Source organism: Carassius auratus, chromosome 32 (assembly GCF_003368295.1).
Source record: "Carassius auratus strain Wakin chromosome 32, ASM336829v1, whole genome shotgun sequence".
Lineage (NCBI taxonomy): Eukaryota > Metazoa > Chordata > Actinopteri > Cypriniformes > Cyprinidae > Carassius > Carassius auratus.
Genome location: NC_039274.1, coordinates 13491401 through 13546582, shown reverse-complemented (window position 1 = coordinate 13546582; position 55182 = coordinate 13491401). Strand labels below are relative to the sequence as shown.

General features: G+C 41.0%; 2 protein-coding genes and 2 long non-coding RNA genes across 4 annotated transcripts; 2 read left to right on the top strand and 2 right to left on the bottom strand.

Annotated features, from left to right (window-relative positions):
- The first annotated feature begins 344 nt into the window (after positions 1–344).
- On the top strand, positions 345–2209 carry LOC113052383 (uncharacterized). Its single transcript, XM_026216833.1, has 3 exons — positions 345–388; positions 463–995; positions 1074–2209. The coding sequence occupies exons 1-3, from the start codon at positions 345–347 to the stop codon at positions 2207–2209; spliced, it is 1713 nt and encodes a 570-aa protein (XP_026072618.1).
- Positions 2210–11576: 9367 nt separating this feature from the next.
- Positions 11577–21172, top strand: LOC113051639 (protein SON-like). The gene is made up of 13 exons (XM_026215547.1): positions 11577–11666; positions 15473–15668; positions 15802–15915; positions 16011–16061; positions 16293–16382; positions 16500–16580; positions 16739–16822; positions 17183–17266; positions 17383–17466; positions 17550–17559; positions 17653–17722; positions 18642–18742; positions 20813–21172. The coding sequence occupies exons 2-12, from the start codon at positions 15476–15478 to the stop codon at positions 18696–18698; spliced, it is 918 nt and encodes a 305-aa protein (XP_026071332.1). The 5' UTR covers positions 11577–11666; positions 15473–15475; the 3' UTR covers positions 18699–18742; positions 20813–21172.
- Positions 21173–32710: 11538 nt separating this feature from the next.
- LOC113051653 (uncharacterized) lies at positions 32711–36503 on the bottom strand. The gene is made up of 3 exons (XR_003276933.1): positions 35521–36503; positions 33704–34896; positions 32711–32976 (listed from the first exon to the last, which is right to left on the bottom strand). It is a non-coding gene; the product is annotated as an uncharacterized LOC113051653 (long non-coding RNA).
- A 15141-nt stretch (positions 36504–51644) lies between these two features.
- Positions 51645–54959, bottom strand: LOC113051654 (uncharacterized). Its single transcript, XR_003276934.1, has 2 exons — positions 54332–54959; positions 51645–51917 (listed from the first exon to the last, which is right to left on the bottom strand). It is a non-coding gene; the product is annotated as an uncharacterized LOC113051654 (long non-coding RNA).
- Positions 54960–55182: the final 223 nt, after the last annotated feature.

The following is a 55182-nucleotide window of genomic DNA, read 5'->3' as shown; positions in this document are numbered from 1 at the left end:
TTTTGCATGCTGTTGTGATTCTGTTTCTTGCAGTTCACCGAGAGACCCAAGGAGAGCTAAGTAGTAGAGCGACAACCGAGCAGCCGGTGTCACCAGGTGACCCACGAGGCTATCCCCTGTCAAGTCTCTATTTTGGGCCGACCCTAATTGGACCCGCCTCCCTGTCTAACTGTCTGCATCAGTTAGCCAAAATTCTTAGAGACGGCATAGCCGTACGATAGCTCGTTAACCAGAGAACGAACTTGCATTGGCCTCTTTGTGTGTGTGTTGTGCTTCTCTTGTCCGCAGTGAGCCAAGATGTCGCGTGCATCCAGTCCCGCAGTCCCTTGGGATCAGCTAGCGACATGGCTGGAGACGATGACGACCTCCTTCCTGCCAAAGGACACCAGTGACCTGCAGCATTTGAGCCAGGGACAACTGGATACTGAGATGGACCAGCTGATGGCGAACGATCCGACGCAGAGTTACACCCCACAAAGAACTTGCCAGGATCACAGGGACCCTAGCTCACCTCCTCATCGCCCAGGCAAGGATCAGCGAAAGGAGCAACCACGACTTGGAGCAGGAAGCCGCGGCTCTGAGACTTCGAGTGGAGGAAGCCCTACAGCATCAGGCCCACACCCAGAGTCGTCTAGATAAGCTACTTCTCGAGACCCAAGACCAGCACGAGAAAGAGAACGCTACAGATCCAGAACTACAGAAAGAAGTGGAAAGACTTCAAAATGCCCTGGAGAATCTTCGTCTGGACACAGACCAAAGAGAACATTTGGAGAGAGAAACCCGAGAGAGACTCGAGGCAAAGCTCCGACAAGGTGACGCTCTCCTTGAAAGGGCTGAAATCGAACTGAAAGAAAGAGATGCTAAAGTGAAGGCCTATGAAAATCACCTGGAAATGGCCCGAGCTGAAATCCACGACCTTACACAGCGTAAAGACTCTCTAATAGATGAACTTGACATGGTTCACAGAGAACTGAAACATTCTTATAGCCTGCAACGTGAACAGAAAGAGGAAACACACTCCACAGAGTTTCCCCTGGCCAGTGAACCCCAGCGTGTCAGCCAAGAACTTCGAGCTGGAAAAGGGGGTGAAAGCCTGCTTTTCAAAATGTCACCAGCCAGCCTCCACGAACCCCTGTCAGCAGTGGGGGAAGGAAAACCCTTCCAGAAAGTCCGGGTCACCAGCCACGGACACATAACTCCAAAAGAACTGGACAAGCTGGCTAGAAACATCCCTACGTTCAACCCAGATCCTGCAGGAGGCCACGACATTCACGCTTATTTACAAGATATAGACTTTCACTTGCAAACTGTCACCAACGTAACCACTTGGGACAAATTGTACCTGCTCAGAATTACGTCCAGTCGTGAGGTACGCAGTTTCTTAGACCGTCAACCAGAGACTGTCAAAATGGACTACCAGCAACTGCGAAAAGCTTTGGTGCGTGAATTCTCTGATCCAGAATCAGACCAAGGGCTAGTAACCGCAATGGACCTCAAGCAAGGTCGACTTGAAACCCCACCAAATTTCTACAACCGACTGCGACGTGCCTACTTCGGAGCGAGGAATGAACCAGGCATGGAGGAAGACGTCAACTTCCGAACTTTGTTTCTGCGAAACCTCCATCCTACTGTCAGCCACCATTTGGGAGTGTTAGCGTGCCCGCGTAGCATGTCAACGCAACAGTTACGTGATTTAGCACATAAGGCCTACACCAAACAAAAGACTGTGTCAGAAAAGACTGTAAAGCACCCAACTATTTGCTCTGTCTCTGAGTCCCATTCAGAGTTGACCCTAGAGGGCGCCCAACAGCACCCCAGTTATACACCCATCAACCGAGAGTCAAGACCGTTCCAAGCCAGCAGAGGGCAGCGCGGTCGCGGTGGTGGTGCCCGTCCGAAGCACCAGAACGACCGCTCGGGAATATCCTGGGACCGGCCTCGCCCCTCCCATAACCAAAAGGGGGGGGCCACCTGGGAAGCCGGCCGGCGACCCAGAACTAGCCAACCGCCAGCCTCCAGAACACCAAGCCCAGGGAGGCGGGAGGGGGAACACTCTCGACGTGATACTTGGAAACTCAAGGCTGAGCCCACATCTAAAAAGGAAAGTGCAGCCACATCCGAAGCTGCAGAACTTCTGAGAATACTGAGAGAGTTCCTTCAACAGAAACCTCACAAGGAGGACAAGAAGGATAAACCAGACACCGCATGACTAAACCTTATGCCTGAAACCAGCACCACTCCCAACGTCTCCACAACTGAACCAAGCACACAGAACACTGTTTGTCAACCACAAACTATTGAACTAGCTGTTGCCTCATCAAACAATAGCAACACCCACTCAGTCCAGCTGACGTCTGCACCTCCTGACCAAGAAAGCATCATCCCACACACTGAGGTGCCAGAAAGTGCTGTTTTGGTTATCTGTACCCACAACGAAACACACAAAACATACCCTAACTGCGTATCGATCAACACACAAGCCCCAACACCAAAACTCCTGGGGAACCTGATCGAGAAGGGAGTGGCTCGGAAACTCTACCTAACCATCACTTTAGAAAAGGAAATTTGACTCGAAGCCCTTGTGGACACAGGCTCAGACCTCACGTTGATTTCGGCTCAACTATTTGATAAGCTCAAATTTGAAGCTCAGAGACAGAATCGAACTCTAAATTTTCACACTTGCAAGCTGAATGTGCAGTCATACAGCCAAAATGACATCCAGCTCAGAAATGTAGCTCCCATCCACCTGACGATCGGACCTATGAGCCTAGTACATCCTATTTATGTCTCACCAATGAACAATTATTCATTTCTCATCGGGAAAGACCTGCTTGATCGCTTTGAGCCTTTACTAGATTTCAAACAGCTGAAAGTCTGGGCTCAAGTGCGAGAACCTCTTCCCCTCCAACCACACAGGTCGCCGGTGCCAGACGGTCAGGTCACAGAGGTCACGAGAATTCCCACAGAGCCAGACTGTCGGGTCACAGAGGTCACGGGAACCCCAGCAGCCAGCCATAGGTATCCAGCCTCAACAACAAACCAAGGCTCAAGTTCGATCCTCTGTACCTTCAAGGCCACTAAATACTCTGATACCTACTGCCCCAAGGTCAAAACCGAACTGCAGCTGCATGATATAACAACAACGGACAGTATTCTGGCCATATGGGCAGACAACTCAGCCATTAGTCTGTCACTGTACAATGCAATTACTGAGAAGACACCTGACCTCCCTTATGCCAGCAAGCGCACTCGTTTCCCTTTGAACTCACACCCATCCTCAATGGTTTCTGCTAGAGGAATCTGCGCTTTGCATGTGAAATGGAATTATCGGTGCCTGACTCATTATTTCCTGGTCCTTCCGGACCTGCCACACGATGTTTACATTGGAGCAGACCTCTTGATTCGCCTCAAGGCTCATGTGGACACTTTTAATGAAGTTGTATGGGCCCCATTGACTTTGCAGCCACACGTTTCCATCAACCATGACAACCTCATATCAGGGCAGACCATCCCAGAAGTCTGCACTTTAGTCAACGAACAGGAAACGGTGGTACCAGCTTACACCAAAGGGGTCGCTATTCGGCTCAACATGCGATGGGGTCAAACCTTAAACCACACCCTGGGTTTCTTCCAACCCTCACCTGAATGTGTGGAACTCGGACTCACACTGGAAGCCACACCCCTCACTGAAGTATCATCTCGTGTAGTCTACATCCTGTTCAACAACTGCACGGCAACTGACATCAACATTCCCAAGGCCTACCGGCTGGGATGGCTAGTAAGCCATGACTTTCATGATTTTGAACTTGTACTACCTGTCATTGGTCCCATTCCACCCGCACTGATACCCGAAGGGAGTACAGACAGTACATTGTTCACTGCACCCTTCAAACTCATTGCCATCACATCTGTTATGTCGGTGCCTAAAGACCAAGTGTGCAGAACGGAGCTGACCGAGGATGAACACCTCACAATATACACAGTCTCCCACAAGAACGTCGGTGAGGCTCATGAACCTACTACACCTCTCAATGCCAACCCGACTGATGACACACCGATGGAGGAGCCTTACCCAGGTTTTGAATCTCAAGTGCAGCAAATTCTACAAGACGCTAATGCACTTCAAAGCGATACAGATCGTCAAGGACTCAGACAAGTTCTGTATAAGTTCAAAGAATCCTTTGCCAAAGACTCTCTAGACTGTGGTCTCACCAACCTCCACACGGTGCGCATCCCTACGCACCCTGATGCTCCTCCCACTTTTGTCAGACAGTACAAGATTCCCATCGCCTCACACGAACCAGTGCAGGAGATCATCGAATCTATGCTTGAAAAGGGGGTCATCCGTCCATGCAACAGCACCTACTCAGCCCCCATCTGGCCCGTCCTCAAACCTAACGGCAAATGGCGACCCACCATTGACTACAGGAAACTGAATCAACAGGTGCCGCTGTCACGATGGCCCATGACCCAGCTAGAACAAGAACTACCCCGAATCAGAGGAGCCACAATCTTCTCTACACTTGATGTGGCCTCTGGATTCTGGACCATTCCGGTGCACCCGGAAGACCAACACAAGTTGGCATTCACATTTGGCAACAGACAGTTCACCTTCAACAGGTGTCCGTTCGGCTACGCCAACTCACCAGCTGAATTCAACATCTTTCTGAACAAAGCCTGCCCAGACGCTAGAATGAGAGGCAACCTGATCTATGTAGACGATGTTCTCATGAAGAGCACAACGGTGGCCGACCACCTGAAAGAAATAGACTATGTTTTGAACCAACTATCCACCGCGGGAGCCAAGATCGCCCTCCACAAAGGACAGTGGTGCCGAACTAAGGTTAACTACGTGGGCCTGCTCATTGGATCCCAAGGCATTGAACCTCAGTCAAACCGCATTCATGCCATTCAGAACATCAAGCCTCCCACCAATGTCTCTGAGCTGCGGAGTTTTCTAGGGGTATGCAATTACTCTCGACAGTTCATCGAAAACTACTCGGACATTGCCAGACCCCTGACAGCTCTGCTAAAAAAGGACTGCCCTTTCGTCTGGTCAGAGGCTCAAGAACACGCCATGAAAGAACTAAAAAGACATTTATGCACAGCTCCGTGTCTTGCTTACCCCGATCCACAAAAGGAATTCTACCTGGAAGCTGGGTTCTCCAACCAATGTCTCAGTGCTGGCCTGTACCAACGGCATTATCAAGACAAGAAAGTAGTTGCCTATGCCAGCAAGACACTGCTTCCACCAGAGTGTAAGTTCTCAGACTGTGAAAAAGCTCTGCTCTGCACTGTATGGGCCATTCAGCGATTCTCCAATTACATTGGGGCACAGAAAGTTATCATAGAGACTTGCCACCAGCCAGTAATGTTCCTCAACAGCCAGCGAATCCGAGATGGCGTGGTCACCAATTCACGCATAGCCACATGGCTAATGGCTCTCCAAGGACGCAATGTTGAGGCACGGTATGCACAGAATCACAAGTCTGCACTGGGCAATGGCCTGGCCGCATGCCAAAACTGTTCTGATAACATATCTGCAGAAGAAATGGGCGTGCAAGAACCCCAACAGCAACAACCGACCTGTCACAGGTACTTTGAAGAGAATGCGTGTCAGGGCATGCTCACAGCCTACGTCGATGGATGCTCCTACAACCACGATGGCATCCTCAAGGCAGGTGCAGGAGTGCTGTGGGTCAACGACCAGCCATGTTCCCCACAACACTTCAAGTTAGGTCCCCAGTCATCACAATATGCAGAAATAGCAGCCATTCTCATAACTCTGCAGATCGCATCAGCCCATGACATCAGAGAAATCCTCATCTGTACAGACTCTAACTATGCCAGACTCAGTTTTGTGTGCCACCTTACCGGCTGGAAACAGAATGGTTTCAAAACGGCAAACAACAAGCCAGTCAAACACCAACACCTGTTCCAAGAATGTGATAACATCACCGAAATGCACAATATGACTGTGTACTGGAAGAAGGTAAAAGGACACTCTAAGCTACCAGGGCTGGACAAAGACTTAAATGATAAAACCGACGCCCTCGCCAAAACAGGCGCACTACACGGGGAGGTGTGGTCACCCCCAGAACCCACACCCAGCCCCGATGTTGCAGTATTAACCCGCAGCAAACGACCTTCACCTGTGGCAGTGCCCGCCTCACAGTCGCTATCGCTAACTCCGCAGATCTCCAACAACGACATTGCGGATATGCAAGCCTCTGACACTGCCATAAAGACAATTCTTAACCACCTCTCTGACCCCTCCAACCACCCTATCACTGAAGCTGAGCTCAATGATGACTCGTGCCTCCGACACCTGTATAACACCAGACACATGCTACGTGTACAAGACGACATTCTGTGGTTTGCACCTGATGACAGCACATCGCCACGGCTCGTGGTGCCACGATGCCAAAAGGGGGTAATGCTAATGTACGCCCACGACACACCATGTGCTGGACACCACGGTGCCAGAGCCACGTATGACACACTGAGACAGGTGGCATTCTGGCCCGGCATGCAACAAGATGTGGCAGAGTACGTCAGAGAATGTCTTGTGTGCTGCCAGTTCACACCAGCAAACCCAAACCACAGAGCCCCACTGCAACGCAGAGGGATCACGTTCCCGTGGTCAGACCTCCAAATCGACTGGGTAGGGCCCCTGCCCAGATCAACAAGAGGCAACAAGTACTTCCTCACGGTGGTGTGCCAGTTTACCAAGTGGGTAGAGTGTCTGCCAGCACCCAATGACACTGCCCAAACCACTGCATACCTCCTGATGAACCATATCTTCTCCCGGTTCGGATTGCCACTGAGAGTCAACTCAGACAGAGGTACCCACTTCACGGCCGAGATCATGCAACAGATCTGGAAATGCCTAGGGGTACAAGCTAAACTACACATCAGCCACCATCCAATTGCATCCGGCCAGGTAGAGAGATCGAACAGAGCGGTGGTCGCCATGCTGAAAAAGTATGTGTCTGCTAATCAGAAAGACTGGGATGTGAAACTACCCCTTGTGTTGATGGCCATCAGAGCCACCCCACAGGAATCAACACGGGTGTCCCCTTTTGAACTCATGACTGGGCGGCAGATGACCCTGCCACTACACTTGCTGTATCAACCAGGAGACTCCAACCTTGTCACTGCTTACACCACATTCCAGTACCTTGACGAGCTCCATAGACACTTGAAAACAACGTTTGCTTTTGCCCAGCAACACCTGCAAAAAAGCGCTGAAGGCCAGAAAGCATACTATGATCGGAATGCGTCACACCAGGAACTGAATGTGGGCGACAGGGTCTTGTATTACCGCTTCACCCCGCCAACTCAGACAGGCCCCCAGCGGCTGTCAAAGAAATTCCTGCCACACTGGACGGGACCTCATGAGATTATGAACAAACTCTCCCCAGTTGCGTACCAAATCCAGCTAAGTCGGGGATCGAGAGAACCAGTTCTCAAATGGGTCCACCGTAACCAGATTAAGAGACATGTGGCCACTAGCAGAGAAAGACAGGGAGGGGCCAATGCAAGCTAAACACCAACCGCCGCCATCGAAGCGAAAAGACTGTCCCATCCAACCCGGGACAAACCTCACTGACCTGTTCCCTCTCTCTCTTTTCCCTTTTCCTCCCCATCTCTCTCTCTCTCTCTGGCCTGTAACAGGATGCTGCTGTGGATTCTCATCCTGTGCCTCCAGTCAACCAGAGGCCAGCCGTCATCAGACATTATCACACCGGGTCCTGCCTCGGGCATTGTATTGAGAGAGCAACCGGGACTCCTGATCACGAATTGTCGGACGTACACCCAGAAAGTATACGTTCGACTCGACCCCCGCAACGTCTACAGAGCACACTACCCCCGCGCAGTAGCCCAGTACAGCTGGGCCGGTGCCCGTTGGACAGAGGATTCCCTCCAGCACGCCGAGGCCGATGTCAAGCACATGCTCAACCAACTTGAGAAGATGACTGTTACCCAGGCGGAACTAGGTGGACACAACCGCCGCCCCAAACGTTTCCTGGGAGCGCATCTCGGAGCCGCCGCTGCTGTTGGAACTCTGTTCAACATCGGTATGTCCAGTGTCAATGCAGTAAATATAGCCACTGTGAGACGGCATGTGGCTGAAATTCAGACTGAACTTCCACAGCTAAAAGAGCAACTCACTACACAGAGTGCATCCTTGCAAACCATTGGAAAGACTTTGAAAGGAACGGTGGTCATTCTCAACACCCACAGCGTGCTTTTGAACCAGACCATGAACTCCATGAAACAGCTGTTCACTGTGTTCCAGAATGACTTTGCCCAAACGCAGCTGGTCACAGCATTAATGACTGACATGCTACGGGAAGTGAGTTCTTCCATCGACAGTCTAGCCATGGGAAGAATTCCACCATACCTGATACCCCTAAGCTTGGTGCAAAATGTGCTGGCTTCCGCCATCACCACACCCACTGATCCTATGCAAATCCACCTTGCCTACTCTCTAGGTAGTGCTATTCCCCTTTACGTGGATCCTGAGCAGAAGGAGATGAGTTTCCTCCTGAACTTACCCATCATAGAGTCAAGCCGAATCTACAGACTCAAAGACATTGTTAATGTGGGGTTCTGGAAGGATAACACTCATATCAAGATACGTACCCCTGAGGTGGTGGCGTACCATGACAGCAACACCCAGCTGTACTTAGCCCCAAACCTGCACATGTGCACCCTAACTAAAGACATTCACTACCTCTGCCCCAGCAAGCCATTTCTCAGAGACAATACTGATGGAATCTGCGGGTTGCAACCCATGATCAGTGACACGCGTTGCCCTGCCGATGCCCAGCCTCGCAGCCACGTCACCGAGACGCAAGCTGAGATTGTAGGTGATAGATGGCTCGTTAACACTCCAGTACGTACCGCTACACTGACCTACGACCAGCATGACACAGCCACCCGTGTCAATCTGCTCGACCAGAGCATGTGGATTCAAGTCCCACGAGGGGCCATCCTCCACCTCGACGATCTGGCCTTATACCATCTTCCGAGTGAAGAGTACCAATCAGAACTAGAAATCCCATCCTTCTTCAAGAACTACAACTTCACCCTAGGTCCGGAGTTGGAACTGTGGATTGAAAAAGGCGGGCCTCAGCTCATTGACATTGCTCCCGTCGACGCAGCCCTCCAAGCCTTGTCTCGATTACCCATCCTGAACACCTCACCTGTTGTCCAAGCCTGGACTGCAGCTGACACAGCACTGTGCATCTCCATGGTCGTCGGCCACACCCTGACCCTTGGCGTGGCCTTAGTCCTATACAGGAAACTCAACGAGATGCGAATCTCTGCAGCTAAACTCAAGACAACTAGGATTGGAAGTCTCCGATGGAAACCCCGAAGGGAAGGTAACACACCAGAGACGGATAAGGACCTCATCGAGTTGAGTCCTCAGCCCTAACAAACACCTGCTACCCGACTGTCAGGATTCACCTGCCATCCGACCATGGTGGTGGGTGTTGTCCGATAATGACCACAGGGCATCATCCGACCACAAAGGGGGAATGTAACACCAATGAGCGGATGGTATTCAACCATCTGTTCCATGTTAATGAACCCTGACCCCTTTTGACACATTCTACACTCAAAGACCAGAACGTGAGTTAAAGAAAAAACAAGGACTTTCGTTTTACAACCCTCTTACAACATAACTCACCACCCTGGGCGCCGCCATGACGGCAATGTCCTGGCGGGGATGAGAGTTATAACACCTTGGAGACTATCCAGAGATGCGATATCGAACTTCAAAAGGGAAGACAAACAACCCCCCTTCTTGATCGCACATTCCAGTGAAACAGACGCACATACACTCAAAAACAGGCACAAGCATTTTTGCTGGCCCATGGACCTTATTTTACTTAAACTACCTCTAAATGTATTTTAATGTCTCCCTTTTTGTGCTCAAATGTATGTATGCGGCATAATGGAATATATGAATGTTACTGTGTGTTTAATGCAAACTTTAGATGCATTTAGTTAATAGTAAGTCTGTATCGTTGGATACGGGACTGGTAAAATCATAGTTCTTAGTGTCTGGATAATCGTAAAAACACGACTTTAACGAATCTTGATAGCAAATTACAAAAAGATGCATTGTGTCAGAGGAACGATCTTGCTTAAGAAAAGTGTTTAACTTTGACATCGCCATAAATTAGACCAGTGGGCGGAGATCAGCAAACAAAGAAGATTTTTCCCGCCTTAGTTTGTTTACACTTCATTGGCTCATACTAAAAAAATAGGTGTAAACCTAGATTTACTTAAAAGCTCAGGGAAACCTGTATTCTGGGCATTCCGCCAGAGAGAAAAGAGGATTCCCAGCTTTGCAACCGGACTTCAAGAAGTTCTCCGTTATTCTTCTTTACTTTTCGTTTCATTCTAGTTGTTCTTTATTGTCTGCTGATATTTGACTTCGTTCAATTGCCTTCACGAGCCAAACGAACTTAAGTCTAGTCATCTTTTGGCAAAGTTTACCTTCGCGTTAACCATCGAGCTCGCGTATCATCTGCTCTGGAAAGAACCACGCTGAGGCCGCACAGACCGGACAATTTGAGCGCAGCTACGCACAAGAGCCAGATCAAAGCAAGTACTTTCTTATATCGCAACTAAAATTGCTGTTTAAGGTTGTCTAGGCTATTCCATGTTTGTGAAATCATTCAATGACTTGGGGTCTCTTGCAAAGTTAACTGTTTGAAATTGCCACGCTGAGATTGCTTTCACTTTCATTTTCCCTCTCTCTCTCTCTCTCTCTCTCGCTCTTTATCTCCCTCTCTCATTTATCTCATTATTATTCTTGTTCATTTACCTTGTTTAAATTGTATTTTCGTTTTGCTATATACTCATATTTACTCCGTGTGAATTGTAGTTATGTACTCTTTAGTCTGTTTTTATTAAATCCTATAATTTGCTTGAATTGAATTGTTTTATTGCTCATTGAGATCGAAGTCCCTGAATCGTGTGATCTAGCTACGAGCTTTGTTTTATATGAATTAATTTTCAGTAATCTTAGTAGTACAGACACAGAAAATATTGTTTTTTCCTGATCAGAAGATTAATATTTCTTGGAGTTTGTAAGAAGGGTATTTTTATTGAATTTTGATAAGGAAGTCTAGCTTCCAGTTCGCTGGACGAACAGATTGTCTAGAGTAACTTAAATTAATTCTAGTAAAGGTTACCTTTAAATGATTAAATATTCCCTCTTTGGGTAATTTAATATTTGTAAGCAATAAGCACGTTATATTCATAGACTCATGAATATTCACTTCATTTGAGTTAATTATTCCCCAGAAAGTGATTGTTGCTACAACATGCTAAAACAACAGAGAAAGCAAATTACCAAACCATGTTCATTATTATCTTAAATAAATGTAAAGAGTTTTACATATTCCGTCAAAGTTAAACAACTGTGATTGAGGTGCAATGAGTCAATGACCTGATCAATGATTCATCCATTGCTATAATTAACCCACCCCACGAGGTGGCGGTAATGCGCCATTAAAGATAGTTGCCAACCACCATTAAAACGAAAGAAGAAGAAGGAGCGCGTGAATGTGGCGCGAAAAAAGCCCAGCGCCAACCGCCAGATTCCAGAAAGCTCTTCACGACTCAGAAAGCAGCTGTGTAAAGTAAGTAGCTATGACAAAATAATTAGATATGATAGCAAAATAAGTGTAAAGTTGAAAACGTTTAGCTTATTTCAACCAAACCTGACTTTTTTTTATTGTGAACGTAAATACAGTAGCTAGCTAGACATTCGGCTACCCTGAGGGTCCATAGCCACACCACACGGATGGACAGTTAGCTAATAAATTACCCAAATGCGGATATTAATAAGACATTAAAGTTTAACTGTTGGTGATTATTTTGTAATTTAGTTATGTTATATCGAGGTAGATATCCAGATTAATTAATTTTAGCTTTGTTTATGCTATTTATAATCTTCCTTTAAAACATTACCTCAGCTAGGTTGCCCAACTTAACTGATAGAATTTAGCTGTACGGCTAAGTGTTTAGTTTTGTGTTTTTCTTCAAGCTAGCAAGCACAAAACCTCATTGTTAGCTAGATGGTGAAGTTCAAGATTGAGAATGAGACGTCACGCGTTTCACTCCGCGAAGGCGCCGCCATTTTAGAGTCCTGCAACGGGTCGGGTAACGGCACGTTACCCTTATAAAAGTGGATAAAACGGGTGGTGACATTCCTAAAATTCACGGGCGATGATGCGGGCGGATAATGAACTCCTTGCAGACGGGTAACCTTAGTAGCAGATGAAAAATATGTGCTTGAAGAGCTCTTTTCCAAAACGCCATTGTCATATCATTTTTGCTCCATCAGCGTGTCATGCCAAATCCTGTGCTGTGTCTGAAATCGCTCACTCATTCACTAATCCCTATATAGTGTATGGCAGTTGAGTTCACTATACCTATCAGGAAGTAGTGAACAAATTAATAAGTGAACGGATTCGGACAGTGATGTAACGTATAGCCTACACTGCGCGTGAGACTTGGAGCTGTTGCTTATATTACATGTAACCTTGCCTAATTAAAAAAAATAATACTAATAGCAATAATACTCAATTACTTTATATTGCAGTTATACATGCCTCCGCGTCAGCTTTGTGGTTTCATCGATGGTATATAATAATTATTATTTTTATTTTTTTGTAATGCTTTCATAATCATTAAATGCGTACTGATCAATAAATAACATACTGAGAACAAAAATAAACACACATAAACACGTTCATAATTATGTATTTATTATTTTTAGTATCTTGACACTCTCTCAAGCAGCGTTTTGAGCTCAGATAAGATGGTTGAGCGTCCTCAGGCGACCGTTAATTTTACATCAGAATACACTTGGTGCTGAACTTTGTGGGGGCGGGTCTCCAAAAATTGACCTGTGCAGGACTTTGGTTGCCATGGTTGTGACAGAGCAGCTTGATATGCCTTTGCATTTTCTCTACAGTACACACTCTAAAAAAATATTCAGTGGCTTAGAAAATATCTCAGTAATAATTAACTTTATAAAATTAAGAAAATCTCTGAATATAATTTACTTGATTGTTTGAGTTGAAAATATAATTTTTTCTAAAAATAAGTTGTACAAAAAATAAACACTAAAATAATTTTGTATATTTGACTAACCAATTATTTATATAATTTATATATTTGTGAAATTTCTATCAAAATATTTGAGAATGGAGAATTAAACTGATCTCAAGAACCACAAATATTACTTATATTATATTATTACAAGAAAGATATCCTTCCAAAACGTTGGCAGTCCTTGAGAGAATCCAGGATTACATTTAAATTGAAGCAAGCATCATGATGTCTGCACATAAATGTACCTCCTATAATTAGCAAACACTATAAAACTTGGTTAATAATGTTTTAAAAATCAAATCAATTTAAAAAATTTACAATGTCAACATACACTTCTATTACTATTGCAGATATGACATACTTAAGAAGTTGGAGAAAAAGAAAAGCAGAAGTTAATTCCATTGCTCAGTTGGATAGTGATGACAACCTTGATATTCATTCGCTACCAAGTGATAGAAGTGATGGTGATGGACTTCAAGAAGTTGTACAAGATAATGAATGCGATTATGGATACACAGAGCATGTAGAATCCTCTGACTCTGAGCCTGAAATCCTGAGTTTACACCCTGACAGTGATACACCAGATATTGGCTGTGATTTAAGGACTTGGTCAACAAGTAATTCAGTCACTCAAACGTCATTGAATGAGCTACTAGGCATCCTACGTAGACATGGGCACCAGCTGCCAAAGGATGCACGCACCCTCCTTTCAACCCCCAAAACCGTTGAATGTCTTTATAGATGTAATGGGGAGTACATTTATTATGGTTTAGAACAAGGCATTAAACTAAAGATTGCACAGTGCCAATCCTTTTCACAAAACCTTGTTGAGTTGTGTGTGAACATTGATGGCGTACCACTTTTTAAATCAAACAGTGTTCAATTTTGGCCCATATTGGCACAGTTTCACACTTTTGATCCTTTCATTGTTGCACTTTTCTGTGGAACAGCAAAGCCAAGTCCTTTGGATGATTTTGTCAAAGACCTTTTGGAAGAGTTTCAGCATCTCAAAGCTGTTGGGATGGAGTATGAAGGTCAACTTTATGCTATCAGCCTTAAGGCCTTTATATGTGATGCACCAGCAAGATCATTTTTAAAGTGCGTAAAAAACCACAATGGGTACTCCAGCTGTGAAAGATGTTTGGCCAAAGGATCGTGGGAAGGTATAGTAGTTTTTAACAGTCATGAGAGCTTTAGAGCAAGAACAGACGAGGAGTTCAGTCAAGTACTGTATGAAGATCACCAGACTATAAAAAGCCCACTTATTGATGCAGGCATACCTTGCGTGAGCTCTTTTGTGTTAGACTATATGCATTTGATTTGTTTAGGAGTAGTAAAACGTGTTCTAGTCTTTTTGTCTCGGGGTCCAAAAGTGTGCCGGCTATCTGCAAGACAAAAAGATGAGATCTCAGAAAAACTAAACAAGCTGAATGGATCCATGCCAAGTGAGTTTGCAAGGCAGCCCAGGGGTTTGAGGGAACTGGATAGATGGAAAGCAACTGAATTTCGACAGTTCGTTTTATATACTGGACCAAATGTTCTTCGAAATGTAGTTTCACATGAAGTGTATACTCACTTTTTGACATTGACAGTGGCTCTGTCAATCCTGCTGAGCTCTGATGAGAACACACAACGTTCATATATTGCATATGCTGAGGAGCTTCTAAAATACTTTGTTGAAAGGTGTGATGACCTTTATGGAAAAACATTTGCAGTCTACAATGTGCACTGCCTGTTGCATCTGCATGAAGATGCTTCTCGCTTCAACTGTTCACTAAATGACATCTCATGTTTCCCATTCGAAAATCATCTGCAAGTAATAAAAAAATTGGTCAAAAATAGCCACAATCCAATTGCTCAAGTAACAAAGCGGATAAGTGAGATCGAAAATGCAAAGAAAGGCATCAACAAGCCTCAAGAGACAAGGTCATGTTTTTATATATCAACCAAAGATAAAGACCACTGCTTTATGCTTCACAATGAAAATCTTTCATTTGTGAAGGAAAAAAGGCAAGATGGAACTTTGGTATGTGATGTTGTGCTGAGCCAAAAGGACACAAGAGACTTTTTTAAGAAGCCATGTGAGTCAAGGCTATTGAATATAGTCTATGTTCAAAGAAAACAGACAAAGACAAAGTTATTGCAAACCAAAGACCTTTACCGGAAAGTTGTTTGTCTCCCTTGTGAACAAGGGCATGTCCTTTTTCCTCTCCTCCATGGAATGGAGCACAGGAAATGAACATAAATAACTTTTGTAATATTTACTATTATTAAAAATAGTAGTGCACTGTGTAGTTCTAAATTAAATTATCTAATTGTGTTTCAGGCAATGGTATACGCACGGGCTGTTTGGGTGGAGAATGGGAAGCAGATGGAAGGAGTTTTGCCATTGAACTGGATTGACACAGAGACCAAAGTGGTGCGATGGCCTTTAAAAAATGTGTCTGTGGCACATAAGCACCTTTTACAACCAGAAGAGGACTGGTTAAGCTTTGAATTTCTAAAAGTCAAAGTGACATCAGGTGAAAAAAAATAATATTTTGAATGTTATTTCTGGCTTTTTTTAATTTTAATTTAATAATTTGTTACAACACTATAATACTCGAATACGTATTACTATTGTTAGTAGTGGGTTTTTTTATTCTTGATTTTTAGTAAGCCGACAGGAGTGTGAAAAATATAATTACACCTCAGCTCAAACCGAAGAGGAGGACACAGTCAGTCAAAAGAGAATGAAGAAAAGAAGGAAATTTGAAGATTATATTCAAGGTAATTTATTTGGTCCTATTTAAGGACATGCATTAAACAATGAGCGTATAATGTAAACAATCACATATCATAAGTGACAAATATAATATTGGCAGGGTCAGATTTGTCTCCTGAGGAGGATGAGTCATTGCCAGACAAGAAAAAGGGTGAGTACAGTTTAAGTTGTTTGTGTAAACTGTATTAGTATTCATCATTATCTGACCATGATTAATTTCATTGTGCATGTTCTTGTCTAGAGGATACAGTGAGTAAAATAGCTGGGCTGGTCCAGTGGTATAATTCAGTAATCAAACTTCAGGAAATGGATGGCAATATGAGTTTTCTGTCATTTTAAGTTGCTGTACTGCTTCTGGTTAAGGAATTGCTTTTAACCACAGGACAAAATGCAATGCTGCTCGAGTTACCTGCACCCCCAGAACTGGCTAACACCACCATTAGACAACCAGAGAGTCCTGCATCTTCAGACAGTAATTTCCTTTTTTTTTTTTTTTTATTCTACTTGTTCACAATGCTGATGGAATATAAAGTATTTTTAAGCCTGGGTTCAAAACAAAGTGTTTCAACCATTTCTGTTCCTTTTTCAGTTTCGGGATGTTCTTGTCCAACGCATCACCGTTCGCCCACAAGGTCTGAATCATTAGAAGCATTTAGTCCAGAGTCAGACAGTTAAGTCAGTAAAAAAAAATTGTTTAATTGGCTAGTACATTTTTTTTTATTGCATTCTTCATTTCTCCTACCTCACTCATTGACATTATTGCAGGAGCAAAAAAAAAAAAAAACATTTCATTGAGCTTTAACGCAGGTTTTTTTTTTTGTTGTTAAGGGTCTAGGCGTTCTCGCACATCTCAGCGTGGAGTTCGAAAGCAATCACAGTCCGGGAGCAGAAAGAGTCGGGAGTCCTCATCCAGTGAGTCCATGATTCATTTCATTCTTCATAGTTGTCAATTCTCCTAACTCACTTATTGACATTATTGCAGGAGTAGCTGTCTTTAAAAAATGGTTTTAACGCGCTTCAATGCTGTGTTTTATTTAATAAAAACATTTTAGGATATAGGCGTTCTCACACACCTCAGTGTGGAGTTCAAAAGCAAGTTCGGGAGCAGAAAAGGTCGGGCATCCTCATCCAGTGAGTCCTTAATCATTTGCATTCTTCATAGTTGTCAATTCTCCTACCTCACTCATTGACATTATTGTAGGAGCAGGTGTCTTTAAAAACGATTTCAATGAGCTTCAATGCTGTTTTTTATTTAATAAATTTTTCTTTAAGGATCTATAGGTTCTCGCACACCTCAGCGTGGAGTTCGAAAGCAATCACAGTCCGGGAGCAGAAAGAGTCGGGAGTCCTCATCCAGTGAGTCCATGATTCATTTCATTCTTCATAGTTGTCAATTCTCCTACCTCACTTATTGACATTATTGCAGGAGTAGCTGTCTTTAAATTTTAATCAGCTTCAATTTTTTTTTTCAGGATCTAGGCGTTCTCGCACACCTCAGCATGGAGTTCAAATGCCATCAGAGTCCGAGAGAGGCTTATTCCCCATGTCTCAAGCTAGTACGTCCATGGTCAATATTTATTATTGTATGATTCTTTAGTAATCAAAGTAAAAAAATAAATTAATGCATTTTCTTCCACAGAATACCAGAAGTCAGTGCTTGGAAAGCTTGTAGAAATTCTTGATGAGATAAAAAGAGTCGGAAGGCACTATGAGCTACTGAATTCTGCTGTCCATGTTGCTAGGCTAGAAACCTTTGAAGATTTTGCAGAAGAAGAGGCACGTCTCAAGGAACGCAACCTCTGGGAACAAAGGGTATGATTTCTACAGAAATTGGACTAAACTCTGTCAATAAGACTAGACTTCCAAGTCTCCAAAAAGTCTAAATTATCTATAATGTGCAAAAAATATGCTTTTTGCAGCATCTTTTACCATGCACACAGCTTTATAGGATGTTATTGTATGGATGAGTCAACATGAGTAGTTCCCATTTAAGCTCAATCTGGCAACAATCAGATTGTTATTTACAAACTATATTTACAACACCATTGGTTTATTCATAATGTATTGAGTGGCTTTTCATGTGTCATGTACAGGTGTCCAAGCTCTCAAAGGTGGGAGGGAGGAATAACAAAGACTGCGTCCATAAAGTAATGGACACGTATTAAACAACTTTCACATGCTCAGAATATAGAATGTAATTATGCAGTTAATTACAGTAAATTATTATGCAGTTAATTAGCTCCGGACCGAGACTCGAACTCGCAACCCCCCGTACTCCCAATCAAAAGGTTGTGAGTTCTAGTCTCGGTCCGGCAGGAATTGTGGGTGGGGGGAGTGCATGTACATTTCTCTCTCCACCTTCAATACCACGACTTAGGCACCCTTGAGCAAGGCATTCCCTGGGCGCCGCAGCATAAATGATGCACACTGCTCCGGCTGTGTGTTCACAGTGTGTGTGTGTGTTCACTGCTCTGTGTGTGTGCACTTCGGATGGGTTAAATGCAGAGCACGAATTCTGAGTATGGGTCACCATACTTGGCTGAATGTCACTTCACTTTTTTTTCACTTTAGTTAAATTTTTACTCCTTGTCTGCTCTGTTTGCCCTCCTCTTAGCACGTAGAAAAGCATAAATGCAGAAAGTGATGATTCATTAGGAATAATGCAAGCAGAAAGGAATATTTGTAGAATGTAGGCGTTGACCTCACTATGATTTTCTGCATGTTTTCTCAGGCTTTTCACCAACAGCCTAATGGCTGCTTTCAACATGAAGGGGCGGGGTCGCAGTGAGAAAAAAGCCTTCCAGGATACCGTTCATTACTCTGTGGTAAAAGGTAACTGCATTTTTCATGTTTATACAGGTGCTTCTCAAATTAGAATAGTGGAAAAGTTTATTCATTTTAGGAATTTAAGGAATTTAACTAAGGTCCAATATGTAAATTTCTTCGCCGCTAGGGGTTGCTAACCTCTTACAAGACACATGCGACACGAGTCCTGGAATATAAAGGAATATTGACAATTCTACCGAAATAGATGGAAGTGTTGAATTACTATTCACAGGTCAGTTTATTAGACGAATGAAACTTGCAGCGCTGTTTCACTTGGTCAAACCAGTACACGATCAAACTTCGTTTGTCTGTATGAGACTAGCAGTAATTTCAACATTACAATTACATACAGATCCTATACTAACATTTCATCTTGTAAACTATATAACATTGATTAGTTTTATGTACATTTTCTTACCTGTCTAATAAAGTACATTTAAGAGCAGTGTCAAGTAGAAGTTCGTCTCGGACGTAGAGATCTCAAACACCGCGCTGATGTTGATCCACGTTTTAGTTTTTTTGTTTTTTTAATCCAAAGTCTGCTTGCCATGGTCCATAATGTTTGAACGAAACAACAAGCGTGCAGATAGACATTTCGAACTACAGTTGTCCACGTCTGTCACCTTGGTTACAATCAGAGGCCTCTGGTTACTATCCTGTTGTTAAGTGATGACGTAAGAAGCGCTGTTTCCGGGTCCAAGCCTCAACTTGAGAATACGACCTCAGCAGCTGTTTTTGAGCACTATTTTTTCATATTAATAATTTAAGCTAAACGCTTTCAAACTTACGGTATACACTACAGTCTCCATGCTCACAGTATCCCAAACACAAATAATTTTTATATATATTTTTTATATTTATATTTTCATTGTCTGGCTATCTGGGACTTTGGTATGGAGTTAAAGGTTAAGATTAACTTTTTTCCCTCGTATTCTATCACATTGTGAGTTTATATTAGCACCTTTTGTTGTTTTCTCGTGGTAACTGATAGAGCGTTTGGACACGGAAGCGCTGCTACGTCACGTCAGACTTAACAAGTGAATACGGCGGAAACCAGGGAGAACGCGGATATTACGTCAGTGACGGGCGACAAGTGAAGAAAATATCTGGGACGGACAATTATTTAATTTAAAATTTATCTGAAATAAAAAATCTCTGGGGACTTTTGGGATATTGTAAGTACACAAGTGCAGGAAATATAACACTGTTCAAGTGATTTGGGAATATTTTATTACAAAATTCCTACATATTTGACCTTTTAATATTTGAAACTTATTTATTATATAGACTCATTACATGCAAAGTGATTACATGCAAAAAGATTTCAAGCCTTTATTTGTTGTAATTTTGATTATGGCTTATGAAACCCCCAAATTCAAAATCTCAGAAAATTTTAATAAAACATCAAAATTGATAAGAAAGGGGATTTTAAATACAGAAATGTTGGCTCTCTGTAAAAATAATCATGCATATGTACTTGGTTTTTTAAACAGAATTTATTTTATTTTTATGTATTAGAACAAAACTGTGTGGTGTCTATATTAAGGCACTGGGCATTTCAAATATTTTTGAAATCGTGCTTATTTTCTAAATTACTTAATTCCAGTTTAATTTTCACTAGTTCTCTTGGTCCCCCCATTTTTTAAATCCTGGAATCGCCTCTGCTGATTACATATGCATGATTATACTTTTCAGAGGGCCAACATTTCAGTATTTTCTATCTTTTTTTTATGTAATATTATAATTTTCTGAGATTTTGAAATTGGGGGTTTCATAAGCTGTAAACCAATAATCATAAAAATTACAACAAAGGTTCACTTTGCATGTAATGAGTCTATAATAATACATTAGTTTCACCTGTTAAGTTGAATTCCTGAAATTAACTTTTTAATGACATTTCTAATTTGAGAAGCACCTGTGTATATATGTAATTTAGCTTACCAATTGAATTTCTTTTGGGAAGGTATGCAAATCATGCAATTGTTAATTGATAATGTAAATACAATGTGTAGTAGGGGCCTTAATGATGTAAGACATGGTTTATTCATGCACCATCTAATATATTTTCTTTTGCAGCCGCAGTAATGAAGTGGAGTAAAACAGCCACAGAAGTGGAAACCAGGGCTGCCATGGCTGAGACACTTAAACATGCTCCAGGGAGAGCTGGAGGTGGAGGTCGCAAAGTTTGAACTTTTAGTGTACATTTTCTTTCTTAGAGTTGTTTTGTTGACTCTTGGAAAGTGAACTGTGTTGGTTACTGGACCCCGACCTATGTTTATTGGACTGACTCTTATGTGAAATATCTGTGTTGGTTACTGGACCGACCTATGTTAATTGCACTACTCTAATGTGAAATCTGTGTTGGTTACCGACTGTTTGCACTATTTAAAATGTGCTGTTTTAATTAATAAAGTGATTATATGCTAACCCTTTAAAGCTTTGTTTCATTCACATGTTAATATGAAATGTTATTTGGAATGTCAATGTGGACTTGAGAATTGACAACAATAGGCATTTAGTAAATGTTAAAGATCGACCTGTTTTCAACGTTGAAAAGTAGGACAAATTTGACGTCTTTTCAATTTTCATTTTCAACCTTCAGTGGACCATAATTAGACGTTGAAGATTGACCTGTTTTCAACGTTGAAAAGTAGAACAAATTTGACGTCTTTTCAATTTTCATTTTCAACCTTCAGTGGACCGTAATTAGACGTTGAAGGTTTACGTCTATTCAACTTCTAATAGACGACTTTTTGCTAGCTGGGAAGTGATACGTGGACCAAGGTGTCTGAGATTGTTCATTTTAAGTAAAGGATCTTAATATTTCGTCCACAACAACATTTAATGAGATCAACTTATAACGTTAACCTCCTTGTGGTTAGTCTGCATAAGATCAACAAGTCTGTTTGCTTTGCGGCCACTTTTAATACAAAATAAGTTCGTGAACAGAACAGCAAGGGCGATTTTTGACGCTCCCGACGCCGCCGGTGTGAACGCGCAGTTAGACGTATTATAATGAATGTTATTGATTTAGATCATTGCACGAATAACGTTGTTTCAGCAGAACTTCACTCACATCAACAGTAATCACTACAACGGTAACACTAGAAATGCATAACACATTACCTTCAGAAATGATTCAGACGATTCATTATTCAACGCATTAGTACACAGAACATAATTTTAAATATAATTATATTCATAAATGACTGTTAAAACATCCCAAAACAGCACCCAAACCTTGCAAAGACCTACCTCATTAATTATTCAAATACAACAGCCAATGGCAAGTCTCCAGCAGCAGACCTTTCAATATGTTATTTTTGTGTTAGTAGTTTTATTAATTCAAATTACAATATGCAGTTTGTGTGTAAGTATATGTATATATAAATCATGCAATTAATTTAGTTAAGCATACAGTATTGTATTGTTTATACGCAATTCCTTTGCGCAGCTGAGCTGCGCGTTGCATGCGATCTCAGAATACATTTTTGGCGGTTTTGGAAATGTTAAGAGACAATAAACAGAGACGTTGAGATCAAACGGTGAAGTATTTTATTTGAATAATTGAACAAAACAAGACTATTGTGGTCTATTTTAGTTATAGCCTAATATGGGTTTATGTTATGGTCTGTCTCAGATCATTAAAAAAAGTGTACCCCCCTATGAAAATTAAATGCCCCCCCATTTGGTTTGTTCTGGCGACGGCCCTGTGTGGGAGAGAGAGAGAGAGAGAGAGATGCATTAGAGACAAAACAGTATACACACTGTTAACTGTAGTGTTCAAACGTAGGTCAGTATCTGAATGAGAAATGTAGCTAGCTTGCCTGCTATCACCTGCAATCTCTGTAGCAGGAATAATGTGAGCTATTGTAATGTACTATAATATCTTGTACTACCGTAAATATTAAATAAATAGGTGGACAATGGTAATCATGGAAAATTCGTGGTCTTTGTTAATTGCCTGTTACTGATCATAAATGTATTCATAGAACGGACTTCATAAATCTAACGTTAGGCGAGCAAACACATAGCTAGTTAAGGTTAGCTTACCCGAATCTGACAACCTTTTCATCCCCAGCGTGACCTCTTTAACGGGACATCGTAGTCGAGCCATTTCTCAGGGTAAGGTTGTTCGTCAGTCGCCTTCCCGTCCATGAAATGGTACGAACACACATAAGAGCCCTTGAGTGGGTGCTTCAAATTTAGCACCGTCATCCATTTCCTCAGGTGCATCTCTTCTTTAGGTGGTGGGTGTAAATTGTAAAGTGCACCACAACACTCAGACCGCGTCACAATGTGTTCGCTACATTGTTGGTGCAATTGTTTTTTTAATACAATTGTTATGCAGCCCCTAACTGAGCATATATCATACTTCTCTTCGTTCTGCGTTCTGTTATCTAGCCAGCCACTAGCTTAGGTACGTTACATCCGGTCCCTCAGCCGGAAGTAAGATGACAAAACGAGCGCAATGGCGGAACCGTTGTTGCCATGGAAAATAAGGTGAATACTTTAATTGTAAATAGAGTTCTGTCCCTCACATTAAGCAAATTAATGTCTTAGATGACATTGTCACCCAAACTGATGTGAAAAAAATCGGAAGGCGCCGAAAAGCACGCTGTTTGCATCCCTGATTTAACTTGTAAGTAGAAAGATACCACAGAAAACCTCATGGTTGAAAACTAGCAAAACCTTGGCCCAGTGACCAACCACTTACTTCTCGCTGTGCAACTTGAAGTGACGAATGAAATTTGAAGTTGTGGCCGATGAATCACTTATCTTGGCACTGCAGATATTACACACAGTTGTTCTTTTCTTGGCCGTGTACGCGTAATCTCTAAACCCAAACTTTATTATCCTCAGGGCTGGGGCTGTTGTTGTTGTTGCGGTGTCCATGTTGTCCACGGAGAGATCTGCTGTTTTGGCAGGCGGCAAGCAGCTTCCGGATAGCGTCTAGCGGTTTGCGCATGCGTATAAAGAAGAGTAGCTTGGGTTCGCCGACTTATTGGAAAATATATAGTTCATTCTTAAATATATGTAAAAAATCACAATAATTGAAAAAAAAATATTTTCCACAAGTCATTTCAAGTAAATAGGCACAAGTCCGAATCAAGTCTAAAGTCACAAGGAGCAAGTCTAAAATCAAGTCGAGTCTTTTCAGAGATCTAGTCTCTGTCCAGAGTAAGTCTCAAGTCCAGAAAATTGCGACTCGAGTCTGACTCGAGTCAAGTCATATGACTCGAGTCTCCCACCTCTGGTATTTAGCACCGCTTTAAATTGTGACTCTTCTAGGTGAGGTGAATCGATTATTTTCACCGTACCCTCAACGTCCAGTCAATCATCTTAGAGGAACTTTCCCTCCTCCTTCACCAACTCCAAGAATAAAGAAAAAGTGTTTGACCTACACACACAGATTATTTTGCCTATCTAACCGAAAAGATTCCAAAGTTCCAAAAGTGGCTGAAAAAATTTAATCTGGAGACAGCAGGACTTGGAGAAAAGAAAATAATTTTCCCTGGTGAGTTTACAACTGATATAGGCTGTGTAACAGTCAAGTAGAGTTTTATACAAGTTTGCACAAAAAGGATTTGAGTTTCCTGTGGAATTAAAACCATAAAACCACAGTTCCTTGTGTAAGTGTTCTGTACTTTGCTGATATTTGTTAATGTTATTTCAGCCACATAAAAATGTTTTTGTATAAAATTTGGACCCTTTCACGCTATGCCAGTATGATGATGGTTTTAAATTGATCAAAAAGTGAAATATTAGATGACTATACATTGGTGCATCTGTAGTAACATACAATCTTTAGCCCTTTAACACAGAGATTCCGGAAAATACATGGTTAAAGTGACCTGGGATTTGACCTGGATTCGTTTGATTTAGGTTCATTCACACTGCCAGTGATTTTCCTGAATTATAGAACACGTTCACACACAACCCGTAAAAGTCCCATAAAGACATGTGACATTGCTGTGACATGTAATGTCTCAGCAGCGTCTTAAAGGATTAGTTCACTTTAAAATGAAAATTCTGTCATCATATACTCACCCTCATGTTGCTTCAAACCTGTATGAATTTCTTTCTTCTGCTGAACAAAGAATATATTCAGAAGAATGTCAGTAACCAGACAGTTTTTGGGTCCCATTGACTTCCATAGTAGGAAAAAAATATACTATGGAAGTCAATGGGACTCAAAAACTGCCTTGTTTGATGATGACAGAATTTTCATTTTAAAGTGAACTATTCCTTTAAGTTTGCTTCTGAGCTGTGATTTCTTTCTTGAGAAACTACGCTTGTGCGATCATAGATCATAAACTAGCGCATTATGTACCATTTCACAGCCGACGAACAATCCCGACTTCAGTGTCATCACTACGGCATTGATTACGGCTTTTGTTCACACAGTGCGCGTTTCGGGACTTACATTTACATTTATTCATTTAGCAGACGCTTTTATCCAAAGCGACTTATAGATGAAGACAGTGGAAGCAATCAAAAACAACAAAAAGAGCAATGATATATAAGTGCTATTACAAGTCTCAGTTAGGTTAACACAGTACATGTAGCATGGGATTTTAAATAATATAATAAATAAAAAGAAAACAGATAGAATAAAAAATAAAAGAATAGAGCAAGCTAGTTAGAGGTCTTTACACACACACACACACACACACACACACACACACACATACATATACAATTGCATAATAAATTAAAAGAAAATAGAATACATAAAGATTAGAAAGGTAGTTAGATTTTTTAAAGAATATAATTAGAATAGTGAGTGTTAAAGTTAGAGGGTCAAATAAAGATGGAAGAGATGGGTTTTAGGCCGATTCTTGAAGATGGCTAAGGACTCGGATTGAGTTGGGGAGTTCATTCCACCAGAAGGGAACATTTAATTTAAAAGTCTGTAAAAGTGACTTTGTGCTTCTTTGGAATGGCACAATCAAGCGACGTTCACTTGCAGAACGCAAGCTTCTAGAGGGCACATAAGTCTGAAGTAACAAATTTAGGTAAATGGGTGCAGAGCCAGTGGTAGTTTTGAAGGCAAACATCAATGCCTTGAATTTTATGCGAGCAGCTGGAAGCCAGTGCAAATTGATAAACAGAGGTGTGACGTGTATTCTTTTTGGCTCATTAAAAATTAATCTTGCTGCCGCGTTCTGAATTAATTGTAAAGTTTTGACAGAATTGGCTGGAAGACCTGCCAAGAGAGCATTGCAATAGTCCAGCCTGTACAGAACAAGAGCTTGAACAAGAAGTTGTGCAGCATGTTCCGAAAGAAAGGGCTTGATCTTCTTGATGTTGAATAAAGCAAATCTGCAGGATTGGACAGTTTTAGCAATGTGGTCTGAGAAAGTCAGCTGATCAGCAATCATAACTCCAAGGCTTCTAGCTGTATTTGAAGGAGTTATGGTTGATGTGCCTAACTTGATTGTGAAATTGTGATGGAACAATGGGTTTGCTGGAATCACAAGCAGTTCTGTCTTGGCAAGGTTGAGTTGAAGGTGATGGTCCATCATCCAGGAAGAAATGTCTGTTAGACAAGCTTCGATGCGAATAGCTACTGTCGGATCATCAGGATGGAATGAGAGGTAGAGTTGAGTGTCATCAGCATAGCAGTGGTATGAAAAGCCATGTTTCTGAATGACAGAACCTAATGATGCCATTTAGACAGAGAAGAGAAGTGGTCTAAGAACTGGGCCCTGAGGCACCCCAGTAGTTAGATGTTGAGACTTGGACACCTCACCTCTCCAAGATACTTCGAAGGACCTATCTGATAGGTAAGACTCAAACCATTGAAGTGTGGTTTCTGAAATGCCATTTGCCAGTAGGGTTGATAGGTGGATCTGGTGATTAACTGTGTCAAAAGCATCAGACAGATCAAGCAGGATAAGTACTGAAGATTTGGATTCTGCTCTTGCCAGTCTTAGAGCTTCAACAACTGAGAGCAAGGCCGTCTCAGTTGAATGTCCACTTCTGAAGCTTAACTTAATACAGTAATGTTACTAGGTCCCCGACCCGGCATTAATCCCTGGTCGTGTTTGCTTTCACACAGAAGGTATTCTGGCAATGTCCCGGCAAATTGCCCGAATAATCGCGCTGTGTGAAAGGGGGTTTTCTGTTTGATTATGCAAGTAATGTTCTGCATTTTCTTACATTTTCTCATCAGACAGATACTCTTCTTCATCAGATTTTAATGAACTCATGCACCAGTTTCCAAAAAAAGAGAGATGCTGGTGGTTTTCAGCTTTTAAAGACAAGAGGCTGCACCAGGACAAAAATTCTGGAACCCGTCCCATGTCCAGACGAAGGCTATTCTCCTGAATATTTGTGCTCTGATGCAGTCGGAATAGGAGTTGCAAACAATTTATTTAAGACCCCTGCAAAAAAGATCTAAATACAGAAGTAAATGTTTTTAAAAAAATCTATAAAATGATCACTGAACCGTTTCATAAATTTTGTGGTATTTTACAGAATACCCAAGTGCTGCTTTTTATACAACTGTGCATAAAGATTGAATTTGTAAATGATAATTAGTTTCATGTTGTGACTGATTAATAGTTAATGTCTGATGTGGGCAATATTCTAAATTATACTCTTATTTTTAGGGGCGTAGGGAACTATTGTATTATTTAGGCCACATACACGTCTGCAGTATATGGTTGTCGGTCCGATGTCAAATAATCTTAACCCCACGTTTTTGTAGGTTGTTGTAGGACAAGTGTCTGGCGATATGCCGCCAGTGGTCTGTTTGTATTGCAGCAAGACTTTTCCATTACTGGAGATACAAGAGCATGTTGATCGCTGTGAACTGTAAGTATATTTTCTGGAGTGTCCAATTTACTTCAAAGTAGAATCATATCATGCAATATAACCTGTCCACAAGGGCTGCACGATTATGATAAATCAAAAATTCTGATTATTCCTTTGAAATTGTAATTGCTATTATTCATTACGATTATCACAATTTACATTATATCTATTAGTGCTGTCAAAGTTAATGCGTAATCATATTAATGGCGTTAATTTCCTGTTTGACCTGTGGCCCAACCCCTACTTGGAGAAATGGAGATACAAAGTTTTGCCAACTTAGCAACTTTTTTTGTTGTTTAAAAAAAGCACCAAAACTAGTGTTTGAAAAAAAAAAAAAATTAAACATTATGGTACCATCTTTTCATAAGTACCGGTGGTACCGAAGTACCCTGTTAATCGGTTCTTGTTGCGTTGACCGAAAGGTGCACAGTTGTGTCCTCTTCATAAAACATTGAGAAAACACTGTGAGTGGCAGCGCTGCTCAATCTACTCGTTGACAAGAAAAGAGGAAAGAGCCACATATGGAAATATTTTGGATTAGGCTAATGTCATGTTCACCCAGCGTGTTTTTGCACATGTAAATTCATAATCTCAAATGTATGCGTGCGACAAGCACGATTATTATAGAAGCAACGCGGCACGCTCGTTTTCCCAAGTGCCACTGTAGCATAGCAATGACAGACGCCACGGGATAGCAAGCGCTTAGGGAAAGGCAGACTGATCTCATGAAATGGCGTATGTATGACACGCCAATTCGTATGCCATTTTTGGCGTGCTATTAAGATGCATAATCGCTTTTTAGCGTGTATATCAATGGCGTTTGGCCTCCTTACATTACAATATATCAACCTGATGATGTTGGTCTCCTTTGGAAAACGTGTAGATGTCACAGTTTAATGCCCTCAGACATGAATCTTACACGTTTGCCATATCATGAAGATATCTGTACAATTCCCTATACCATTTTATAGATTGTAAATGTAAGATCCCTTAACCCTACTCTCACACCTAAACATACCCATTTTATAGACCATATTAAAATGATAAAACGTAATGGACAGAAAGATAGTTTGAGCCACTTATCCCACCCCTAAACCTAACCATAACCATTTCTTAAAACTACGTTGGCTACAATTATAAAGAAAATCAACAGACAGACAAGTATAATCACAATATTTTATTTATGGTTCCTAAAAGTTTTATCTCAAACTGATTGGCTTATAATGCTAGTATATGGGGCATCCAAGTAAAAAGAAATCGCTGGTTAATAACAAGGCTCTAAACAACCACTAACAAGGCTCAAAATAGCCCAACACTAACACGGTAGCTTAACGAGGGCCCCTACATGCAAACCGAAGTAGTTCCCAAAACCCTACATTATGAGAGCAGAGTAGGTAGCAGCAACAGATTTCGCGTTCTTCAGAGCTGCAACCACTTTTCCATTCCTGAAAGCAGCAGCAGCAGCAGAGCAGGCACCAGCAACAGATTTTCCATTCCCGAAAGCAGCAGCAGCAGCAGAGCAGGGACCAGCAACAGCTTTTCCATTCCGGAAAGCAGCAGCAGCAGCAGCAACAGCAATTCCATTCCCGAAAGCAGCAGAGCAGGGACCAGCAACAGTTTTTCCATTTCCGAAAGCAGCAACAGCAAAAGCTTTTCCATTCCCGAAAGCAGCAGAGCAGGGACCAGCAACAGTTTTTCCATTTCCGAAAGCAGCAGCAGCAGCAACAGCTTTTCCATTCCCGTAAGCAACAGCAACACAGCAGGGACGAGCAACAGCTCTTACATTCCCAAAAGCAGCAGAGCAGGGCGCATTCTTTCTGGCAGAGAGCAGGAGCATCAAGAGACCGGTGGCTCTAAGATTCTTTCTGAAGTAGAAGGTCTGCACATTCTGCAATATTCTAAATGGGCCTTTTCATCATATGTCTTTAAATGCAATTGGGCAAAATAGTTCTCATTGTATATTTACCATTCTTTACCAGTCTTTCTCTCTGTCCCTCTGTCTGACATCTATATCTGTCTGTCTATCTATGGGTGTTTGATTTCAGCGAACGCTGACAACGTGAATAATATTCATGAACCCAGCAGCTCATCAATAATTTATCTAATATTTTAAGCGCAACCACCAATCCTAAGTTCAGTTAGAATGATAAATATGAATTAATATATGGTTATCAAGTTTTAGTTCTAATTATTAAAATTTTAACTTATACTAACTTCTATTTTCAGATTGGAAAATTGAGTGATGAACACCAGGCAGCATACCGTTTTCAAAGAAATGTATTGCATGGTGCTGAAGACCGCACACCCCTTAAGGTTACATTAGATCTAACCAGCAGTATGCAAGACAGAGATAGACGGTTTCTGTCATTCTACAAGTCAAACCGAACTGACTGGGCATCCCCATTATCGATCAACCTTAAAGGTATGGTTAAAACGTTATCTTTTTCATTAAACATAAGATTGTTATTTAAATACTATTTGTATGTATGAAGAAAGCTCTTTATTGTGTCAGGTGATGCTGTAATTGGGGAGGGCGTAACCCGTTATTACTTTGCGATGCTTATGTCGAGAATACAATACGGCTTCAATTTAAACATTGGTAAGTATTTTTTATTTACTTGTTCAATTGAGAAGGGTTTGTCTTAATTGTTGTATGAACTAAATGCCAACTTTTAAAACTTTAAGAAAACACTGGAAAAATGCTGTTATTCAATGGAGAAGAAGATCACTTGGTACCATCGTCCTCACGAGTTCTTCTGGACAGTGATCTTTTTAGGGTCATTGGTCGAATGATTGGCCACTCGTTCATTCATGGAGGGCCACTCTTGACAGGGCTGAGCACATCCATGTTCAACCTACTTCTAGGAAATGACGAGCCAGCTATCATACACATGAAAGACTGCCCAGACCAAGATTTAATAGATATTGTTTCTCTGGTTAGTTTAATTCTACTTTAAAGGGATGGTTCACTTTGAAATTAAATTTTGGTATGTTTTAGTTTACCTCAGGGGCATCCAAGATGTAGTTGTCTTTTGTTTCAATTGATATTTTTAGATCAAACCGTTCTTGTCTGTCAGTCATTTAATGCAGGTCTATGGTCACCACCTAAAAGAACGTGCACAACGAGTCCAAATTAAACAATTCCCCAGCGGTTTGTGTGAGAAAACTAACAGTATTTCTATCGTTTTACCTCTACACTTTCCGGCGCTTGCGCAGACTAAGCCAGAACGCGCGCACATGTCACACACCAGGAAGCACGCGTGCCCTCCGGTCACTTGGACGTGGCTGTGTACAAGAGGTAAAAACTATATAAATACTGTTCATTTTCTCACACAAACCGCTTGTTTCATGTCTTAGGCCATCAATGTGTACTTACGATGGGGATTTGTTTAATTTGGACGATGGGGAAATGTTTCATTTGGACTTCACTGTGCATGTTCTTTGAGGTGGTGACCATAGACCTGCATTATATGACTGACAGACAAGAACGGTTTGACCTAAAAATATCAAAATTGAAACTACTGCGGAAACAAAGACACCTACATCTTGGATGCCCTTGAGGTAAGCTAAAACATACCAACATTTAATTTCAAAGTGACCTATGCCTTTAAGTCATCACAATGCTTTTTATTTTGCAATTTAAATGACAACAATATTTGATGTCAACAATTTGCGTGTTTTTTCATAGCTTGAAGAGTCACGGAATCTTACAGATGTGGAACGATACAAAGTTAATGATCTTGCTTTTAGCTGGGACTTGCCACCATTAACTACAGAAAATCGGAAGTGGCTTGCAGAAACCATTCTTCAACATGCGGTATTAAGTATTGTGATGCATTTGTGTGAAACGGAATGTTGAATAAGAAGGAATAGCTTGTTTGCAGTCACATGATTCTAGGGGTGTAAAAATACCCTAATTTCACGATTTGATACATATCACGATACTGAACTCACAAAACGATATTATTGCGATACTCCCAAGACATATGATAAAAGGTTAGCAAAAAATTTGCTCTTGATTAAAATGCTGACATTACATAAGCCACAAATATGTCCGTTCTTACAATATTGTGTCTGATTCTTAAGGTTAATGGTCGTAGAGAGAAGCAGGTGAAACAGATCATATGGGGTCTGAAGGACACTGGGGTCCTTCTTATGATAAAGGAACGCCCTTCTCTCATCACAGTGCTGTTCCCAAGAGCTGTTGACAAAATCATCCTTCCTGAAGTAATGGATTATTTATGATTTTGAAAACATGCAACCAAACTTTTCATTTTTCATTTCTTTGTCCATAGATGGTTTTAGAAAGAGTTATATGGCCAATGATGCAGAATGAGGACGACAATTAAAAATGCCCACTGCATTCACATGCACAGAGACAATAAAACTGCCTTCTCACTACACTAATTATATGGACTTTCAGGTGGACATTAAAGCAGCAGTGTCCACAATTGAAAGTGGATTTGGATTAATTTAATCATATGGTGAGTTCCTGGGCTTTTTAAATGAAGAGGCCAGTCCCCAACTGTTAGCCGTATGCTTCCCTGCCATTAGACTTTTAATTGATAGTTTAATTGACAACTTAATTGATACTAGTACTTTAATTTTCGTATTTGTAAGTTTAATAAAAATGTAATTACCAGCCGGTACAAAAAAAAATGTATTGAGAAAAAAAAGAAAATCCAAATGAAACTAAATGACTTGATAATTTCATGTCAACTTATTTGTAGCCATTGTACATTGTTTGTAACTTAAAGATGAATTTTCATGCTAAAGAAAGTAAATGTTCTAGTAGTGTAATATTTGTATTTGTAAGTTTAATCAAAAAAAGTAATTACCAGCCAGTACAAAAAGTTGAGAAAAAAAATATAATTCAAATTAAACTAAATGATTTGATAATTCCATGTCAGTTTATTTGTAGCAACTATGTACATTGTTTATAACTAAAGATGCATTTTCATGCTAAAAAAGGTCATTGTTCTAGTACTGTAACATTTGTATTTGTAAATTTAATCCAAATGTAATTACCAGCCAAAGTAAGAGGTATATACATACAAAATATTAATGAGATATATATATATATATATATATAATAAACACAGGAAATATCTGGAATTTCCTATCAAATAAAGATACAAATATGATGCCTAGTTAGTGCTTGCAAAATCAACACTTCAAGCAACCAATACTATAAAAAAGATTGAAATATAAAATTGGCTCTTACAATGACATTAACTGGTTAACCACACTGTCTCATAGTAAATTTGAACAGCACTTAAAAATGAAACATTAGGATGAGGCAAGGTTGCAATTTCCTCATTGGCGAGTTCTCTTGGTAATTGAACCTCTGGGATGTTCACACCCTCTTCCTCACAGGAGGGTGGTCCTTCCCAGTCTACACCATAGTCATCATCCACCTGAAGTAAAGAAAATCTGTTACATTCTCCCCAATCTACAGATAAGGATGCTTAGCAAATGATGACAGACTATTCATTTTTGTTCATGATTTCTGCATTTTTATGAAGGTAAACATAAGATCAATGGATGGAACATATTAATGAGAACCAATGTCAATAGGTTCTATGAATGTAAATGGCTTCATAATGAATTATAACAATTCAAAATACAACTTTCAGTCAGTGTTTTTGTCAGTAATTATCATTGTAATTCAAAGTTTTAATAAGTTTCAATAATTACTGAAAGTTTCAATAATTTATCTATGTAACTAATGAAATAATTTTATGGTTTCAAAAATCTTGCTTCAATAGATTTAATTAATTGCATATTTTCAATTTATTTGACAAATTTTAGCTCAACTACAGTATAGATATCACTTTTACTCGGCCTTTTGATCACCTATTTTTAATCAAGGATGTTCAGATATTGGTATTGGAAAACAAGATAAACTTGGGGAAGAAATGTTTGCAGTACATGTAACTTTTAATGTCAATTTCATGACTTTATGCTCCAATTTAAGATCTTTTTTTAAAGCTTTATTGTGTAAGGGCACATTTTTAAGCCATGTAAAACAAACCGGCAACTATTCCTTTTAATATTTTTGAAGTTCAGTTCTTGTTTGTCATCCACCACTTACATTTGTGTTTTTTGATTAGCAGGTAACTAACTTAATTTTTATTTACTAACCTGTTATGGATCTTTAATGTCTTGGGACCTTGTCCAGAGTTGCAGTGGAGACTGGTTGCCTGCTGTTCTGATTTTGTGATTGTTCCATGCCTCCTGGAAAAATCCGAGATGCCTTTGCAGCTGTGGCAGACAGGCCCAATGCAGAGCAAAAAGATGCACCTCATTGTCGGGATTTAATGTGCCATCTGCCTCCAGATCAAGGAAGAGAAATGGAGAAGAGGTCCAAAAATTGCTGGTAAACGTCCCTCCACAGTCTCTCCATCCTGTAATTATAACAAATGCTACATCAGACAAGAGGCCCAATATATTGTGATAACGTAGATACTTGGCACTACTGCTTTTCTTTCGAACATGCTAAAATTTATAGAATCTTTCCAATCCACAGCACGTGCATTTCTTTACAGTGGGAAAGAAAAACCACAGAGTCTTAATTTTAGATGCAGAGATTTAATCACTTAATGGCATTTGATTTTCTGAGTAAAAATAAAAGGGTGAAAAAAAAAACTTTGGTTATGGACACTGCACCCTGTGATGTGGGAGTGTCGGGAGTTCGGTAAACCAAAGCGATTTACAGCTTCTATGAAACTGTGCAGCAAAACAGAAGCACTGTTTTTCAAAGCAGCTTTTAGGTAGACAATCATCCTGCTGAAGCTATCTATGCCTCCATGGACCACTATCCTCCACCTAGCCAAAAAAATAAATAAAATGTAAGTATTTTCTGTTGCCGGACCAGTAAGTTTCTAAATCAAGGAACAAAATATCAGCAAACTTTAAATAAATTAAATAAATTATGTCACTATTCCTATTCAGGCAGTTTCTCGTTTCTCATGTGGACATCTGTTAAAAAAAAGCTTGTCATCTCTGATAAAACTCGTGCATTCAGACAGTTCTATTTACAGTGATAGTTCTGTGATCCTATGAACACGGGAAAGCGCTGATTATGTGCTCAGTTGCATGGTTGTACGACATTAACTTCTTTGACGTGGGGGTGGGTAACTTAATCATCAGGAAATTGTACTTCTAAAGTGGACTGCTTAAAAACATACCTAATTAGTTTGTGGTTCCCATCTATATGCCACATGGCATTAGGTGCTGGAACGGAATACTGTCGCCGCCTTATTGTGCTAGCGACAAGGCTTGTAGCTGTGTTCCCTGTGGATCCACTCTCCGCAGGGACTCTCGAACTCTTTCAACTAATATAACAAAAGAGAAACACTTTTTTCTTAATCTTACCTGTATAAATTATTTGACTACTGAAGATTAGTTTCAGGATTTACTTAAAGGTGCAATATCCAAAAAACACTGGACCATACATTTTGTTTAGTTGATTACTTGCAATATCCCAAAATTATTTAGTTCAACATGATGAAATGTTAGAATATGATCTGTATATCATTTTAATGTTAATCTATCTTACTGCTAGTCTTGTAAAGCCAACAAACAAACTAACAACATTCAACACACTTAAATGCAGTTTAATGTATTAGTGTAACTGTTGGCCCAACTGTTAACTTACATGTCCTTGTTACTTTTTATTTGCGGGACTCACATGTGGCACTGATAATCTGTCTCTCATTAGCACCCTGATCTCATATCAGTCATGTTAAAAACATGAATATATTCACTCATCCATAAACATTATTAGATTCATCAGCTTGATGACAAGATCCATAATTCCGCTTAATGCTTTGCATCATCAATTTGTTATTGTAAGAGGTTATCGTCCCCCTGGCGGTGAAAAATTCTACATATTGCACCTTTAATATAATTGTGTCTAGGCTACTGTAGAAGTATTACCAATTGCATGCAAGTCTTACCTTATACTTTAACACCTCTTGAGGTCAAGTGGCCATGCATCATACGGTAGCCAGAGTTGGGGTAAAGGTTCTGGATTTCTGCTACGGTTCGGTCCATTTGATATGTCAGTGTATAGGTAAGACAATGCAATAATGGGAAAACAGTGGCAATTAAACAAAAAAAAACAAGTTTAAGCCACAAAGAATGGAATTAGTTCCAAATTCAATTTGAAGCTAGTTTTATTGGACTTCATTAACTTCTAGTGCCTCTAATACAGTACATTTACAGCTGGCTTCATAGACATTTCTTAAGTTAATGATGCAGTAAAATGCGATGTTAAAATGCAAATTCTAGTTTAAAATAACTTACAGTGATATGACATTTTGAAATATGCCAGTGTCACGTTTTGTCTCAAGCTGCACACTAGTAACTTAATGTTTTATCAAAGGCATTTTTATAAAGCTGCTTTAAATATCCAAGTTCTTGCTGTTAACCTGGATTGTATATATAATTAATTTAATTACAGCATACTGTCACGGAGCCACCAGTAACACCTGCCACACCATCAGAGTCCGATCACCCGACTCCGCCCATCCGCTCATTATCACCAAATTACTGAAGTCACCACACCTGCATCTGCTCATCACTGCCACTTCATAAGCCCTCAGCTCCTTTCACTCTCTGTCTGGTCTCGTCTGAGAAACACCGACTCTACTTCCTGAACCATTCTAAGAATCATCTGAAAACCTACCGTCTGATCATCCAGCTTACCTGCCACCGTCTGTCCTCAGTGTCCTGATCACGTAATACCTGCTTCTATCTCCTATATCTCATTAAACATCTACTTACCTGTATTCCCTGTTGTCTCTCTCTTCTGTCCGTGACAGAAGACCAGACCAACAGTATGCAAAATGCCGCTGGATTGGAAGAGAGCCCTCCACGAGTCTGTCTCCCCGAACAAGCGCAAGCGGGCGATCCACCGCGTTTTCACTCTCCTTCAATGCCTGCCTCTCACAGTCCCATGGCCCGACCTGCAACATAAACCGGCGAGGCAGAGGGTTGCAGCGGATTTCTACTACAGTGTTCACTCTACTTTGAGATGCAGGTACATGCCTTCCCTACGGATCGTACTAAGATCGCCTATTTGATCTCCCTCCTCTCAGGTTCCACCCTCCAATGGGCTCAGTCAATCTGGGAAGCGAATGGCCCCCTCACTCGCTCATGGGAGGCTTTCGCCACCCATTTCAAAGAAGTTTTTGGCCTTAACACCGCCGCTCTCTCCATTCATGATCAGTTGTACCGCCTTCGTCAAGGAAAGCTGACCGTGAGTGAGTATGCTTTACGTTTCTGCACTCTAGCCGCCAACTGTGGATGGAATGAAACTGCGCTTATCACCTGCTTTCGTCATGGATTGAATCCTGCCATCCGCCATCAAGTGGCCGTCTATGATGATGTCGTCGGCTTAGAGAACCTCATTCAGCGTACCATTCGCATCTCTCAACGTCTCACCGCCTGTGCTCTGGATCAATCCACTGTGCAACCTCTGCCTCCCACACCATCTACAGACCTTCCAGCACCTGAACCCATGCAAATAGACTCCTACCATCTCACTGCAGTAGAACGTCAACGACGCATTCACAATGGTCTCTGCCTCTACTGTGGTTCCGAAGGACATCTCCTCCTGCAGTGCCCAGTGCGACCACCACGCCAAGCAGTGAGTACAATCCAGACTCCTCCCATGATATCACCATTATCCCGTACTTCAGTCATGCTAGTGACCCGTTCTCACTCCGTTTTAGCGTATGCCCTCATTGACACCGGCTCCTCAGGGAACTTCATCTCCCACGAACTCCTCAAGAGGCTCAATCTCCTGAGGAGAAGGATCACGAAGAAGTTAGAGATCCACACCATCTTGGGTAAACCGCTGGGCCGTGGTCAAATCTGTCATCAATCCCCCATAGTCTCACTACGCATTGGATGTCTTCATCGGGAGGAGATTTCATTTCTGGTGCTGGAAGGGTCCACCGTGGATATCATCCTGGGACGCCCGTGGATGTCTGAACACTCCCCGCAAGTCAACTGGACCACTGGGGAAATTACGCAATGGGGTGAATCCTACTCTTTATCCTGTCTACAACCCGTCATCAAAATCTGCAGTCGGAAACCTGCTCCTGATGAATCCCCCTCTTCCTCTCATCTTCGCTTTAACTCCATGTCGATCGAATGTCCAGAGTCCAACCATCCAACAGAGGTTCCCCTTGAGTACCGGGCGTTCCGGGACGTGTTCAGCAAGCAACAAGCGACACCGCTACCACCTCATCGGCCATGGGACTGTGCCATTGACCTGCTGCCTGGAGCCACACTACCCAAGGGTCGGATCTACCCACTGTCCATCCCGGAGCAGAGGGCCATGGAGGAGTATATCAAGGAAGCCTTACAACAACGGTTCATTCGACCTTCCTTCCACTTCCCCTGCTGCATCCAGCTTCTTCTTTGTGGGAAAGAAGGACGGAGGCTTGAGGCCGTGCATAGACTACCGAGCACTCAACGAACAAACGGTCAAATTCCGCTATCCCCTTCCTCTGGTACCGACTGCTCTGGAACAACTTTGTGGAGCCAAAATCTTCACTAAATTGGACCTCAGAAGTGCATATAATCTCATACGCATCCGAAGAGGCGATGAGTGGAAGACAGCTTTCATTACTCCATCTGGCCACTATGAATATCTTGTTATGCCGTATGGGCTGTCCAACTCCCCATCTGTATTCCAAGCCTTCATGAACGAAGTGTTCCGTGAGTTCCTGACTAAATTCGTGATCGTTTATATTGATGACATCTTAATCTTCTCCAAGAACCTATCTGAACACCACCACCATGTCTGTCAAGTCCTGCAAAAACCCTGAGATCATCAGTTATTCCTGAAGTTGGAGAAATGTGAGTTCCACCGTACCACTGTTCACTTCCTCGGCTATGTCATCAGCCCACAGGGAATCCAAATGGACCAGAGGAAGGTGGACACCATCAAAAACTGGCCGCAACCCACCACCGTCAAGGACCTCCAGAGATTCCTAGGATTTGCAAACTTCTACCGTCGTTTTATCCATCAATACAGTATCATCAGTTCACCACTCACCTCCCTCCTTAAGGATCGGCCCAAGTCTCTGTCCTGGAACCCAACTGCCATCCAAGCCTTCCAAAAACTGAAGAACGCCTTCTGTTCAGCTCCCATCCTGATCCATCCCAATCCAGACCTCCCCTTCGTGGTCGAAGTGGACGCCTCATCAACTGGCGTGGGAGCTATTCTATCACAACAGCAGGGGAAGCCTCCAGTACTCCATCCATGTGCCTTCTATTCCAAGAAACTGTCCCCGGCGGAGCGTAATTACGACATCGGTAATCGGGAACTGCTGGCTATAAAGATGGCTTTCGAAGAATGGAGACACTGGCTGGAGGGAGCACACCATCAAGTCGAAGTCATTACGGACCACCGTAACCTCAAATATCTTCAAGAAGCCAAACGTCTAAATCCTCGCCAAGCCCGATGGGCCCTCTTCTTCACTCGTTTCAACTTCCGAGTTACCTATCGACCAGGAGGCAAGAACCTCAAAGCAGACGCCCTCTCCCGTCTTCATGCACCTGAACCCGAAGTATCACCTCCTGAAACTATACTCCCTCCAGCCATCATTGTCAGTCCCATCGAATGGGCTATAGAAGACCGTATCCGGGAAGCCACCCGCTCCGAGCCAGCTCCGCCGGGAGGTCCTGAGGGAAGGACATATGTTCCATCATCACTACGCCTGTCCCTCATGGACTCAGTTCACACGTCTCCGGGCTCTGGACATCCAGGCAGCCGCCGAACCCTCTCACTCCTTTGTAACCGGTTCTGGTGGCCCTCCATCGCGCAGGATGTCTCCCAGTACGTTCGTGGGTGCTCAGTCTGTGCCATCTCCAATACCCCACGACGACTCCCCGAAAGGAAGCTGAAACCACTATCCATACCACGTCATCCATGGTCCCATCTGGGCGTCGATTTCATGACTGATCTCCCACCTTCAGATTCTCACACCAGTATCCTAGTCGTGGTCGACCGCTTCTCCAAGGCATGCAAACTCCTCCCCTTAAAAGGTCTTCCCACTGCCTTTGAGACTGCCAACCTACTATTCCACCATGTATTCCGTCACTTTGGTCTACCAGAAGACATTGTATCCGACAGAGGTCCCCAATTCATCTCCCGAGTCTGGCATGCTTTCTTCAGGTTACTTTGAGTCTCAGTCAGCCTATCTTCGGGGTACCATCCTCAATCCAACGGTCAGACTGAGCGCAAGATTCAAGAGATCGGAAGGTACCTACGAACCAAGGAAGCTGGAGCCGCTACCTCCCATGGGCCGAGTATGCACAGAATTCGCTACGCCAAGACACCACCGGTCTAACACCATTTCAATGCATACTCTGGTACCAGCCTCCTCTCTTCCCCTGGTCAGGAGAGCCGTCAGAAGTCCCAGCGGTCAACACCTGGTTCGAAGCGAGTGAGAGGGTATGGGACTCAGCACACATCCATCTCCAACGGGCAGTGCGAAGACACCAGAGCCAGGCCAACACCAAGAGGAGAGATACACAGCAGTACCAACCTGGTCAAAAGGTCTGGCTCTCCACTAGAGACATCCGTCTTCGCCTACCTTGTCGTAAGCTGAGTCCCCGCTACATAGGTCCCTTCACCATCGAGAGGCAGGTCAACGAGGTCACCTACCGTCTTCACCTTCCCTCACACTACCGGATCGCACCATCATTTCATGTCTCCCTGCTAAAGCCCTTCACTGATACTCTTGTTTCTCCTTCCCCAGGACCTGATGGTGTTGACGTACCCCCTCCTCCTGAAATCGCTGTAGAAGAATCAATTCACCGTGTGCAGGACATCCTGGATTCCCGTCAGCGGGGCCGTAGCCTGGAATATCTGGTGGACTGGGAGGGATATGGCCCCGAAGAACGCTCTTGGGTCCCTAGGGACGACATCCTGGACCCATCCCTCCTCACCCAGTTCCACAACTCCCATCCCAACCGCCCTGCACCGAGAGGTCGAGGCCGACCCCGTCGACGGGTAGGGAGGGGGGGGTACTGTCACGGAGCCACCAGTAACACCTGCCACACCATCAGAGTCCGATCACCCGACTCCGCTCATTATCACCAGATTACTGAAGTCACCACACCTGCATCTGCTCATCACTGCCACTTCATAAGCCCTCAGCTCCTTTCACTCTCTGTCTGGTCTCGTCTGAGAAACACCGACTCTACTTCCTGAACCATTCTAAGAATCATCTGAAAACCTACCGTCTGATCATCCAGCTTACCTGCCACCGTCTGTCCTCAGTGTCCTGATCACGTAATACCTGCTTCTATCTCCTATATCTCATTAAACATCTACTTACCTGTATTCCCTGTTGTCTCTCTCTTCTGTCCGTGACACATACTTACATTTTTATAGTAATGCAATTGCAATTAAATAAAGTTAATTCTACTACTTTTATAGACATATTTGAATGTATGGAAAACTTTACATTTAATGGATTAAAATGTTTAAATTTGTGTACTGACCACGCCCCTTCCCCCCAACCCGCAACGTGGACAAGCAACATCATTTTTTTTGTGGTTGAAAGTGCAAGTGAAATCGTGGAGCTGTTGGTGAGTAGTTAGAAAGCAAATGTGTAGACAGTTTTATTTTATTTTTTTATTGGTAACACTTGAACACTTGACAGGCAAATTTAGCAGTCATAGTTTTTTCTGTTCGTTGTTTGGAAATTTGCAAGGTTAATATTCAATGTTTAAACTTGTGTCTTATTTGAGCTATGCTATGTAGAATCAGACCTTATTTCTTTAAAAGGCATGCTCTTATGCACTTTTTGCAGAAAGTTGACTTTCTCATGCTTTGTGCTATGCATTTCTTACAATTTTTATTTATCTTATAGTACAGTAGCCTACACTTATTTTCCTTTAAATAGACGAGTGCCTTTTATCGTGCTTACAAATCGATACAAAAAAGTGATTTCAGTTGATATGTTGACAACAAATTGTTGTTCAACATAAATATGAATGAAATAGTTGTATATCATTAAATAAATGAATGAAAGGCAAAATGTGTTGTAATCTGTTCTAATTTGAAGTTGAAAATATGTTTCAGTTTACATAACTTGACTTGTGTTGACTGGACTAGTAAATGATGGTTAATTCCACTCTAATGGGAAGTTACTTTAACCAAAAAAAAAAAAAAAAAACATTGTCAAGTTTGTAATTTTAGGATGTCATGTACAATAAGGGAAATAGAAGCTTTGCTCCGTTTCGGTCATTTATTCACAACTGCATCACATCAAGCGGCATGAACGAACACATTGTAGAATAAATACCGCATATATCTCATTAGCTACGCATACCACAAACAGGTTTACATTGCTCTATATATTACCATAACAGATAACCATATAACAGATTCTCAAACTATCATTACATCTTCCCCTTTTTTCAAATAATATCCTGTAACAATTCCCTTTTAACATCTTATTTAACAATTGTTCAGAACTTAAATCTTCTTTAGAACCATGAATGACTATCTAGGGATTCCGGGTAGACTACCGGTCACCCACATAGAACCCGAGGATTATTCTGCCTCACGTGGCAATCTATGTACTAACTATGAAATCTTCAATGTATCCCGGCTGTTTAACAACTCTTCCTTTACGCGTAACAACCCTTTTAGGTTGTTCTGGAACTTCTTGTTCTACATTTTGATCCTGATTACTTGGATATTGTTCAGCTTGTGCCAGTTCCTCATCCACACTTTTCTCTTCATCGGAATCACGTTGCCATGAAGATGGATTGAGGAAGCGTAGATGCTTTCTGTTTCTTCTCAGGTCTCCATTCTCTGTGCGAATTATGTGAGATCTTGGTGTTGTGTATTTACATACAACCTTAGCAGTCTTGTTCCATTCTTTCTCATTGTCCGTTTTGACTGTAACAGGATCTCCAGGTTTGAGTTCAGGCAGCGGTCGACAACCATGACGTCTGTCATAATAAAGCTTGTTATTAGCTTTCACCATATTGTCAGTTTCTCTCACCCTCAAAAAATCAGGCCACTCAGGCATCAGTTTCTTTTCCAGAACAGGAACCGGTGTTCTCAACTGACGTCCAAGCATTAACTACGGAGGGCTGTATCCTGTAGCTTGGATGGGAGTAACTCTGTAAGCTAGAAGTTCAAGTTCAAGTTCAAGTCTGCTTTATTGTCAATTTCCACATGTACAGTACATACATACAGAGAATCGAAATTGCGTTACTCTCAGACCCCGGTGCATACAGATAACATTAACATTAAAGCCTAAAAAAATAACTAGATCAAATATAAAATGTAGATACAATTATACAATAAGGGAATTATAAAAAAAGACATATAATAAAAATAAAAAGGATCTTCTTGCCTGAGAATGTGCTTGGCGGTTCTCACTGCTCTTTCAGCCTCACCATTTGACTGTGGAAAATACGGGCTTGTGGTGATGTGGTGAAACTGGTAAGCCTTTGCAAAATCCTGAAACTTGACCAACGAATTGCGGACCATTGTCAGTAACAAGGGTATCAGGACAACCCCATCTGGCAAACATGTTGCTCAATCGTAATACCACTGTCTTCCCTGGCATATCTGGAAGATAGGCAATGTCGATGAATCTAAAAAAATAGTCAATTACTACAAGGTAGTTTGTTTTGTTGACTTCGCAAATGTCAGCTGCAATTCTCACCCACGGTGCGTTTGGTAATGGGGTATTCATCAGAGGTTCTCTGTGTTGTGCTGGTTTATTTATTCGACAGAAAGCACAGTTCTCTATAGATACCTGGATCTCCTTGCTAATCCCAGACCACCAAACACTTTGTTTTGCACACTCTCTACACTTGACGATCCCCATGTGACCATCATGAAGTTTCCTCTTGACCTCAGCTCTCATAAAACTTGGAACAATGATCCTGTCACTGTAAATCAGAAGATCATCACACACAGACAACATATTCTTCACAGCGAAGTAAGGCTTGACGTGCTCTGGAACTTGTGAAGGATACTTTGGCCATCCCTGTCTAACGTACTTTATCACCACTTGCAATTCGGGATCAGTCTTTGTGCTTTCAATGACCTCGTTCAATCGTGAACATGACATTGGCCAGGCAGCTCCTCCAAGGCCGTAATGTCATTCATAAGCTCCACTGAATCCAGATTTGGTGTTGAAGATGGATGTCTAAAAAGAGCATCAGCTACAACCAGTGATTTCCCTGGCACATATTCAGCTTGAGCATTAAACCTCATCAATCGAATCAGGAGTCGTTGGCATATCAAAGGAACCATGTCAATCTCCTTGCTGTTGATGAGCGGAATCAACGGTTTATGATCCATGTGAATTACAAAACTGTCCAGACCATACAAGTACTTGGAAAAACTCTCACAAACCCACACGACGCTTAGACATTCTTTTTCAAACTGTGCTTATTTTGTTTTCGGTGTTGGTTAAGGTACGCAAACAGTAAGCTACAGTTCTCAAACATCCATCATGCTGCTGGAAGAGGACTCCTCCTAATCCATAACTGCTAGCGTTTGCACTTTTTGTTACATCAAAGAAAGAAAGAACTGGTGCTTCAGTCATGAGCTCTTTGACTCTTGTGAGTGCTTGTTCCTGTGCATGACTCCAAACTGTATCGGCTTTAAGGAGATCATTAAGTGGGCAGGTTGTTTCAGCCAAGCCAGGTAGGTATCGACCTAGATAATGAACCATTCCCAAAATCCTCTTTACTTCTGTCACATTCTGTGGAGGTTGAATATTCAGTATGGCCTCAACCTTTTTCTCATCTGGTCTGACTCCACGAGCATCAATGATATGACCCAGAAACTGTATCTGCTTTTGCCTCAACAGACATTTGTCATCGAGTTTCAATCCCACTTCAGGAAGTGTCTTCAAGACCCTCTTTAAACAACAATCGTTAATCTCTGGCGTTTCTCCGTAGATTATTATGTCATCCATGTATGTTGCTGTACCTTCATGGTATCTTAAGAGGTTATTTATCTCTCTTTGAAATATCTCTGGTGCGCTGGAGATTCCAAAAGGAAGCCTATGATAGAAATACCTCCCAAACGGTGTAATAAATGTTGTGAATTTGGCACTCTCCTTCTCCTGAGGAATTTGCCAATATCCACTCGCTGCATCTAGTAGTGAAAACATTGTTGCACCTGACAACTGGGGAAGTATATCATCAAGGGTTGGTAGAATATACCTTTCTCGTTCGACTGCTTGATTTAAACGATTTAGGCCTACACATATTCTCACCTGGCCATTCTTCCTAGGCATAGGCACCATCGGTGCACACCATTCAGTAGGGTCTTTAATTTCTTCAATCACGCCACACTTCACCATTCTGTCTAGTTCAGCTTTCACCTTAGAAAGTAAGGGAACCGACACTCTCCTGGATGTCGTAATGGCATATGGGACTGCGTCTGCTTTCAGCTTGATTTTCACAGGAGCGGTTCTCAAAAGTCCAACCGACTCACCGGGTGAACTCACGTCGTTAATCCGTTGAACTAACCCCAGGGCAGCAGAAACTTCTTGACTCAGCAAATTATTAACAGACTGACCTGTTATGACAAAAACATTAAAACAGTACTTGTTTCCCTTGTGGTGCGTGCTTGTCTCAAATCTTCCTGAACTTCTTAATTTCCCTTCTGGACAATCCAGTGCTGCATTCACAAACATTAGTCCTTGTGTTGAGAGCTTTATAGGTTTGTTCCGATATAACACTAATGTCTGCACCAGTATCTATCCTAAACTCCACGTCCATATCTTGAATCCTCAAGGTTATGGACCATGCGTTACTTGAGTCCTTTACTGTGATTGCTCCAAGGAAAAACGAATCTTCGTGCTTGTCCTTCACTACATGTACATCACTAAAATGTAGGGTACGACACACAATAGCATAATGTCCTCTCTTACCGCACTTTCGACACTCTGCTCTTCTCGCTGGGCAATTGACGCTCTTTGGATGTTGTTTGCCACAACGCATGCATTTCCCATCAGCTGAGTCATTTAATAATGTGTTTTTCTGTCTATTTGTTCTCTGTGTCCATTTTCTCTCTCCGCTTTCTGGCTTGAATGCTCCTTTTGGTCGAAATGATGCATTGTGCTTTCACCGTATGACTTCATTCAATGCTGAAGAGCCAGTCTGTTAGGAAACGTGACTTTTTATCTGTTCCAATTGCCGTGCGTGCCTACATGCTCTCTCAAGCAACAAGTCAGACATCATTTGTAATCTTTGGGACATCTCTTTATCCAGAACAACACCAATCACCAGTCTGTCCATTATATTTTCCCTTTTAGCTTCTCCAAATGCGCATGTTTCAGCCAGTTCATTGCTCTATATATTACCATATATAGCCTAACAGATTCTCAAACTATCATTACAAAGTTGACGATAAAAATTTAAGGCAGCGGGGGAAACAAAGTTTTAAGTTGACTCAACAAATTGTTTTTTTTTAACAGTGTACATTAAGGTTTTATGTTATATTTAAAGGTGCAATCTGTAACGTTTGGCAAAATAAATCAAGTCATACTCCACATTCCATAACAGATGGGGGCAGTATGCCTCAATAAAGTGAATTGGTCTACTCTAGAGTAACAAACGAGAAACGGCATAGTCTCTATGCTCCGCCCCTACTTTCACAACAACACTACAGCCATAGCCGAAGCCTAACTGTGCGTTCACACCACCGGCGTCTAGAGCGTCAAAAATCGCTCTTGCCGCTCTGCTCACGACGCTGCAGAAAGATTTGTGAGTGTTCAGACACTGTATTGAGATCGAATGCTTATTTTGTATTTAAAGCGGCCGCAAAGCAAACAAGCTTGTTGATCTTGTGCAGACTAACCACAAGGAGTAATAAGTTAACCTCATTAAATATTGTTGTGGACGAAATATTAGGATCCTTTACTTAAAATGAACAATCTCAGACACCTTGGTCCACGTATCACTTTACTGTACGCAAACAGGGAGACATCATAGATTAATACAAATGCTAAACAGCAATAATCAACCTGTTATTCTGCTTGGGAAATAATGTGCCAACTCTCAAGCATTCAGCGTTTTTGACTCTTTTCACACGCTTTCACGCCACACATAAATTTTTTCACGCACAGAAAAACCACGAAGCAAAGAGGACACGGAGACCAACATACTAGACAGAGCAGGTTAGTTATGATATAATAAAATGGGTAACATTAAGTTATAGCTAGCTAATTATCAAATGCAGCTACGGTTAGCCATCGCTAACATTAGCACGTTTATCGAACAGCCTTCGATACATTGCTATGTTATAACTTCCCGAAAACAAATACACAAACATATAAAACAAACTTCTAGCGAAATACTAACAGCATCTAACTTACTGTTAGACATGTTGCAAGTTCGGAGTCGAGCCTCATTTCTTTTTGGTCCATCAGTTGTCTCCAGCGATTGAAAACAGTGCCGATCTTTACTCTGGGTCGGCTCCTTTTCTTATCGGATTTGATTTGTGATTCCGAGCGTGGTTGTTTCCCTGTAGCGGGTGGTGGTGGTAGGGGTCTCTTGCCAAGGGCTTGAGACATCATTTCTCTTTCTTCCCTGAACTGAAATGAAGTAGTAGTGGGCTGTACTTTCCACACGATTGACATCAGGTTCAAGTACACGCCCACAAGCCGTTGTAGCAGAAATGAGTCAAATCAGACAAATCAAAGAGTCTATCAGAGCTGTGTGCATTGAAACATGAGCTGAATTCCTCAGGAAGTCATAAATCAGTTCTAGTGCCACAGGAACCAAACAAGATAACCAACCAACCAACTTGTTCACACAACAGCTTTCAACATTAACACCAATAGAACAATTATTAACAATTTTAATTCAAAGAAGAGATTGTCAAATTTATTGTTCGTGATTGGAATGCAACGCTGGACATCACATGTAAACCCAGGAGATCAAGTTAAATACTTGCATTGACTTCCCCCCCCAGCCAGTGAAACCAGACTGAAATTCCTAAGGGGGAAGGGCTTTAAACCTTTGTCTTCACAGAAAAGTCCTTTGCCAGAGAATGGCAAAGAAACCCTTTTTATACATTATATATGGACCAGAATGAACTCAAAAAAGACTTATGAATGAATCATTCTATTGCTTAACTCCATATTCATTTACGTGTAACCCACACATTTGACTATCATGTTATAATCACTTATCGTGTATGTTTTCTTTAAATGACTATGGTATAGCTGAAGGGTACATAGTCGTGTTTGATATGTGTGTGATTGAATTTTCTTGCTTGATATTGCCCTGACAATCATTTATTTGTAAAATATATCATAATCATGTTATAGGAATCATGTCCAAAATTAGACCCTGTGAGGCAAGAACCACATGCTTGGTAAGATAAACAAATGATTTATGATATCCAAGACTCAAGAACATATCTGATTGGTCAAGGCAACATTTGAGGGGTGGCCAACAGGAAGTTTTAAATACTTTGGACACGATGTAATTTCGCTTTTAGTCATGCCTTGCTTTTAGTCTGCTTTTAGTTCTAGTCTGCCTGCTGCTATTAGCCATGTCGGCTTTTAGTCTGCTTTTAGTTCCAGCCTTGCTCGTGCTATCAGTCATGCCTGCTCTTAGCTTGTAGCTTTGCTACCTAGCTTTAGCTTGTAGCATCTAGCCATGTGGTTAGTCATCATGGTTCTTTGAGCGCGGTTCCAGCATGCCTGCCTGCTGCTACTATGAGAAGGAACACAACCTAGTCTCGTCAAACTTTATTTCTTTTCTTTTCCGTTTGAGAGTTTCGTGTTCTGAGTTAAGTTTTGTAACGTCCATTCAACTTCAACCAGCGAACACGACTCTGCACTTTCAGCCAACGCCCAACAACCACGGGCTTCCCAAGACGTCACTTCAGAGACTGAACTTCCAGCCAATCAACGACCTCGGGATAGCCCTTTCACCGAGGCTCCTTCTTCACAGGAGATGCAAGTAACTTTACCTCCAGACTGTGACCTTTACTGGTGTATCTAATATAATTTTAACCTCATTGAGGAACTCAATGCGAGCGCTAATTACGTGATTGATGGTTGTTCATGTTTATGCAATTTAACGTATTGCTGTTAACTTGGGATTCCATATTTCCATTCTCTTAAACTCATCTTTCCTTAACTTTCGACCTCCCTGCAACTTGTGTGAATGTATGTGTGCGTGCGTTTATGTGTTAGATTAGTTTATATGTCTTAGATTTATCCAATAAAGCCTTATTCATATTGAAAAGAGAAGTATCTTGTGTTTTGTGCTTACAAGTTAATGTCTTAAACTGCCGATCTTGTTACTGTGCTAATTGATAGTGGTTTCACTATAGTTTGGATATTAGTATCCAGCGCAAATTTGATGTTAAACGGCTCGTTCACTGAACCGCAGGCGCGTCTCCGTGAACAGCCGTGAAACAGTGATTCTGTTCAAATTCCCTTTAAAATCTTAAATGATTCCCTTTGAGCTAAATTGACCTGTTTCCCTTACACCGTGCAAGTTATTCGTGTATTGAAGGTTGGCTGGTGGTTATGTTGCCCGCATACCGCCTCCCATGGTCGAAACTGGTATTACGACACCTGTCGTGCCGGGGCTAGTAATGCTAATGCTAATTAAGGTTGATATCTCTGCAGCACTATAACTTGACATTTTTTTAATGACATCATCGCCCTTATTTCTTCTCATTCTTTTGATGCGTGTAGGTCATGTTATGGATATTTTTACCTCAATTTCTGCATATGGCACCTTTAATGTTGAATGAATGTTTATTACATTTTTTAAATTCAATGTGTGTTAATTACCATAATCATGTTTAATATTTGTGCAAATGACACTGTCGTAAGCTATTAACTTGTAGAAGAGCTGCTTGTGATAAGCTCTGATCATGTGACACATCTCTGCTGAGATGGTTGTCAGTGTATTATAATCATACAAAACAGATATTAATACTTCCATAGGCCGGTAAATTAACATTAAATCAGATAAGGAAATACGGTTTATTGTTAGGTCTGTAAACCAATAACGTTGCTGCCGTATTTTTGATGGTAAAGTTCTGGCAACCACAGCTGCCGGCTTTTTTTAAAGTAAAAATTACAGATTATTTTTTACAGTGCATAGCCTATGTGACTTACCTTAATCCATATTTTCGCATTCGACGACGTATAGTCATCTCTGAAACGCCAAACAATGTTGCAATTTCCACAGCCTTTATTCCTCTCATCAGATACGTCTCGATGGTCTCTGCTGGGATGTTTTGACTTGATCTCCCTGGCAATGGCGTTCTTCTTCCACCTGCAGTTGCCTCAGTACCTCACGCAGGTTTGTCATTGCAACGTTGTTGACCTTGCGATGTCCGTTTGAGCATTTGATTTATCATTTGCGATGTGCATCTGATTCATGATTTGAGCATTGACTTTTATATTCAATTATGGCAGGTTTATACTGGGTTGATGATGAAAATTAAAAATCAAATCCGAATGAGGAAATTAAATATGGTTAGAGCATTTGATTTTTAATTTGTGCAGCCATTTTGAGAGTTTGATTTATTATTTAATATTTTGACCATTTCATTTATCATATGAACAGTTTTTTTGAGACTTTGATTTATTATTTGATCTTTTTAAGCATTTTCATTTTAATTATGTTAGGAAAAAAACTTCCATAGTAAGGCAATGACTAAGTGAAAGTGAAAATATAGAGAACCCTTAAGTATTTAATTAAGAATTATTAAATCATTTGGTTACCATTTCTATGAAGCCTGTATGTATAATACATTATAAGGGCATTCTTAAATTCATAAAAAAATCTTATAAAAATTATAATTGTCATGATCTGGACTTTATGATCTGTTTGTGTTTCCTTATTTTGGTCATGTCCCATTCCTCGTTTTGTTAATTGATTGATCCCCACCTGTTTTCCATTCACCTGATTACTTTCCTTGTGTTTACATACCTTGTCTGTTTAGTTCCTCCTTGTCCGCAATTGATGTTAAATATGTTATGTATCCTGATATTATGTCCTGAAGTTCTGATAGTTGAAGATGTGTATTAGATGTACCCTTTACTCCTGTGTCATAACAACAGTTACAATACATTATAATACTTACATATTTGTTATTATAACTTTGATATGTATAATGCCTTAAAAACAACATTATAATGTGCTGTATCATCTAATAAATAATCATAAAAACAATGCAAATACAATGCAACATAAACACACTTTACCTATTTGTGCTTATAACTATTAAGTGTGTGATGATTTATAACAAACTGAAAATATTATCTACTTAAGCTCTAATGGGTTATATATCCTATGGTTTCATGTTTTACTTTCTTGATATTGTTTACTTCACATCTGCACAGTATCATCCAACATCTTATTAGTGGTCTTTCACTGCTCAAAGTAAAGCGATGACAACAAAGTCTTTTAAACATCTAAAAAGCTTTATAATATGGTATTAATATTTATAAGTGGTCTTTGTCTGCTTTAAGTAAAGTGACAAAAGTTAGTTATCCTTATAAACATACTTAAGATATCATGAATGGGTTATGTCACATTTGCTTTAAACTTTATTTTTTGTTATTTTTTATTTAATGTGAACATTTAAATTGCAAAACTAATAAAAAATAAAATGTGCTCCATTATGTAAAATCAACAAAACAATACTGTTTGTTTTAAAATGTAAAGGGTTTCCAGTGAGCTTACTCTAAGTAGCTCACAGTGAAATTTACATTAACCTAATAAGAAACACTTTAGAAATAAAGTAACAGCTCACCTGCAGGCTAAGCAATGGAACTGTAAACTGTTTTTCTGTCTCTCTGATTTGTGTTATGAGAATATGCAAGGTCATAAAATGCTTAGCTAAGCAAAAGTAAAACCAAGGCGTTTGCTGGAACGGCAAGTGAAACCAAACACAGGAACAGTCCTCTCTAATTACATTACTCAGGCAGCCCTGTTAACATCTCCTAAAAGAAGTATCAAAACCTGTCTATTTCTACACAACAGAAAAGTTTAAAGAAACAAATAAACCAAGCAATAGCACTCCACCTGCTTTCATTTGAGTATTTTATTTCTTTAATTTCAGTGGTCAGTGCAGAACGACATCTACCAATAAATGTGCTCAATGTCTCTGTTTTATCGTTCCACTGGCCCATGGACTTCAAAACATCAGGGGCAGCAAGATGCAATTCTGCAATAATTGCAGTTCTTGCAATTGTATTTCTGTCCACTCCAATAGCATCAAATGCAGCTTTCATTGATTTCCCCTTCCTGAAGGCTTCTAGTGCGTCAAGCTATTTGCGAATGATGCCTCGGGTGTTCCTCACTGAATAAAAATAAATATTGGTATTCATATATATTGTTATGCTTACAGTTACTTTTTCAAAGGCATTTTCATATAGTTCTCAAATTCTCTACAATATTGGTTCATCTATCACAAAACCTAATATTTTTACTTATAAATTTAATCTTCAACAGCCCTTTCGCTGCCTTTTATTTATTGTTTTAATTATGATTTGCCTTAGATTATGAACATGATATTGCCTAGCTTCTCAGTGAACTACAAGGTGATGGCGATTTACTACTAATCACAGAATCTGCTTTACTGACGAGATTCACATGATTACTCAATTTTGACAAAAATTGCATATAGAACCTTTTAATTCCAAAGCAGCGATTTATTCACAATGTAACTTACTGTGTACACGATTGCATTCAGTAGCATCTGCTGTCTGAAAGGCTAGAAGACTAATCAGAATCAATGACCTACTCTGAACTAAAGATGGCAGTCCGTGGAGATTTCTTTGAAGTTACTTGTTACATTAAATTTGTTCCATGCATGTATATTTTTTCTCCGCTTAGCCAGCCACTGATCAAACTGTAAGTAATTTCAACTCAAATCATTGGGTCTTATTCACTAATAATTGCGTGGATTATTTTGTATGTGTACCCACATGAGAGTTCTCACGAAAAATTAATTTGTTTTTTTGTTTTTTTTTGAGTAATTCTAAATAAGCAGCCATGTACAAGGTTAGTTATTTGCATAAAGCACGCCTAAACCATCATCATATACAGTATTGTTCAAAATAATAGCAGTACAATGTGACTAACCAGAATAATCAAGGTTTTTAGTATATTTTTTATTGCTACGTGGCAAACAAGTTACCAGTAGGTTCAGTAGATTCTCAGAAAACAAATGAGACCCAGCATTCATGATATGCACGCTCTTAAGGCTGTGCAATTGGGCAATTAGTTGAAAGGGGTGTGTTCAAAAAAATAGCAGTGTGGCATTCAATCACTGAGGTCATCAATTTTGTGAAGAAACAGGTGTGAATCAGGTGGCCCCTATATAAGGATGAAGCCAACACTTGTTGAACATGCATTTGAAAGCTGAGGAAAATGGGTCGTTCAAGACATTGTTCAGAAGAACAGCGTACTTTGATTAAAAAGTTGATTAGAGAGGGGAAAACCTATAAAGAGGTGCAAAAAATGATAGGCTGTTCAGCTAAAATGATCTCCAATGCCTTAAAATGGAGAGCAAAACCAGAGAGACGTGGAAGAAAACGGAAGACAACCATCAAAATGGATAGAAGAATAACCAGAATGGCAAAGGCTCAGCCAATGATCACCTCCAGGATGATCAAAGACAGTCTGGAGTTACCTGTAAGTACTGTGACAGTTAGAAGACGTCTGTGTGAAGCTAATCTATTTTCAAGAATCCCCCGCAAAGTCCCTCTGTTAAAAAAAAGGCATGTGCAGAAGAGGTTACAATTTGCCAAAGAACACATCAACTGGCCTAAAGAGAAATGGAGGAACATTTTGTGGACTGATGAGAGTAAAATTGTTCTTTTTGGGTCCAAGGGCCACAGGCAGTTTGTGAGACGACCCCCAAAATCTGAATTCAAGCCACAGTACACAGTGAAGACAGTGAAGCATGGAGGTGCAAGCATCATGATATGGGCATGTTTCTCCTACTATGGTGTTGGGCCTATTTATCGCATACCAGGGATCATGGATCAGTTTGCATATGTTAAAATACTTGAAGAGGTCATGTTGCCCTATGCTGAAGAGGACATGCCCTTGAAATGGTTGTTTCAAGACAATAACCCAAAACACACTAGTAAACGGGCAAAGTCTTGGTTCCAAACCAACAAAATTAATGTTATGGAGTGGCCAGCCCAATCTCCAGACCTTAATCCAATTGAGAACTTGTGGGGTGATGTCAAAAATGCTGTTTCTGAAGCAAAACCAAGAAATGTGAATGAATTGTGGAATGTTGTTAAAGAATCATGGAGTGGAATAACAGCTGAGAGGTGCCACAAGTTGGTTGACTCCATGCCACACAGATGTCAAGCAGTTTTAAAAAACTGTGGTCATACAACTAAATATTAGTTTAGTGATTCACAGGATTGCTAAATCCCAGAAAAAAAAATGTTTGTACAAAATAGTTTTGAGTTTGTACAGTCAAAGGTAGACACTGCTATTTTTTTGAACACACCCCTTTCAACTAATTGCCCAATTGCACAGCCTTAAGAGCGTGCATATCATGAATGCTGGGTCTCATTTGTTTTCTGAGAATCTACTGAACCTACTGGTAACTTGTTTGCCACGTAGCAATAAAAAATATACTAAAAACCTTGATTATTCTGGTTAGTCACATTGTACTGCTATTATTTTGAACAATACTGTAAGTTTTTTCCACAACATTGATCCTTACAGCTTAATATCGCTCTCATCTACCTGCTGCTGTTTGCAGACGTGCTTTCACCCGATCCTCGAGCAATGCCAATTATGCTGTTGTCAAAACCTGTTCAAACACAAAAAAGACCTTCATACAGAGACAGACAATAGACCTCTCTTGAAACAGCTGTACGTACCTGCATTATTGAGGAACCTTGCAGCTGAACATAACAAAACTCTTTTTTCCTCTCTCACTGTATATGATGAAATGTAGCCTATATGCAGGGCCAGCGTAAGCTCAAATGTCGCTCTAGGCAGAGCACGAACGTGCCGCCCCCACCTCACATTCACCATTAGGGATCATTAAGATGCATGTAAACAATTTTTTTTTTTTTTAATCTATGGAATTACACTAAAATAAAAACGGGCAAGCATGTTTTTTTTTCATTCTGCAAAAAGTTGAAAAAGGTACTCAATGCAACAGCTGTATGATTTCAGTTTTTTTAGGCTAATAGTGTAATAGATAGTGTACAAAAATAAACCTTAACATATGCTCCAGTGGCGTAAACACAGGTGTGCCTTAGCCACCCACAGTGGCAGCTGGCACACCTAAATATAGATGCAGAATTATTTTTTATAGTTTCAATAAAAAATGTTTACTAAACTTAGGCTATTGTTGTTTACTTAAAAAAAAAAAAAAAAAAAAAAAAAAATATATATATATATATATATATATATATATATATATATATATTTTTTTTTTTTTTTTTTTTTTAATCAACCTTTTCACGCGTAAGTTACAAATATTTTAACTGACCCCTTGTTTCCATGGCGACGCGTCATGATTGTCACGTGACACACCGCAGCCACTAACAGATGTATCGTATTCGTTTTATTTAGTTTTTCTTTTT

Bases quoted from the DNA above. Each gene is read 5' to 3' on its own strand.
- LOC113052383 (XM_026216833.1), top strand. From the start codon at position 345: ATGGCTGGAGACGATGACGACCTCCTTCCTGCCAAAGGACACCA. The intron at 389-462 runs GTGACCTGCAGC...GATCCGACGCAG, and splicing joins CTTCCTGCCAAAGGACACCA to AGTTACACCCCACAAAGAAC. The intron at 996-1,073 runs GTGAACAGAAAG...AAGAACTTCGAG, and splicing joins ACATTCTTATAGCCTGCAAC to CTGGAAAAGGGGGTGAAAGC.
- LOC113051639 (XM_026215547.1), top strand. From the start codon at position 15,476: ATGGTATACGCACGGGCTGTTTGGGTGGAGAATGGGAAGCAGATGGAA. The intron at 16,823-17,182 runs GTGAGTCCATGA...TTTTTCTTTAAG, and splicing joins GAGTCGGGAGTCCTCATCCA to GATCTATAGGTTCTCGCACA. The intron at 17,267-17,382 runs GTGAGTCCATGA...TTTTTTTTTCAG, and splicing joins GAGTCGGGAGTCCTCATCCA to GATCTAGGCGTTCTCGCACA.